The sequence below is a fragment of the Lutra lutra genome, chromosome 14 (genome assembly GCF_902655055.1).
Source record: "Lutra lutra chromosome 14, mLutLut1.2, whole genome shotgun sequence".
NCBI lineage: Eukaryota > Metazoa > Chordata > Mammalia > Carnivora > Mustelidae > Lutra > Lutra lutra.
In genome coordinates this window covers 13,016,051-13,068,304 of record NC_062291.1, presented here as the reverse complement: position 1 = coordinate 13,068,304, position 52,254 = coordinate 13,016,051, and the positions used below count along the sequence as shown (strand labels likewise).

The 52,254-nt window shown below is 44.5% G+C and overlaps 2 protein-coding genes across 4 annotated transcripts; one reads left to right on the top strand and one right to left on the bottom strand.

The window, feature by feature from the left end:
• The first annotated feature begins 2,792 nt into the window (after window positions 1-2,792).
• On the top strand, window positions 2,793-27,208 carry LIPM (lipase family member M). 3 transcript variants are annotated; one of them, XM_047703120.1, is made up of 10 exons: window positions 2,793-2,945; window positions 9,135-9,240; window positions 12,143-12,260; window positions 15,406-15,604; window positions 16,428-16,537; window positions 18,822-18,958; window positions 19,540-19,686; window positions 20,952-21,023; window positions 22,450-22,521; window positions 26,526-27,208. In XM_047703120.1, exons 2-10 carry the CDS (start codon window positions 9,142-9,144, stop codon window positions 26,793-26,795), a joined length of 1,224 nt encoding a protein of 407 aa, XP_047559076.1. In that variant the 5' UTR covers window positions 2,793-2,945; window positions 9,135-9,141; the 3' UTR covers window positions 26,796-27,208. The 3 variants fall into 3 exon arrangements, with proteins under 3 accessions (XP_047559076.1, XP_047559075.1, XP_047559077.1); XM_047703119.1 differs by lacking the exon at window positions 2,793-2,945 and having other exon boundaries at window positions 8,935-9,240; XM_047703121.1 differs by lacking the exons at window positions 2,793-2,945; window positions 20,952-21,023 and having other exon boundaries at window positions 8,935-9,240.
• Window positions 27,209-28,151: 943 nt separating this feature from the next.
• ANKRD22 (ankyrin repeat domain 22) lies at window positions 28,152-51,388 on the bottom strand. Its single transcript, XM_047703122.1, has 7 exons — window positions 51,284-51,388; window positions 49,280-49,381; window positions 37,579-37,770; window positions 33,708-33,815; window positions 31,694-31,771; window positions 29,884-29,982; window positions 28,152-29,605 (listed from the first exon to the last, which is right to left on the bottom strand). The coding sequence occupies exons 2-7, from the start codon at window positions 49,298-49,300 to the stop codon at window positions 29,528-29,530; spliced, it is 576 nt and encodes a 191-aa protein (XP_047559078.1). The 5' UTR covers window positions 49,301-49,381; window positions 51,284-51,388; the 3' UTR covers window positions 28,152-29,527.
• Window positions 51,389-52,254: the final 866 nt, after the last annotated feature.

Sequence of the window (52,254 nt, the reverse complement as noted above, 5' to 3'; positions counted from 1 at the left end):
TAGCACCTCCCCTAGTAGTGACAACCGAAAAATGTCTCCAAATAAGATCACAAAGTTCCCTGGAAACAACATTGTTCCCAGTTGAGAAGCGTTTCTCTAGGAAAATCATGTAAGCTTTCTGGGGCTTCTGGAACTTATAACAGAAGATGAAAAAGTAAAGGTGTCATTCATCTCAGTGGAATCAGAAAAGACTAAAGGATAAGCTATAGTTGTAAAATTAAATGACTGCTTATATTTAAAAAATCCAGATTCAAGACCCACCCGTATTGAAAAATAAATTTTCTTTTTTTTTTAAGATTTTATTTATTTATTTATTTGAGAGAGAGAGAGAGAGAGAGAGAGAGCACAAGAGTAGGGTGAAGGCAAAGGGAAAAACAGGCTTCCCAAGAACCAGGGAGCCCAAGATCATGACCTGAACTGAAGGCAGACATTTAACCTACTGTGCAGCCCAGATGCCCCTTAAAAAAATAAATTTCAAATGGTCTGGAGTTCTAAATGGGAAAATATTGGTAAATATACAAAATATATTTATGTAACCTTGGAGTAAAGAAAATTTATCTTAGGGAAAAAAAAAAAAATCAGGAAACCTGGAAGCCCAAAATAAAACCCTCAAGAGCCTTAACTCTGTAACATGTTAACATTTCTGTAAAATGAAAAAGGAGCTGTAACATGTTAACATTTCTATAAAATGAAAAAGGAGCTAAAGAAAGGCACCATAATCAAAATTTTATAAAAGAGGAAAAAGAAAAAATACTTGTAATACATGTAACAAACTAAAGGTCAATATTCATAAAAAAATGAAAAACCCAACAAATCATTTTCAAAAGGCAGAGAAAATAGACTAATATTTTGAAAGAGCAATTCATAAAGAAAAATCAAAGAGCCAGAGAACAGGAAAATTGTCCAAGTCGTTCCTAACTCAGTAGAACACAAACAAAAATTACAGTATCATATTGATCCCACCAGATTGGCAAAATTAACAAGATTTATGGAATGTGGAACTGATGAAGGAGGATGGGGAGGAATAATCATTCTCACACTCTATTAGCAGAACTTACCCTGGGTCAGTCCTTTGGGGGAAATTTAGCAGTAGCTCTGAAAATGTAGAAACTGCATAACCTTTGAGCTAGTATTCCCCACCTTAAATCTACCCCATAAAAACACTCTCATATGTGTACACTATATGTAGATATGAGGGTATGGTATTGTTTGTAGTAAATAAATATTACAAGCAGAAGGAAGTTAGTCCTCTATAAAGAATGGTTGGTACATCATTATATCTTGATACCTACAATGTGGCCTTTTGCAGTAGTAAAATCGAAAGAAACAGATTTAAAATATTGAAATGAAAAGGGCTTTTTATATGACAAAGTTCCTTTGCTTTTTCTTTTCTTTGTTTTTTTTTGGGGGGGGAGGGTAGCAGAGGGAGAGGGAAGAGAGGGAGTATCCGAAGAGGAAGAGAGGGAGAATCCACATGGGACTTGATCCCGTGACCCTGAGATCATGACCTGAGCTGAAACCAAGAGTGGTTGACTTAACCTACTGAGACACCCAGGTGCCCCTGACAGAAAATTTCAAAGCTATATAGAAATATGGAGACATACACAATTTATACAAATAAATTTATTTATTCACATATATAAAGTTACATGCATTTGTCTGTGAATGTATAATTACATGTATATGTAAACATATAAAAAGCATCTTGAAGGTTACACATCAAGCTATTAGTGAGAATTAACTCCAGGAAGACAAGTACGATGTACATCTCATTCTATGTGCCGTATAGTGTTTTGAAGTTTCACCGCAAATATGCCGGGTGTATATTATATCATTTTGGAACAAAAGTCAGGAAGTTGAACTCTGTGAGTCAGAAGTCTGTGATTTCAGCTCTAACCAACATTGGGCTGGATTCATCTTGGGTTAGAAGTAAATGTGAAAACTTAAGCCACCCAGCTGGGGTCTCTTTCACAGGACCCTACAAGAAGGAAAGAAACAGGGAAAGAAAGTTTGATGCCTTAAGCACCCACATGGGCTTATTCCATTTGTATACATTTTCCCATTTATCGTGGTGATGTCGTAGTTTACTGAGCCAGGGAGAGCTAAGGGGCTTCACAAAGATCACAGAGCCAGGAAGGGACGGAGTCAGGAATCAGGCGTGGACCCGTCTGCAGGGGGTATGACCTCGGCTCTCCACACGGAATGATTCCTAGTTTCCTTGGTTGATGGAGAAACTGGCTTATGGTCTAACATCAACTCGGCCAGCAGGAGGCCACGGTGAGGAGCAGCTAGCCAGCCCAACGACTACCATGACCCACAAGAAGCAAACTCGCTGAGATGTGCTTGTTTCCTGCTCTGCAACAGGCATTGCCTTCATACCCGCTTAACCCACACAGCCGCCTGGGAAGAAGGGCCATTACTATTCACATGGTACAAGGTGGGGGACGCCTGGGTGGCTCAGAGAGTTGAGGGTCTGACCCTTGATTTCGGCTCACGTGGTGATCCCAGGGTCATGAGATGGAGCCCTGCGTCTGGGCGTTGGATCTGCTTGAGATTCTCTCTCTCCCTCTGCCCCTCCCTTGTGCTCTCACTCTTTAACAACAACAACAACAACAAAAAAGTGACACTGAGGCCCAGCAAGGGTAAGAAAGTTGCAGAGAGTTACACAAACAGTAAGCGTATGACACGCCAGCCTCCAACCCCACCCACAAAGATCAACCATTAGATAACTATCCACAAATAAAAGAGCTCCGGGAGCTGTCAGAGTCCACCTAAGGAATCTCCGCGACACAGTGTAGCAAATACCCTGACAATAGCCACAACCGGGAATAAAGGAAGACAGCCTCATTTTGCCGGCATCCCTCCAGCCCCGGAGCCAGTTGTCCGGTGTCAAGAGGGAGATCCCCAGCTGAGAGAGTGCCCCTTGCTGAGAAAGGAAGAAGGAGGTAAGTGGGGAGCTTCCCCAGCCTTTCAGGACACCACATCAAAGACCTGCTTTGGTTTCACCCCACCCATTTGGCAAAGCTGAAACACTTAGGGACAGCTAGGAACAACGAAGTTAACAGGGGCCACCAATGACAGCCACAAGGCAGGAGCCACCATGGTGCCCAGCGACCTGTTCTGTGGACAAGCCCAGCAACTTTTCCCACTCAAGAAATCAGTGGCCGGGGGCGCCAGGGGGGCTCAGTCAGTGAAGTGTCTGCCTTCAGCTCAGGTCATGATCTCAGGGTCCTGGGGGTGGAGTCCCACATCGGGCTCCCAGCTCAGCGGGGAGCCTGCTTCCCCCTCTCCTTCTGCCCTTCCTCCCTGCTCATGATCTCTCTCTCTCCCTCTCTCAAAGAAATAAAATTTAAAAAGAGAGAAAGAAGTAGGAAGGGAGGAAAGGGAAGGAAAGGAAGGGAAGGAAGAAAGATGCTAGTGGCCAGCACAGCCCCCTCAGACCCCTGCTGATTTCACTAGGTTTGCTCCATGTACATCCCAGATACAAGCCTCCCCAAACCCTGCTGCCCTCCACTCCCCCGCCCCAGTCCCTGCTCCCCTTCCTTCTCCACTCCCCCTCCCCTCCACTCCCCTCCACAGACACCTCTCTCAAGCCCTCCCCCGCCTCTGCCACAGCAGCCGCCTAGTCCCTCACTCTGTACTTGCACACTACCAGCCTGACTCAGGTCATGGACCGCCACAGCCTTGCAAATGCCCAGTGGGAGATGGCGGTCACAAGAGGGCACACTGACAGCCAAGGCCCCCGGCAGCTACCAGTGTGTCCACGGCTGTGTCCAGTCCTTGCCACTTGCCCTACAACCGCCACTATAAGTGTGTCTATACTTGGCTCCTGCAACTAACAGCCCAGTGGGTACGTAACACCAGCTTCAGCCCCCATGGCTGCCTACCCTGATTCCCAGCTGCTGGGCCTACTGAGGACCCCAGCAGCCCTGGCCACCACCGCAGACCCCCACACACTCACTAAGGACCACAGAGTTGTTGATGCAATGGACCTCGGCAGCCTGAGTCAAAAAGACCTCCTTCCCCTCTGGACCTGGTACTGACACCCACCCCCACACTTGGCACCCTGTGCCATTAGACCTTGTATCACCGCATGCTCCCGCCCACAGACAAAAGGTTTCCCTCACCAAAATCAGCTCATCAAGTCTGAATGAGGTGACCGCATCTTCAAATACAGACACCCGTTCGACGCTATGGTGGTGATCACGAAGAATGAGGGAAACACGACTCTAGCAAAAGCATAAGGCACACCTCCAGGAACTGGCCCCAAAGAAATAGAGATCCAGAAATTGCCTGACAAAGAGTTCAAAATGCTTCTTCTATAGCTACTCAGAGGGCTGAAAGTACACAGGTAACGATTTAATGGTATCAGGAAAACAATATGAGAACACAATGGAAAGTTCAACCAAGAGACAGAAAATATAAAAAAAAAATAGAAATTTGGGGGCTAAAGAATACAATGGCTAAACTGAGAACTCAACAGAGAATTTGAACGAAGACTTAAATGAAAAAACGAAACCATGAGCTTGCAAACAGGTCAAATGAAATTATCCAATCAGAGAAGCAAAAGCTAAAAAAAACAAAGAGAAGAATGAAAAGGAATGAAGAAAGCATATGGGATTTATAGAGACAGTGTCTGTACAGCTGGAGTCTGGGAAGGAGAAGAAGGGAAGGCACAGAATGCTTATTTAAAGAAAAACTGGTGGAGAATTTCCCAAATCTAGGGAGAGAGATGGATATGCAGGTTCACAGAGCTCAGAGGTCACTCCAAAATTTCAATCCAAAACGATCTTCCCCAAGATACATTATAATAAAGCTGCCTAAAATTAGAGACAAAAGAGAATTTTAAAAGCAGCAAGAGGAAAACAATTATCTGATACAAAGGAGCTCCCACAGAGCCGTCAGTGGAGGTCTTAGCAGAGACATCGCAGCCCAGGAAGAGTGGGATGAGATACTCAAAGAGCTTAAGATGCTTCCAACGGAGAATACTTTCTCAGCAAAGTCGTCCTTCAGATAGACAAAAGCTGAAGGAATCTTTTTTAAGGATAGGACTATTTGGTTTTAGAAATTAACCTACCCTGAGGCACCTGGGTGGCTCAGTGGGTTGAGTGTCCCACTCTGTTTCGGCTCAGGTCATGACCTTAGGGTCCTGAGATCAAGACCTGCCTAGGGCTGGTGAGCAGCGGGGAGTCTGCTGGGCATTTTCCCTTTCCCTCCGCTTCTCCACCTACCCTCTCTCTATCAAATAAATATACAAACAGAGCTTTGAAAAAAGGGGATGAACCCACACTTTAGACTCTGCCTTCTTTCCGCCCAGCTATCATGATATTGCGCAATTGTTATTTTAAAACCCTGTAGTTTTCTTTATGCCTAACACACACCTAAGCACATTCCATTGTCTTATTCTGCGATCATGTTTTCTTAAAGATTTTATTTATTTATTTGAAAGCAAGAGAGAGAGTGCACATGAGTTGGGGGAGAGGGAAAGGGAGAAGCAGACTCTCTGCTGAGCAGGGAGCCTGACACGGGGTTCTATCCCCAGGACACTGAGATCATGACCTGAGCCCAAGGCAGATGCCCAACCGACTGAGCCATCCAGGTGCCCCGCAGTCCTGTTTCAGGTGGTCTCAAAATGAGAATCCTGTGTTTTCAGGCACGTCTGACACATCGGGAGGGCAGATAAACCGAAAGGCCATTTACCTAAAGGGCTGGGGTGTCCTTCGAGATAAGTCTTGGTGATAAAGGAAGGGGTCAGGCCAAAGTCTGTGTCAGCACAGAAGTTCCCGTCATTTAATGGCAAAGAGAGTCTGCCCAGAGCACTGACTGGTACTTTTGTTAGATTCTGGTGCCCAGGCCCGACTGGCCTCCAGGCTTCAGCTTAGACAACCTGAAGGAACCATTTTAATAAAACTCAATTCAGTGTCAGGCGAGCACAGCGCTAAGTCAAGACCCTTTTCACACACAACTCAAGCAGAAGAGAGAACTTCTCTCCCAGTTGAAGGGGCTTTTTCAATTTGCCTTTTTTTTCTTACTCTGTGTTACTATTTGTTTTCTGTTTGGGGGATTTTGTCCTATTTTGTTTGTTTTATTTTTATGGGTTTTTTAAAAAGATTTATTTACTTATTTGAGAGACAGAGATAGGGAGAGAGAGAGTTTTTGTTGTTGTTTTAATTTTGACAGAGGGAGAGAGAGCCCAAGCAGGGGGAGCAGCAGGCAGAGGGAGAGGGAGAAGCAGGCTCCTCACTGAGCAGGGAGCCCAATGTAGGACTCGATCCCAGGACCCCGAGATCATGACCTGAGCCCAAGGCAGGGGCTTAACCTGTGGAGCCACCCAGGCACCTCTGTTTTGTTTGTTTCTTATAGTTTTAACACGCAGTACAACTTGGGATAAGGCTACATGCTGATTCTTCATTCACTTTGTTCTTAGAAAGCTTTTCTTTAACTTCTGTCCTATTAGACCAGTTGCTTTTATGTCATTTTGATACTGAATTGATTTCTACATCATGTACATTTAGGGGAGACCCATTTTCCTAGTTTTGAGATACCGAGGTCTTCAGATCCTCCGTCTTTAGGTATGGACACGATAAAAAACCATTTTAAAAGATGACAGAGTTCCCTGATAGAAGCCTTTACAGATAAATCTCTTGAGAGAAACACTTCCCAGCTGGAGGTCAAGTTTGTTGGCACATCTGGACCCCCATTCTGTTTATAATGCTTCTGATGCTTCCAATAGCTTGAAAGTTGCTAAGGTAGTTAAAATTCTGGAGTGGGGAAGAAATGAACTTATTTCATGTTTGTTCAAAATTTATCTCCTTGAGCTGGACTTAGAATGTCACTTTCCTGCTTCCAAAAGGACAGTTGGGAGCTCATAAAGTCACCCAAGAACTTGATAGCCAAATTGAACTGTATTTTCTCTGCACTATGCTCGCACCCAAGGAGGGCATGGCTCTGAAAGGCTGAAAACCCAAAATGACATTCTTTCTGAACCAGTTTAATTGGCATCAATTCTTTTATTAACAAATTCATATAATTTTCACAAGTTTATTACTCCAATATATTGAATATATTGGAGCAAATGTTTCCCAAATTTATAATGAAATCATTGAGAATAATCTCGAATCTCAAACCCAGGAGAGAAGTTTTAAAGAGACAGTTTCCAGAGATTGATGCCATTTTTTCCGACGCTGGTAAGGCTCTGTCCTCGAATGGGGACGGGGACACTGAAATGTCACATTTTTTTCCATGTAGTAATAACACTAACCAATGAATTAAAGCTCCTGAATTTTTGGTATTCGTGTTGCCACAATCTACCGAGGTAATGTTGGGCGAGTCAACACGCTTTTCTTTAAAAAAAAAAAAAAGAAAAGCCGAATGTGATTTTCTGGGTTGGTTTTTTTTTTTTCTTTCTAGCTTTCTAACATTTAAAACTCCAAGATATCAGTGATGGGGGCCAAAGTTCCCTTCGAAAGTCTCACTTTGCAGAAGGTCAGAGCGAGCTCAGCGGGGACTGAGGATGTGGAGCTCTCTGCCCTGTTGGACAGACGTCCCTGCTCTTCTGAACTAGGTCAAACGGCCCCTCCCTAGCAAGCATCAGATCCGCGCGGTGGGAACGCTGAGATGGGTCCAGATAAGAGCCTCAGGCTTGCATCATCACCCCTCTGCCACCAGCCCAGCACGGGCGAGGCTGAGACCGTGGGCCGTCCTTTCTCACGGACTCGCACGTCCTGTTCTAGCCTCGGCTCCTTCACCAACCACATTCCAGGCGTCCCTAAGTTAGTGTGGCTGCTGTTGGCTCAGTTCATTTTTTTTAGCTTTTGATGAAGCGATCCACGATTCATCAGCTTTCTATAACACGCAGGGCTCATCACCAGGTGTGCCCTCCTTAATACCATCACTCGGTTCCCCATCCCCCACCCACCCTGTTAACCCCTCCCCATACCGTAACCCTCTGGTTCCCGGGGTCCAGAGTCTCTCATGGCTCGTCCATCTCCCTAAACAAAGAAATAATGTCCCTTCAAATAATGGTTGGTTTTGTTTTGTTTTCTTAAATTCTAACACACTCTTTACTCACAATGACAGTTAAGTCTATCCTCCTGGCCTGCTTCAACAGCAGTAGGGTAAGGAAGTGCTCGCACCACCCCACGGTTGATCAGATTGGGACATTCCGGTCGTGAAAATAACTAGGCTGCAACTCAGCTGAGTTATTGCAGGTGATTTAATTGCCAGGAGTTTGTCTCAGGAACCTCTCAGCTTTAGCTCATGATTATAACCCAGAATAAAACCCTTTTGCGTGTGTCTATTTAGTCGAGCCACAGAGAAATGGCCTAAATGTGGAAGATTCCTTTTCTTCCAGTCAAAGATCTCTTCGTTTTCCATATATCGGATGTGCACCAGTAATTATATGGATTTCCTATTTTACTTTGCCTCTCCAGGCATAAACACTCAATGGCAGAGTTTTTATTGCTAAGATGAGAAAATGCCCCATCATTCCTTGACATGTTAAATAAAACTACTTATCAACTCATTGATCTGCAGTTAAAGGGCTAGTGGTGGGGGTGGCGTCTGGGTGGCTCAGTCAGCGAAGCTTCCGCCTTCTGCTCAGGTCATGGTTCCAGGGTCCTGGGATCGAACCCTGCATTGGGCTCCCCACCCGGCAGGAGCCTCTTTCTCCCTCTCCCACTCCCCCTGCTTATGTTCCCTCTCTCGCTGTCTCTCTCTGTCAAATAAATAAATAAAATCTTAAAAAAAAAAAAAAAAGAACAAGGGTTTTATGGGCTGTATCATATGCACATCACTCCAGGCGGTATGAAAGAAGGTTCTACCCAGCCAGAAGTTGAGGGCTGGTGACTGTGTGTTCAGGGAGGCGTGGGAGGGGCTGATAGCATTGAGACATCCTGGGTCATGTTTCCATTCGGCTTCCAGCTCTTTCTTCCCTGTCCGCCAAGCTTGTTGGATTTGCTTCTGAATTTGGGGGAAGAATCCTGGATGGAACATGTAGGAGAGTTTTTAAAGCTGTAGCTCGTGCTGACGTTAGGATTGAGTTGTGATATTGCCAGGAAAAGAAAAAAAATCAATAAATGCAGATTTGGGATCATGCCAAAGATCTTGTCAAGCCTGTGGATTGTCTCCCACAGAACGGAGATGTGGCTTCTGATTCTGGTGGCGTATTTGTTCCAAAGAAATGTGAATTCAGGATGTATGCCAACGAAAGCCGTGGATCCAGAAGCATTCATGAATATTGTAAGTTGGGGTTTTTTCTGTGTTTGAGGGGGAAAGAAAGTGGCTCACATACTCACTTTTGCATGTGTGTATTATCTGCATTATATATTATATTTCTATGTGGTGGTGAGTTTTGCTAGCAGAGCATAGACATAAATAAGCATGTTGTAGTGGGAGGAATGCTAACCTGGGTATGTGTCAACAGCCTTCATCCTCCTTGAAGAAATCTGGTAGACTCGGGTGAATGACTTAATCCCTTTGCCCCAAGCACAATGTAAATTTTTTTTTAAAGATTTTATTTATTTATTTGTCAGAGAGAGAGAGGGAGAGAGAGCAAGCACAGGCAGACAGAATGGCAGGCAGAGGCAGAGGGAGAAGCAGGCTCCCTGATGAGCAAGGAGCCCGATGTGGGACTCGATCCCAGGACGCTGGGATCATGACCTGAGCCGAAGGCAGCTGCTTAACCAACTGAGCCACCCAGGCGTCCTAATGTAAATTTTTCTTGGATTCTTCGGTTCATTCTAGGAGCAGAGAAACCCTCGTGGTATCTTAAGCCACACCCAGACCCTGGGCAATTCCACTCCACCTGTGATTTTTACTCCTTTCCTTTTTGCTCCCATATTAGAAAGGGCTCAGTCCTCCCCACTTACTGTTAGGACACCAGCTTCTAGAAGCATCCATTCTTCATACCCTCCTTCGGACTCAGTCAACTGGCAAGAAGGAGGCCTTGGTGAAATCTAGAGAGGGCCTCATGTACGTAAGACTCATGAATGATGCAACGTCCTTTTAGGTGATCCAGAGTGTTGGGCTTACTTTCAAGTTCTGGGTTGAGTTTAGGAATGCCCGCTGTAGAGTTAGACTCACCCCATGGCAGACACGGTGATCCAAAGCTGTGGAGGTACAGCCCGATCGGTGGGTGGGATCATCCCCATTTTTCAAAACCAAGGACCTGAGAACAAGGGGTTGTAAGCAACTTCAGTTAGGCCACGCCACTGGCCGGTAGAAGAGCCACAGTTTAGATCCGGGCCTGCCTAGACACAAAGCTCGTAATTGTAACCAATGTGCAATCAGTCCTCCCGGGTGAGAAGAGGCTCCCACCAGCTTGCCGGCCCTGGGAGGATCCTACACACATTCCTCTGAGTTACTGCATGGAGGCAATGTCTTCGACTGGAGGCAGAACCGGTCTCCCCAAGCCTCACCCACTGGGTGTGCCGAGCACTGGGCGCTGTTGGGGCTTCAGGAACCCTAACACCAAAACCCACTGAGTCAGACTCTGCCATTGAGTGTTTATGCCTGGAGAGGCAAAGTAAAATAGGAAATCCATATAATTACTGGTATACATTCGATGTATAGAAAACGAGCCGTTCAGAGCCTAAATGGGTTTGATTCTGTAGATTGATTTATATGGATATAATCTAGCCTGTATTTGGGGTAACAACTGGCTTCTTGCTTGAGTCTTTCTAGCTAGTGTTAATTGAGCACCTAGCAGTCCCTTGTTAATGTGCTAGTCAGTGATGTTCCAGAGACATCTACAAACGCCAAAAGACCCAAGTTCGGAACTTCCAGTCCAGCAGGAAAATAGAACCGCCATTACTAATTACGATAGCAGTGAAATCAAAGATGAAAACAAAGAAGAGGGGGAACTAATCCAGGGAATTCAGGAAAGTTTTTCTGGAAAAAGATCTCTTAAGCAGAAGTCTGCCACTGAATGGGAGTTACTTGGGAAGGTGGGGGTGATTTTTAATTCTAGTAGTCACTATTGCTCATGGAATTCCTACTATGTGCCAGGTAACCTAGTGAGCATTCTAGGTGCATTATCTCTTCACATTCCTTGCCAGAACCCCGGGGAGTAAAGACTGTGGGTATAGCTGATTTGCAGATGAACAAATTAAAGAACAGGGACAGGTTAAGTAATTTTTCCAAGATCACACAGCTGGTTTGTGTATTAGTGTTAGAACCAGGAATAAAAGTCAAGCAGGGGACCTCAAGGGCCTTTCTGTTAACTACTATGCCCCTTTTCCCCAGGCACTACACTGGGCGTTTCACACCTGGCTTTCTCCTCACGGTCCTGTTAAAACTGAGAGGAGTGATTCCCCGCTCTGGGTGATGACGTGGGCAGGAATAGGGAGGCTACTGAGAAGATTTCTGAAGCTTCCTGTTTTACAGAGTTTCTATGTGTGATATCTGTGTAGAGTAGGGGTCCTTAAACAGGGGTCAACATATAGGCAACCAGGAATCAGGAGCCCCTAAAAGGAGATACAAAAATGTGTCCAAAACAAAAAAAAAGTCCCCGTGTCCATGTGCATATCCATTTTTATCGGTCTCCTCAAATTCCGTTAGGGCTCCCTGACCTAAAAATGTTAAGAGCTCCTGTTCTTAAGCCTGTGCTTCTTAGAACTGAAAAGAGCCGCAGGGAACGCGTGGCCTGAAGGTTCTCTGAAGCTGTCCTGGGAAGAACGCCTTGTTGACTTCATTGCAATTATCTGGTCCCATATCTGAAGTGAGCCTAGGAAACTGTACCTAAGTGCCCCCAGAAAATTCCAAAATGCACCCAGGCTTTGAAATCAGGGTTCTGGTGTAGTGGTTCTTAAACATTAGAGTGAATCAGAATGTCCAAAGGCATTTGTTAAAACACAAATTGCTGCCCCCCCCCTCAGAGTTTCTAATTCAATCCTTTTGGTCCAGGGCCCACACTTTGAGAACCAGGGCCCACACTTTGAGAACCATTGTTCTCTACATTAAAGGCAAAGAAAATGAGTACTAGAGAGGGCTGGTTAGTTCTTCTAAGATAACATCAGTAAATGGGGAAAAGAAGGGACTCCTTTCTCTATCTCCCAGAGTCAAGGAATCTCTGTTTTACTTTTGGATCATTGAGAGTATAGCCATACAGAACTGAACTCAAAAGACACTGCTTTTTCCTTAGAGCGAAATCATCCGACATCAAGGTTATCCTTATGAGGAGTACGAAGTTGTAACAGAAGATGGGTACATCCTTTCTGTTAACAGAATTCCTCAAGGCCCAGCGCAACTTAAAAAGACAGGTATGGTTCAACCCCATGCCATCCCAACATGGCAGCCTTCTCTATAGTAATGATTTCCTTGTGGTTTGAGTGTGTCAAGGGGAGTCTGGATTCTTGTTATAGACTGGAACCCACTGTTTGGGCCAAAAGATAGCTTCACCCCCCCATCCTCCCCATCACCACCACCACAGTTATCCCAAATATCCCCAATGATCTCAAAGAAACATAGTGTTTGCTTTAAAAAAAAAAAAAAAAAAAAAGACCTTCAAGAAAGGTCAATTTCTTGACCCATCCCCCAAACCCCTCTTATGCAGATATTCTAGAATATCCACTGATGCTTTCTTGAACAGACCATACCAACTGTTGCTCATGGAGAATGCAAACTCCAATATGGCACCTGGCACCCACTGCTGCATACCCTGTATTCCCCATCCAAAAAGCATTTCAAGTATTTGGGATGTTGCCAGCTTTTCACTGAGGTGGTTTTTTTTGTTTGTTTGTTTGTTTGTTTTTAAAGAAATCAGACAATAGATACACATTTTTAATTTTTTGATACATTTCTTCATGGAATCCCATTTTTTTCTGTATGAGATTTTCAGCTACTGCTGGCTTTTTTTTTTTTTAAGATTTTATTTATTTATTTGACAGAGAGAGATCACAGGTAGGCAGAGAGGCAGGCAGAGAGAGAGAGAGAGGAGGAAGCAGGCTCCCTGCTTAGCAGAGAGCCCGATGCGGGGCTCGATCCCAGGACCCCGGGATCGTGACCGGAGCTGAAGGCAGAGGCTTCTGAGCCACCCAGGTGCCCCTACTGCTGGCTTTTTAAAAATAGTCACATTCATTACCAACGAAAGTGTGCTCGAGTCCTTTGAATTCTTTAGCTCGACATTTATAGCAGCAACTATAATATTTACCATGAGTCCAGATAATACAGTTTCATACCGTGTTCTTTGCAGACACCAGCTAGGATGCCGTGTGCTTTAATTGCATTAGTCTCTCTTAACTTTCACAATAATCTGAAGAAACTGGCGCTCACAGAGTTTAAGTAACTTGCCCAGAAGGCCTATGCTAGCACTTGCTAGAATATTGCAAAACCCGTGTTCTAATCAAGACCTGTCTGCCACTCTAGCCCACATCCTTAATTAAGACCCAAGACTGCCAGCGAAGCCTATCCTCTTCGGTGTAAACAAGTTTCAGGGTTCTGTTTTGAAAACCAGCTTTTTTTTTTTTTTTTTTCCTAATATACCTCCTGCACAGCTGTGCTTTCTATAAGCCCAGCCTGCTCCAACCTTGGTGCGTTTGAAGCAGCCCCTTGCCACCTACTAGGGTCTGGCCCCTTATCCTGCTTACATTCCCTACAGCGCTTACCCCCTAGTATAATAGATAATTTGCTGGTTTATTATCTGTCTCCCGCAACCAGAATGTAAACTCCCTGGAAGCTGGGACTTTATCAATTTTATTGAAAGCTATACAGCCAGTGCCTAAAAGAATGCCACGCACATTCTAGGTGTCAATAAATCTGTGTGGAATGAATGAACAAATGAACGAATGAATTTTATACAAATAAACAGAGAGCCTGGAGATGCAAAGAGAACTTTTTGCTGAGCCCCACAAATAGTAGGAGGTAAGCAAGGCACAGCTTTTCCAAGCAATCGAGCGACTGCGGTGGTGTCAGAACTCACGGGTCATCTGCACCCCTATTCAAGGATGGAGACCCTGTTCTCACAGCCTGTTTACTTACACTGTTCTCTCAAAACGCCAGAGTCCAGGAGTTCAACACACCCATTCTTCTGCCCTTTAGGTCCAGTTGGTGCAGAATACTCCCCTCTAGTGGCCAGTATTGTTCCTGCACCTCCTGTTTGACCTCTTTGAGGAGAAAATCACCCAGTAGACTGGGTCCTATCCTGATCCCTTTCACTAAAAAGAAGGATGGATGTTCTCTTTTATCATCACAATACATCTATCAAGAAATTAGGAAATTAACACTTATGGATATTAGTAGCTACTGCATAGCCCATATTCATACGTTTTCAGTTATACCAAAGTCCTTTGTATTTGATCTTCCTTCTGGTCAGTTGTCTTATCCAAGGTCATATGCCACATTTAGTCTTCATGACTTTTTGTCTCCTTTATGAACTGAAACAAATTTCTCAGGTTTTGTCTCTTTTGACCTTGATATTTTTAAAGAGTCAGGGGCACAAGCGATCCTGGGTGCCCGAGACCCTGACCACGAGATCATAACCTGAGCCAAAATTAAGAGTTGATACTTAACCGACTGAGCCACCCAAGTGCCCCTAGACTCACACATCCTTAATTTATTCACTGGGATATGATTTATTGCTATCATTTATTTATTTTGAATCTCAAATTTTCCCATATTTGAGCAGTGAGAGCTCCTTCAGGTGGCTTGTGAATTTTTTTGTCATGAAGGGCCTGTAATCATTAAATCGTTATACGTATGATACCTATGGCAAATCCATATATATATAATTTTATAATATGATTATATAAACATATGTATATATGTATACATATGTAATATGTAATTATGTAATATATCATTATATTTATAATTACATAATTATCTTAATCATTAGACTATGCTATTTCCTGGGCACTTCCAATATCCTCAGCCCAGACACACCGAGTGAGAGTAAGAACTATAGAAAGGCTACAATGGAACCCGAACTCTACCAATCGTTTCTCTACACCAGGCATCGTCGTATCTGCTCCCTGTGCACTATTTTACCTAGTCTTAACAAAAATCCTGTTCTTCTGAGGGGCACCTGGGTGGCTCAGTGGGTTAAGCCTCTGCCTTCGGCTCAGGTCATGATCCCAGGGTCCTGGGATCGAGCCCCGCATCGGGCTCTTTCTCTCTCTCTGCTCAGCAGGGAGCCTGCTTCCCTTCCTCTCTCTCTCTGCCTGCCTCTCTGCCTGCTTGGATCTCTCTCTGTCAAATAAATAAATAAAAATCTTTTAAAAAATCCTGTTTTTCTGATAAGGAAATCGAGACACAGACAGGTTAAGTGACCAACTAATATAATCAATCTAGCAAACAGCTAAATCAAACTTTGAACACGGGTCTGTTGAACTTGAAGGTGCTTGCACACAAGAGGGTAACAAGGAAGGTGGAGAACATGTCTAATGACTGAAATTCTCTTGCGCATAGGACCGAGTCCGGTGGTGTTCCTGCAGCACGGCCTGCTTGGGGACGCCAGCAACTGGATCTCCAACCTGCGCAACAACAGCCTGGGCTTCATTCTGGCAGATGCCGGTTTTGACGTGTGGCTGGGGAACAGCAGGGGGAACACCTGGTCTCGGAAACACAAGACCCTCTCCGTAGACCAAGATGAGTTCTGGGCTTTCAGGTATACCAAGTGGAGGTGGACACGGATGTCTTGGGGAGAACCGGGTAAAGAATAGGACTTCTAGCATTTGGATAATTTACTTTGGATGCACCATCTTGGTAGAGAGCCCCCAGTTGTTTTAATTTGGGGGAAGTAGTGGGGAGGATGGGTTTCCCCAATAGAAGAATGGGCCTGCCTAATAGGGTGAGATGGCAGTTGGTGTCAGGTAGTTGAGAGAAGGTACATAGGTCCATGTCTTTGTAAATGCATATCCTGGAACAAACTCCGCCACCCCCAAATAATGACAAGGACTTGTACCCCCAGAAAGAAATGAGATCAGGCAACATTAGAGATATCAGGGAAACTATTAAGCCCTAGGGATTATTAATTTGGCTAATACATATCTCACAGTTTTTAATGTTTTTGTGTAAATTACTTATAGGCATTTAACCTGCTCTTTATCTCAGCCTATATCAGAGAAGGGCCCTGTGGCATTTTTAATCTTTTCCATACAAATGAATCCGTAAGGCCGGGTGCTGTTCCAACAACTATACAGCAGGACATTTCTACCAGGAGGCAGATCACATGCTCAGTATATATTCATTGAGGGTGATTATCGCTCTGTGATACTACCTGGAGAAAACAGCAGGATGCAAATAGTGCAAATGGTCTGTGAGCCCAGAGGCCCCCATGAATCACAGGGGTGAAACAAGTCCATCCTGAGAGGCACGGTCACAAGCTAGTGGGGCTGATGACATCAAGGGCTTGTTTGTAAACCCCAGGGGCTGCTTTCATTGTTTCTGATTATAATTTTTCATGTAACTTTGTCTTTTCCCCCTTATAGTTATGATGAGATGGCTAGGTTTGACCTTCCTGCAGTCATAAACTTTATTTTGCAGAAAACTGGCCAGGAAAAGATCTATTATGTCGGCTACTCACAGGGCACCACCATGGGTAGGTTCGATGGAGAGCAGGTTTGTATAGTCAGGGACATGGGCATATGGTACTTGGCAGTGCCTGGGGTCTGGCACCCGACCTTCTCTCAGCTCTGGCCCTGTCTTCTTCGGCGACTCTTCAGGGGGCTGTGGAAGCCAGAGACTGAAGGAGCAGAGGGAGCAAGGACTCTGGTGGCAGGCAGAGGTGGGATTAGATCCCATCTGGCTCTACCACCTCTTAGGTGAATGTCCTCAAGGAATTTGTCCAATGCCTGTGGTCCCAGTTTCCTCATCTACAAAATGAAGAGAGTAACTTCCTCGTAGGGGAGTTAGAGGTGTTCGAACTATTCAGGGACAATGTGGATCCTCTCTGTGAGGCAGGGGTTTTGACTAAGACATAAATCTAAGTGCAGTTTCTGGCCCAGACAGTGCATTCAATCCCATTAAACAATAAGAATGATCATTACACAACAGACAGGGCAGCTGGAGGATTTCATTCAAGTCTTTTTCCTCCCCTTCTATGGCCAATGTCTGGAATTTCATGCTGTTGTCCTTCTGCTTTTGGTGAATTTGTGAGAAACCTTAACTCACAGCCCCTGCTGGGTACAGGTCATCGCCGGGGAGATGGGAGTGGAGGCTGTGTCCTCTGGCTCTCTCTCAGATCAAAGCCTGCAGGAAAAGTGTGTTTGGCTCAGACCGGGACAAGGAGGAATGCAGTGTGTGCCATGAGGAGAAGGCTCTCCTGGGAGGGCGGAGAGCACTCTTTGCCTTCACCCTGAGCCAAACCCAAAGGGGAAGGCCAAGGTATGGGATTCTGAGGAGACAGGGGAGCACACCCTCCCTGGAACTCAGGGTAGGAGTTCAGTGGGCTTATTTTTATTTTGTGCTCTCTGGTGAGCGAAAAGGGTCTGCCTTTCACATTTTCCTCTCTGGATTTTCCAATACTGTGAACTGACTCTGGGGATGACACGTCTCACCACACCGCTCACAGAAAGCAACTTGGGATGTTAATACCTGCTTCCACTCTAATGGCCAGAGGCCTCTGAGATTCTCTTTGCTCTACATTCAATTGTCCAGCTTGACATTAAGACAAAGGTGCTGATGATGAACCAAATGCTCTTTCGAGACGAGAAAGGGGACAAAAAAGCATAATAGGATTCTTCTGGTCATCAACCATGGAGCTGCTTAGATGGAGGACTTATACTAGGTTTGCATAAAGAAAAAGTATCACTGGGAGAAGTCAGCTAGAGTTCTCAAACTTGACATTCAAGGGGAGTTCTAATAGGGTCACAATCCAGCTGGAATACAGTTTAATGGAGTTCCAACCCAGTCCTACTAATGGTACGGCTGGGAGGGCAAGAGGAATGAGTCACTCTTGGGCCTGCCTTTGCATGTGGCTGCCAAGCCTGATCACGTGGAGGGAACAGTGGGGGAGGACACTTTCTTCAGGAATACTCACTCACCTCAGGGAACTGGAGGAAGTCACATGATACTGGTCCTCCTCTGCCCAGCTCCCCTCCCCCTCAAGCTACAAATACAGCCTAGACAGGGAGTTCACAGATGTAGGGTATTTCAAATACAGTGACCAAGCTGTGGCTTTATGTGATAGCCTTTTTTTTTTCTCGCCAAGGCTCCACAGAGATGGTCCCCACATGCTGGTAACTCAGAGACTTTCACAGGCATAGAAACTGAGGCACAGACTGAGTTATCCAGGGTCCCAGACCTGGTCTATGACAAAAATAGGAGCTGGGACCCAGTTCAGTAGATAGCTTGTCTATTAGATCATGGTACAGTTAGGGTTCCAGGAAAGGTAGGCATCAAGGAGGCCAGCGGAAATCCTGCTATCCCAACACCCATTATACTACAGAACCTGCTGTTACTGATAAATAAGGCAATTTCTCTAATTCTCAATTTTATTCACTGTGAAGTAGAGATCTGTTAAATGTACTTCATGAGAGTCTAAGAATTCAATGAGGTAAGAACCACAAAAGTGCCCTGAAAAGTGTCCAGCACATAGTTACTTCTCTGAATATATGTTTTCTCAAAGTCTGTACCTTTAGACTCAATAGTTTAATTCAATAATGCAGGGAGAACCTACTAGCTGGAAGGTAGATGCCAGGTGTCATAGGGAACACTGAGGCGTGTGGCTGCTGGTGTTTTCCCCATCAAGGAGCTCATACTTTCCTAGGACAGTTAAGATACAATCACTCATAGTTACTGAAATAACTTGATAAGAGTACAATTAGCATCTTATGGATTCTAGGATACACAGTATCCACACTGACCTGTCTCTTCTCTTGTAGGCTTTATTGCCTTTTCCACCATGCCAGAGCTGGCTCAGAAAATCAAAATGTATTTTGCATTAGCGCCCATAGCCACTGTTAAACACGCAAAAGGCCCTAGTACCAAATTTCTGTCGCTTCCGGATATGATGATCAAGGTACGTGACTCCTCAGATAATTCCTTGTCTGCATAGAAGAGTCCTCCAACCCAGCTCGCTAGGACAGACAGACAACCCCGACTCACAATAGCTCGACTTCACGGCCTTCTGACTTAATGATGGTGCAAAAGTAATACACTTTCAGCAGAAATCATACTTAGAATTTTTTAAGATTTTTTTAAAAGGTTTTGTTTATTTATTTGACAGAGAGTAGGCAAAGGCAAGCAGAGAGTGGGGGAAGCAGAGTCCCCGCCAAGCAGAGAGCCCAACGCGGGGCTCGATCCCAGGACCCTGAGATCACGACCCGAGCCAAAGGCAGAGGCTTTAACCCACTGAGCCATCCAGGCGCCCCTGAATGTTGATCTTTTCCTGGGCTAGTGATGTTGGAGACAAACCTCTCTCGTGAGGTTGGCAGCAGCCACAGCTCCCAGGTTTTGACTTACCAGTATTTGCAACTTAGAATGGGCTTATTGGGGACATGACTCCATTATCAGTTTTGGAAGGTCTGTATGCTTTTAAACTAGATACGCTTCTTTTTCACTGTAACATAACGACAACGATTCCATGTCGTATTTTAACAGGGACTGTTTGGCAAGAAGGAATTTCTATACCAGACCAGATTCTTCAGACAGTTTGCTATTTACCTGTGTGGTCAGATGATTATGGATCAGATTTGTAGCAACGTCATGTTACTTATGGGAGGATTTAATACGAGAAACATGAACATGGTAAGTGGGAACCTCATCAATTCTTAGTTTTCCAAAGCAAAACGAGGAGTGAGTCTCATCTCCAGAGAATGAGCTAATGCCAGGTGAGACTTACTGCGTCTTCTTCAAATCATACTAACGTGCAGAAAATACTTCAATGCAAGCTGAGTCCAGGCTGGCATGAGGGCTTTGCTAGATATAGACATCATAGATGATGGATGGAAGAGGTCTGAAAGCCCCTTTATTACATGAGGTGACCGTATGCAAAAGAGAGAGCTGCCAGGCATCGTGGAACTCATCTTTCTTCTTGGGTCCTTCCAGTTTGTTGATTCATGGGACACCCCAGAGCTTCATTTGAGCTTTGGCATAGCTATCGTCAGTGGGGTCACCGTGGGGCCTCCTCAGAAAGCACACTTGGGGACAAAAAAATAGTGTGCACATCAACCCTTGGGATGATGCCTGGGAAGGGAAGGAAGCAGGATTCTGTAGATTGAAAACATCAGGCCATGACGCAGCTGGATGTGAAGGTGGGGTGACCCTTCTAAGCTGTCCCAAGTTAGAGTGAGAGGGTCGGTCTCTATACTCTCACCTCAACCTGTCATTTGCTACAGATGTTGCCAGGGGAGACCCTGGACAGGGCAGCTCTCTGCACGTGGGGTGGCCCCCCAAGGAAGCCTAGCAGTGGGCTGCTATCTGCCAGCAGCATCTCTAGAAGCTGGAGGAACACATCTTTCACTCCAGAAGATTTTTTTCTTTTTTTATATAATAATATGATCAATCACTACTGTTTGATAAGCATTTTTTATATAATAATATGATCAATCGCTACTATTTGATAAGCATTTTTATGTGCCAGGCTGAGTGCTTCCCTGTAACAATCCTATGAGACAGGTGTCATCAGTAACCCCGTCTTATAGACGAGTGTCCCGAGATCTCATGCATTCAACTACTCCCAAATCGACCTAAACAGGGAATGGCAGAGGTGGGATTTGAATCCAATTTAGTTCCCTTGTCCTTACTTATTCTGGCAAGGTTTTTTTTTTGTTTTTTTCTTTTAAAGAAATCAGCTGTCTAAAGAGAAGCTCTTCTGAATAACAAATACAGGTGCCCGGGGACACAGTGGCATTTTTATTTACGCGCATGTGTATATTACTGTTCCGTGAATAATTGCTGATAACTTGATGATATTCCCATTTCTTAGTCTAACACCCTGCAGACGTGGTCTGGCCAAGGTGCACGTCTTGTGGGTTTCCCATGCCCTACGACCCACTTGTGTTTTGTTACAGAGCCGAGCAAACGTGTACGTCGCTCATACTCTGGCGGGAACGTCCGTGCAAAATATCCTGCATTGGAGCCAGGTAGGAAGGCTAACTCCGTCGTCTTTGTCGAGGGTCTCTGCATACTTTGTCTAGAGCACTCAAAGTTTGTCTTTTGACAGCCAAGGTGTTATTTCATATTTATTCCAGGATAGAATATGATCTTGTTAATGCTGTTGCCACTGTGATCCAGAACCCTGAATCTCTTTTCAGGAGATGGTGGCGGGGAGGGGAGGGTTGGCCCAAGGAATCCTCAGTGGACCTTGAGAGTGTGACTTCAGATGGTCCAAGTGAGACCTACCTCTGCCTCTAGTCACCTCACAGACAAGGCCAGAGATCACGTTTCCGTTCTCTTTCTGGGCTCCGCCGGCACAATGGTCACATAGTAGTAAAAATGCGAAGAAGAGGGGCACCTGGGTGGCTCAGTGGGTTAAGCCGCTGCCTTCAGCTCAGGTCATGATCTCAGGGTCCTGGGATCGAGTCCCGCATCGGGCTCTCTGCTCGGCGGGGAGCCTGCTTCCCTCTCTCTCTCTCTCTCTCTCTGCCTGCCTCTCTGTCTACTTGTGATCTCTCTCTGTCAAATAAATAAATAAAATCTTAAAAAAAAAATGTGAAGAAGGCAGGACCTAATTGAGAGGAGAACTTCCTGCTGCAGACTTCACCTGCAGTCACTAGAGGGAGTGTCCCGATCACCAGTCACTGTCTCTGTCTCTGGGGGCCATGAGCCCCTCTCGGATCACCCAGGATCAGGGGCCATGCGGAGGGTAATTCTTGCATCATTATAAGGAAGCACTGTGCCTAATCTCACTCCTTAAAGACAATACTGAAGGGTGACCGAATTGCTGTGGAAATAAGGATGGAGATAAAGACAGAGAGCCAGAGCATAGCTAACCTTGGGTCCTCATCTACTCCAGCCAAAACCTCATTGAACAAAACCCGGAGGGCTCCAAATTCAAGAATGCTGAGGGTGAAATTTAAAAATCACAAATATCAGTCCGGTTTGCTCTGAGGATTTAGACCCTAGTTAAATTGTTCCTCTAAGTTCGTGGTTCTGTGTGTGTGTGAGTGTGTGTGCGTGTAAATGGGGAGGGAGACCTTATAATCAAAAGGAACGAAGAAGTCTGCCCTGGGTGAAATTCTGGTCACCTTCTCCTAGGATCACCATACGGCAGGGCTCTACGGGGCACTGTCCTGTTGTAGTCTGCAGAGGTGCACGGGACAGCCACCTGACGCAGACCACAGTGGGAATGTGCTTTCTGGATTTGAAGGATAAGGTGGCAAGAGCGTCTCCAGTGCATCTTTCTTCCCAAAAGGGCCTTACTCTCTTGCCCGGATGCTTTCTCAAAGATTGCCCGAAGGGAAGGGCAGCCTCAGATTTTGCCCTCCCCTGGCTTAGCACCTGCTCGCCCCTCCCCCCACCCTTATCCAGGGATGCGTTTGAAGGCCATGTCCATTTGTCTCCTTTTAGGCAATGAATTCTGGGGAACTTCGGGCATTTGACTGGGGGAGCGAGACCAAAAATCTGGAGAAAGGCAATCAGGTATGAAAATCGAACACATCCTCTTGAAATAAAAGGGAGGGAAGTTATAATGACAGTTTTCTGTAGAGGCGGGAATAAAAATACGAGTTTGGGCTTGGCTCCATTTGAAAAGAGAGAAGTTCACAGCTTCTACAAGAGGCTTCCTGCTTTCATAAGAGGGTAGGAGAACTTTCCTGATGAGTCTGCCACCATGAACAGGGCCACTGGGCTTCTGAGGAGTAAGATGGTGTAGATATAGTGAAAGGAAGAGTGTAGACTGTGGTGGTCGCTAGAAGGACCCTTTTAGGATCAAGAGATGAAAATAAAAAATAAAACCAGGAATGAAGGTGGCAGGGGTGAGTTTCCTTCATGGCCCATAAAAGAGCAAGTAAGGGTTGCTTGTGAGTCCTGCCTCCGTCTCTCATCTGTGGGGTCATGGATAAGCTGCTTTCATTCTGCTGACCCCGATGTCTTTATCTTTAAAAATGATTGGACTGGGGTGCCTGGGTGGCTCAGTCGGTTAAGCATCCAACTCTTGATCTCAGCTCAGGTCTTGATCTCAGGGTCATGAGTTCAAGCCTGGCATGGGGTTCCATGCTGGGTATGCAGCCTAATTAAAAGATTATTATTATTATTATTATTAATTGGACTAGATAATCTTTTTAAAAAGATATTTATTTATTTATCTGACACAGAGAGAGTACAAGCAGAAGGAGCAGCAGAAAGAGAAGCAGGTTCCCCATTGAGCAGGGAGCCCAATGCAGGCCTCCATCCCAGGACCCTGGGATCTTGACCTGAGCTGAAGGCAGACGCTTAACTGACTGAGCCACCCAGGTCCCCCCAGGACTAGATTATCCTTAAGAGTTCTGCTGGTCACACTTTTAACACATCTGTCATTTGCAAGTGAGAAGTATGAAAAGTTATTACACTATCTAAGAAAATGCACAGCCGGGCGCCTGGGTGGCTCAGTGGGTTAAGCCTCTGTCTTCCGCTCAGGTCATGACCTCGGGGTCCTGGGATGGAGTCCCCAATCAGACTCTCTGCTCGGCGGGAAGTCTGCTTCCTCCTCTCTCTCTCTCTGCCTGCCTCTCTGCCTAGTTGTGATCTCTGTCTGTCAAATAAATAAATAAAATCTTAAAAAAAAAAAGAAAAGAAAATGCACAGCCAATGCCCTAGCACAAAATGAACAGGTGTGGAGAGTCGGAAGGGGGAGTTATGCTCCTCTGAGCAGAAAATCCCCACTGAAGATCATTAGTTATCTTGTGTGTGAACACAAAGAAATTCTGACCACAGGAACATAAAGCCAGAGGGAGCCTGGCAGACAGAAGCCAACCTCTGAGAATCTTGGATCATACATAATATCCACTCCCATCCATCAGTCTAGATACAAAAGCCTAGGAAATGGGATAGACTGGGGAGTGCCCCGACTAGCAAACTCTAAGTCACAGGCATCTGCTACTTTTTTTTTTCTTTTTCTTTTTTTTTTTTTTTTAAAGATTTTATTTATTTGTTCGAGAGAGAGAGAGAGCGAGAGCGTGAGCACAGGCAGACAGAGTGGTAGGCAGAGGCAGAGGGAGAAGCAGGCTCCCCGCCGAGCAAGGAGCCCGATGTGGGACTCGATCCCAGGGCGCTGGGATCATGACCTGAGCCGAAGGCAGCCGCCCAACCAACTGAGCCACCCAGGCGTCCCAACTTTTTTTTTTCTTTAAGATTTTATTTATTTATTTGACAGACAGAGATCACACGTGGGCAGAGCAGTAGGCAGAGAGAGGGGGAAGCAGGTTCCCCGCTGAGCAGAGAATCCAATATGGGGCTCTATCCCAGGACTCTGAGATCATGACCCACTGAGCCACCCAGGCACCCCCATCTGCTACTTTTTATTAGGTCCTTCCTCACCATTTCCTAAAACATGTCTTTGGAGAAAGCATTCCGGCTCCAAGATGGTTTTCAATTACCAACATTAATGTTTTAAACTCTAGAAAGAGCAGCTCACAACGTAGGCCCCAGGAAAGAAAAAGAAAACACACATGCAAAAAAGGCATTCTAGAATCACAGCACCTTAGAGTTCGACCTGAATTCAGGTGCCTGTAAAATAAAAAATATATATGACTTTGTGCCATGGAATGCTCCAAACTTTCATATCCAAGTTAGAGCATGAAAGGTGACTTTGAGGGGCACCTGGGTGGCTCAGTGGGTTAAGCCGCTGCCTTCGGCTCAGGTCATGATCTCAGGGTCCTGGGATCGAGTTCTGCATCAGGCTCTCTGCTCAGCAGGGAGCCTGATTCCCTCTCTCTCTCTCTCTCTGCCTGCCTCTCTGCCTACTTGTGATCTGTCCCTGTCAAATAAATAAATAAAATCTTTAAAAAAAAAAAAAAAGAAAAAAAGAAAGGTGACTTTGATCCTCTCGGGGAGGGGGCAGGGAGCTCAAGGAGATTCCCCCCCACCCACCCACCCCGACCCCAGACAGGCAAGTCTCCAGACCCCAGCTGGGTGTCCTGCTATCTAGCTCAATCCTGACACTACCTGGAGAGAGCGTCAGAGTAAGGACTTGGTGTGCAAAGACTGCCCTCCAGTTCACATGCCGGTCTCAAGCCCAGGTTCTTCTTGTGCTTCTGACCCACCGGCTAGCCTGAAAAATTCTAACAGCCCTCTCCTTGGGTTCTATTAATTTGCCAGGTTGGCTTGCAGAACTCAGAGAGACATTTTGCTTCGTAGATCACCCCTTTATTACAAAAGACCGTAACTGAGGAGCAGCCAGAAGGAATAAATACAGGGAACAAGGTATGGAGGAAGGGCAAGGAGTTTCCAGCTTTCTCCTAGCCCATTGCTTTCCCCAAATCTCCATGTGTTCTCCAGTCTGGAAGCTCCCCAACCTTGTTGAGGGTTTTTATAGAGGCTTTATCACATAGGCATGATTGATTCAATTATTGGCCATTGGCGATTGAACTCAATGTCCAACGTCCTCCTCTCCCTAGAGGTCGGGGGCAACCCTGAAAGTTCCAACCCTCCGATCACAGGCTTGGCTCCACTGGCTCCACTTGGCTCCAATGGCCCCCATCCTTACATCAAGTCCAAAAGTCACCTCATTAACTTAAGACACTTAGACTCTCATCACTGGGTAAAATCCAAGAGTAAAGAGTTCTGTGCCAGAAATGGGGATAAAGTCCAAATATATACTCCTTAATGCAAATCACAATCTCAGGTTAGAACTCAAAATTCTTAGAAAGCCACAGAGTCAACCAGGACTCCTGGGCTGAAGCCTTGGCTCCATGGTGGATTTTCTGGGAAGAATTGGGGCTCAACTTTACTGTGGAAAGTTCTGGATGCTTGATTAGGGCTCAGCTCTAATCTAAGGAAGCTGATCAGAGCTCAGCCAGCCGGTCTGATCAAGAAGCACCGTTTGAATAAGAGAGATCATCAGTTCGGAATCCTACGTACCTTTCTTCGGGTGACAGGGCCTGGAGCAATAAACCTAATCGTTACTTTCCCCCAAAACCCCAGACTCAAACAACCCTAGTTCTAGCGCCATTGACTTCCCCAGGTTTTGAGCTGGACTGCCTCAAGGCCTCTTTGCTCTCCCAGAAAGTCTCTGTGAAGACCTAGCGACCTTCTCGGGGCTCCAATCTCTTGCCTTTCTCTCAAGAATATCTCTCCTTCTGACCCCTCTGAAATTTGTGAAATCAGCCTTTAAAAGGACAGGAACATTATCTTCCAAAGGCAACGTATGTGTTAAATAGAGGGAGAAAAAGAATTGAAAATTCATGCTTAAGGTGGAAGGCCACTTACATACATTAACCTTGTAAGTGGTTACAAGTGTTATCCCCATTTTACAGATGAAGAAACTGAGGCTAACCAACTGTACCTCCAAGTAGGGGCTGAACAGACACTCTGAATGCAGTCCCCTTTGGCTGCGGCGCCCATGCACCTTTCTGCACAACACACGGCATATTTTGACTCGGTTGGCTTGAAATATAAGTCGTGGTCCACATGTTACCGATAGCTAAAAAACCATTCCTTTTTTCTAGGCAACTCCCATAAGGTACAAAGTCAGAGACATGACAGTCCCCACCGCAATGTGGTCCGGGGGTCAGGACTGGCTTTCAAATCCAGAGGACATGAAGACGCTGCTCTCCGAGGTGACCAATCTCATCTACCATAAGCACATTCCTGAATGGGCACATGTGGATTTCATCTGGGGCTTGGACGCCCCTCACCGTGTGTACAACGAGATCATACATCTGATGAAGCAGCAGGACGCCAGCTTCTCTCAGGGAACATGCGGGGTCAGACTGTGAAGCATCTTGATACTGACGAGTCTCGGGCGGCGTCAGGGGTAGGGTGGAGGGTGGTCCCTGAATGGAGGATTTTCAGGATTTTGAGAACTGGAAACCTCCCATATTGGGGGGGGGGGGAGTAGTGGAGAAGGGAGGGCAAAGCTAGAGTACACATCCCTTCAGATTTCCTGTATTTGACACTAAAACGGACATTTAAATTTTTTCCAACTAATTAAAATTTGCATTGGGTGAACATAGGTTTCACGTGTTATTTTACATTCTGCAATCCTGAAGAGTTGGTCTTAACTGACAACTAGAAGTTAACTAGGACTAATTAGCTAGGACATTAGCTATATGTCATTCAGGCAGACCTCTTTACAATGTTAATTTTTTTCTAGAAGCCATATTTTTGGAACAGTCAAGAAAAGGGATGGATTGAGGGGCGCTTGGGTGGCTCAGTGGGTTAAAGCCTCTGCCTTCGGCTCGGGTCATGGTCCCAGGGTCCTGGGATCGAGCCCCACATGGGGCTCTCTGCTCGGCAGGGAGCCTGCTTCCTCCTCTCTCTCTGCCTGCCTCTCTGCCTACCTGTGATCTCTATCTGTCAAATAAATAAATAAAATCTTAAAAAAAAAAAAAAAGAAAAGGGATGGATTGAGACAGAGGCAGAAGTCTTGAATCTCTGAACTGTTGTAACTATAACAAAATAAGGTAGACACTTTCACCTTATTGCCATAAAGACATCACACTACCTCAGGAAGCTGAGCTGCTTTATTATTATTATTATTGTAATTATTAAACTGTAATGTGTTATTTGTTTCATGGGTACAGGTCTGATTCATCAGTCTTACACAATTCACAGCACTCACCATAGCACATACCCTCCCACAAAGCTGAGCTGCTGTAAGAAAGAAAGAGAGAAAGAGAGTGGGAGGGGAAAAGAACGGTATGGACGAAATATATTTTAAGCATCATTAGAAAGGGCCAGGTTTAAGAGTTGAGTCTCAGAGGAAGTAATCTGGTAAGATATTCAGTGACTTTTCCAGTAAGTACATTACACCCGGCATGAAGGACAACCATGTTTCAGTACCTAGTGCCAAGTCCAAGCTCATATGAGCGTTTACTGCCTGAGGCTACCAATGCATGGCCCCGTTTCCTGCCTTCAAAAATTAAAAACTGGGAAGAAAGCTTTAGAAGGTCATGAGCATAATGACACAAACGGTCACATATTCTGTCTTTTGATCTCGACAAGAGCCCAAACTCACCCACAAATCTGAATTTATGTCTTTAGAAAAATGGTCAGCATTCACACAGTTTCAAAGATGACAGTTAACAGATTACATGAGCGAGAGCGTAATTTTACAAACCAAATCGGAGGTATACTGGTGTATAAGGTTCATGTTTATGCGATTCCCCAGAGCCACCTGCTGACCTCATTCAATGCAAATGTGAATGTGTCTTAAATAATTTAAGAGACACTTAAGGGCTTCAGAATCTAGATCTACACCCTACCATGTCCCTCACAAAACATGTACCTTAAGGCTCTGTACCTAGTTCAAGAAATACTCCTGGACTGGATTTTCATTAAACCCTTATTCTATTCAAGGATGGTAAATCTTTTTGGTAGACTGTTTGTTACCACAAAAAGTGTGGTTTAGTCCATGTCAGAAGATATTAATGACTCTGTCTCGCCTTGCAAAATTCAACCATTTTTTAAATGTGTTTATTTCTACTGGGTCTCATTGATGAAGGAGTTATGAAATATATTTCGATATTCTCTCTCTCCCCCAGAAGCGTAACCCAGATATCACCCCACCCTACTGCTCTAGTTCTTGTAAAGAAGTCCTTCGTCTAATAATTAACAATGCTATGTTAAATTTTACCAATGAACATAAACAGAATCAACGAGCTTAGCAGCTGCCTCACATTCACAGGAGAATCAGAAAGGTGTTTTTGAACGAAGGTCTCGGTGGTTACAGGATTTTGTTCAAAATGAGGATGACTTTTAATTGTAAACCGATAGCAAAATGTCTGGAGCTATGCTGGTTAAATTGGCTCTCCTGAGGGGCACCTGGGGGGGCTCAGTGGGTTAAGCCTCTGCCTTCGGCTCAGGTCACGATCCCAGGGTCCTGGGATCCAGGTCCGCGTCAGGAGTGGGCTTCTCCTTCTCCCTCTGCCCCTTCCCCTGGCATTTGCTGATTACTGTGGCATGAATACTCCCACCCCTGATGAGTGGGAGATGATTTTGTTGAAGTTGTTTCACCAAGTAAATATTTACATATGAAGCTCATCTCCCATTCCCCCAACACATCGGTCCATACAAATATGTATACTTTGATTCTTCCTCTTACTATTCAAAAAGGACGGAGAGAAACAGCTGTCTTCTGGGCATGAAATTGCCAGGTAAGAGCTACACAGCTGGGGAGAGAAAAACAAACCAGGTAACTCTGATCCTTTTCTTTGGAAGAGACTGAGCTTGAAACGTCACCTTTTTCTTTGGACCCAAATGGAAACTCCAAGAGTTTTAGTGTTTCTCCTAGAAGGATGGTGACCATGGTGAACTCCACTGGGCAAAAGAAAATTCTAAATACAAAGCTCTTCCAAAATGTTAACCGTGGCAACCACCGTTACGGTTACCCACGGTAACCAAAAAAATCACAGCGTCCGGGTTCAACGGTCCACAGACCACTTGTCCAAAATGGAGATAGAATTCAGTCCTTTAACTTTTTCTACTTCTCCATGTGAGGCCACAAGGATTAGGATGCTTTCCTTAGCATTAATTCAATCTGGGAAAACTTTAATCTCTGCACAATATCCAGGGAACTCTCACCACGCTGAGGAGAAAAAGAAATTAGAGTCATTTATCTCTGATACAGTCCAACGTCAAAGCCAAAGGTCTAATAAACAGTCCAGATCGACTGATTCACACTCTTAGCAAGGGCCTTAAATGCCATTTGGCTCTAACGGTAATAGGATAACTTAATTGCTTAATGAGGACAGTACGTTTTGCTCTTAAAAACATCAGAGGCAATTAATTCACTGCAACAAAAAACCAAACTCAGAAGATGATGCCGCTAGAAGGGACCTCGGATGCTTGTCCACAGATGCTTACCTTGTTCTTGATCGTGGGGTCAGCATGAGCTTCCAGAAGCAGAGGGATAAGGGTCTGGTTTTTCATCTGACAGGCATAATGCAGGGCTGTGTAGCCATACTGAAAGAGAGGACCAAACAGTGCATCTGCGCTCTTGGTATAATTTAAAGCACTAACTACAAGTGAAAAGAAATGTCTAGCTGGGGTGTTTGTGCCCCCCAGTTTTGGCTTTCAAAAAGCAGCCAAGCCACTGTGGTTTGGGCACGTGGACAAAATAATATCAGACCTTATTAACTCTTCCGAGATCATAGTGAATAATGTTGCGATCGCTTACTTTTATTGAGTGGTGAGACGGTTTAAGTGGAAAATCTGGCTCCCAACGTGCCATGGGAAATAAAGAATCTAATTACCTAAAAATACAATGCACCACATCACTTAGAGGTGGAAAAACGACCTGAATATTCAGACAGTTTTAGAAAAATGGTGGGGAAAGTGTGTGTGCACACGAGTGCACACTCAAATGTAATCACGCAACTAAGAGACACACAGAGGACCAGAAAAGTAGGGGCCCCAGGGTGGCTAGGTCGGTTAAGTATCTGCCTTCGGCTCAGGTCATGATCCCAGCGACCTGGGATCGAGTCCTGCATAGGGCTCCCTGCTCATCGGGGAGTCTGTTCTAGCCTCTGCCTGCTGCTCCCCTTGGTTGTGCTCTCTCTCTCTTTCTCTCTCTGACAAATAAATAAAATCTTTAAAAAAAAATCTTCAAACAATTTTGACCACAAAGTTTTCAGCCTTTTGAATTTAAATGAGAAGACCAAGAAAAATCTTCAACAAACCTTTCCCTAATCTTTCATAACATCTTACTTAGTACATTTCAAAGTTATCTAAGGAAACGAAGGAGTGTAGTGGTCATCTACTCCAATTAATCCAAAAATCCTATTTTAAATAAAAGGAAACACATGCTTTGCATAAACTTATTCCCTTGTGTTCTCCCACACAAATTAGGGACCACAAAGAAAATACTGGTTCGTTTCGACTCTAATTTCAAATCGCCTACTTTTCTGATACCGAGTTGAGAAGCCAAAATTTCATCCAATCAATGGAAGCAAATGAAAGTTCATACCAATAAACATTTGATCCATTTACGATCATTTAAGGGAGGAAGAGGGGCACAGGGGTGAAAGGTAAAAACAAAACCTGATATTTAGAAACAGAAGTTCAGGGCTGCTGCCCACTGGTCACTGCCCTCGCCACCATCTGTGCTCTCTGACCTTGATCCTTACCAATCTAGTTAACAGATAGGGACTCTTACAAGTGGGTTGGGAGCTCGGCTGCAGCAGCCAGTACTCTGGGCCAGGCACTCTGCTAAGCGCTTTACATAGTCAGCCTTGCAAGGTGGGTGCTGTCAACGTCCTCGCTTTGTGGGTGAGCAAACCTACAAGCTTATGACCAGCCACAACGCACACAGGCAAAAAGGGACAACCCTAGTTTGACACGTAGGCATTCGGACTCCGGCGTCTTCATGACGGAGGATGGGAGTTTCTTAGCAGAGCCTTCCTCTCCCATAACTTCTCACCAAGGGTGGAGCGGTTCTTTTAAAACATGTCCTCTAGTCAATAAAGATGTTATTCCCATGACTTTCATGGCAACAGCCTAACAACTTCAAGGTTGCCTGACTAGCAGTGAAAACGAAAAAAAAAGCAAGCGAAACGTAAAGAAAGCCAGGGAAAACGGAGAGGCGTCTAGGAAAATAAAGCCAGTAAGTTTGTAGGTGACAAATACACACACCATTTTGAATATTCTTTCTAAACGATTGCACCCACGAACTTACACAGTCTGCGGCGTTCACGTTTACCCCGGCATTGAGCAACATTCGGACAAGAGTCTCATTCTGCTTGGTCTTTGACACCTGTTACAAGGAGCAAATATGGAAGATGTTCATTGACAACACTTTTCTCCATCTTATGCCTAGACTATTCTACTCAACAGATTTATTTTAATCCCAACCCCTTTATGGGTCTCTGCATCGTTCTTAAAAAGTCCCCCACATCCCCGCCCCCTCTGATATCAGGCAGGTAAAGCCTGTGTTCTCAGAGTGTGGTCCCGGGACAGCTGCATCAGCCTCTGGGAAATTGGAAATGTGAATTCAGTAGCCCCATGCCAGACCTCCCTTCTTTGCCTGGTAAATCCATGTTTAATATCCCAGCCCAAGCCCCTCTTTCCTCCAGGAGGCTTTCTGTGACCTACCGCCCTTGATGGAATCTCTCCTCTGGGAGATCACCTCCCCGTATCACCTACTTCGTAGTAAGTTTACATGCGTTTCTGTGGTTATTTCATTAATGACCCATTCTTCAGTCCTCTCTGACTCTCACGAGGACAAGAACAAGACCTGTTTGCTTCCCGACTGCATCCCTCCCAACCAGCCATGTGTGCACAGAGTAGGTCCGCAGTAAGCATGTGCTGAATGATCAAACAAAGGAATGAAATGAACAAGACTCCTCAGAAATCCACGTTTCCTGCCCCATCCCCTGAGATTCTGACCACAGGACAGGTTGAGCAACCCTCCAACATACCATTGCTTTAGGGAGGGCAGTTCTCAGGGAACAGGTGGGCAAGTCCTGAAGGTCAGCCCCTTCTCCTAGCAGGAAGCCCCACCCACTCTCCTTCTTTATTTGTAATTCCCTCCCGCGACAACATCTACACAGCCTAGACAGGCTCCGCCTTTCTCTGAAGTAACTCAGTCCTTTCTGGTCCCTTCCTCTAAAATGTCTTCTCTCGCCACTCCACCTTGTGCTTAATTTTAAACCTCTGACTGTCTTCGAAAGCAGGGTTGTGTGGCAACAAGCTCTGAACGAGCCTTGTTCATCACTCTTGTGATCGTTCTGGAAATGAACAGCAGATCCCTCGCCTGCCCGGAAACGGCACATATACCAATGCTCTGCACTAAATATGCAATTAATTTTTAAAGAACTTTTCCAGGATATAAGCAGATGATGTGTTTCTCAGTGACTTGTGTTTTCTTTTTTCCATAAATCCAAGCATCAAAATAAGCATTATCATACTTAATTAGAGTTTCACAAATTGTGACATTTAAATACCCAAGGAGGTAATTACACTTCCAATGGGCAGACTTCGTCCTGGAGCCTCTCGTAGCAAAAATAACCAACGTCCATGGTCTATTAGCTACGGGGAGAAGGGAGCTCGGTCATTTCATTGGATTAAGTGACACATCTGCTGAATCATCTCTCAAGGATGGAAAGGGAATGAATCAGGGCAAAGCTGTCGCTCCATTTGAAAAAAACAAAATAACCATCTCACACTTCATCTTCTACTCATAAAATGACTTGCGTTCCTACACCAAGTGTATCTTTCATTATTCAGCTCTGTCAAGGGGAAAGGTTGGTTTTAAATTCTCTGTAAAGATGATTGGTGTTTGTCAACCTCTGGCTGCAAATATCTTGGGATCTGTTTTTTAACTCAAGACAGGGCAGGTCCAGAAAAATTGGAAACTCAAAGATGTGTGCAAAGACACAAGCGGGGATTTTTTTTTTTTTAAAACATTCGGGATTTTCTGCTTTCTTCAGATGATTCTTAATCAAAATTAATTTAGTTTTCTAAGTAAACATCTCACAGATGATTTTACCACAGATCAACCTAGTTGGCTGCCTTTCTTCTCACTTTCCTTCAATCCCAGCATTACATGGATATTGGAAATGTCATTTTTTGAATACCAACCAGGAGTGTATTTTGTTACTGTTTCTCTACAGAGTACTGGCCCAGCAAAACTTGCTGAGTCATGCTGTTGATCTCTCCGTTTACTCTTTGAGCACACCCGTGTTACCTACCATGAGGAAATACCCGATAAGCAGAACGGGCATTAAGAGGATGATAAGCAGGTAATCAAAGAAGGTAAATTTTTTCTTCACAGCATAATGCAAGCAGTTTCTCTCTTTCTGAAAATTAAGAAAATTAGAGAAATAAAGAAATCTTTATTAACATTTGTCTCAAATTTCATATTTTCAGATAGCTGTATCAAAAAGTTTCATTCGTGGGGCACTTGGCTGGCTCAGTTGGTAGAGCATGCAAACTTTTGATCTCAGGGTCATGAGTTCAAGCCCCATGTTAGGCAGGAGAGTTTACTTTAAAAAGGGGGGGGCACCTGGGTGGCTCCGTGGGTTGAGCCTCTGCCTTCGGCTCAGGTCATGATCTCAGGGTCTTGAGATCAAGCCCCACATCAGGCTCTCTGCTCAACGGGGAGCCTGCTTCCCCCTCTCTCTGCCTGCTTCTCTGCCTACTTGTGATCTCTCTCTCTCTCTGTTGAATAAGTGAATAAAATCTTTTAAAAAAAAAAGACTACATTATTAAAAAAAAAAAAAAGGTTAGTTTACACTTTTTATTTTTATGGTGGGTACCCATGGCAACTCTTTCTGTGGAGAGTGTCTGATTAATAAGGCCATGTCCCCATTGATGAGAATGTCAAAAACAGTATAGTCTACAGATTCTCAGGGCGGGCGCCTAGGTGGCTCAGTCAGTCAAGCAACGGACTCTTGGTTTTGGCTCATGTCATGATCTCAGGGTTGGGGGATGGAGTCCCCACGTGGGCTCTGTGGGAAGTCAGCTTGAGATTCTCTCTCGCTCTCTCCCCTCTGCTTCTTCCCCAACTCACACATGCTCTCTCTCTCAAAACAATCTATGAATACATTTTTTTTAAAGATGGATTCTCACATGCATGTTAGTTTTATGGGGGAAAAATACGTTGAGATATAAACATAGGACTGAATTCAGTGTGAAAAGCTATCATCCCTGACTCATCTATGGTATATGATTACTCATTTTGTGGTTTGTTTATGGGAAAATCTTAACCATGTGGCATATATTTCCCTGTTCCTACATGCATACATGCAGTGCTGGAAGAATGGAATTAAGTCAACTTAATTCTTCAAATATGTGAATATTTATCAGGCAACAGACTTAAGCTTCTAGAGGTTGTGGGGGATGTAAAGCTTCCAGGCCTCATAATCAAACAAAGGTAGACAGAAACAAGCCCAATAAATGTAATGCAAAACAGTCCATGGTGACTGGAACACCAACCAAATCAATGCGAAGAGAGAGAAAGCCAAAGAGAAAAGAGATGTTAGTTTCCACTTGGGGGGAAGTGCTGTTCTTACATAAGAAAAATTTTTGTTTTTTTAATATATATGTTCTTTGTAAAAATTTTGTAAACTAGACAAGGATATAATTACAGAATTTAAAATCACCCATTATCAAATAGTCCAGAAATAAGTGTTGACATTTTGGCTATATTGTCTTCCAGTCTTTTAAAATGCATTATATGGGGACACCTCCTGGGCTCAGTCAGTTAACTGGCTGCCTTCAGCTCAGGTCATGATCCCAGAATCCAGGGATCGAGCCCCAAATCAGGCTCCTTACTCAGCGGGGAGCCTGCTTCTTCCTCTCTCTCTGCTACTCCCCCTGCTTGTACTTTCTCTCTCTCTCTGTTAAATAAATAAACAAAATATTAAAATAAAATAAGATAAAATGCATTATGTCGAATTTTAAAATGTAGGGTCATACTGCATGTACAAAGTCATGTCCGCTTTTCAATTCACATTTAGAATGTGTCATTTTCCCATGCCCTTTAAAACTTTTAAACATAGGACTATAACAGCTGTATGACTTCCTATTGACTGGAGCTATTCTAATTTATTTACTCAAACCCTATCTGTTGGACATCTCGAGATTTTAACTTTTCATTTTTATAAATTACACTACTTGTGGACATCCTCATTCATAAAGCTTTGTCAACATTTCCAAATTGGTCCTTAGCAAAAGTTTCCAAAAGTATAATTGTTGACATGAAAAGTATGAATGCTTTTCATATTGTATTGCTAAACTGTGCTCTGGTAAAATCATAATGATTTAAACTTCCTTCCTGATCAACATTTGGTTTCCTTTTTTTTTTTTTTTTAAAGATTTTATTTATTTATTTATTTGACAGACAGAGATCACAAGCAGGCAGAGAGGCAGGCAGAGAGAGAGAGGAAGGGAAGCAGGCTCCCTGCTGAGCAGAGAGCCTGACGCGGGGCTCGATCCCAGGACCCTGGGATCATGACCTGAGCCGAAGGCAGTGGCTTTAACCCACTGAGCCACCCACCCAGGTGCCCCTGGTTTCCTTTTTTAATCCTGGTCAATTTGTCAGGAAATATATATATATATATTATTATTAACAAATTATATATATATATATAATTTGTTTCCATAGAATTGATGTTCTTTATTAGGCCTGTGCATATGAAATCACCAGCAGAACTGTGTGTTCTATTTTAAGGCCTTTGTTTATTTAGTACTTCTGAAAATAAGTCCTAAACATAGATTTAAGAAATGAGAAGGCACTTTAAATTATTAACGTACCAAGATTAGCATTGGGGGAAAATTGGGAAGATTAAGCATTTAAAAATGACTAAAAATATTTTAAAAATAGAAAATGGGAGCCAAACCCTTCTTGTAATAAGATCTCTCATTTTCTAAAGTATCCCTCAAGTCCTTTCCAAGATGTTCATGATACCAGAGGATCCAGTAGGCCTGGCTCAGGTTCTGTCCCTTCCGGGCCCCACCCCTGTGTCGACCAGCATCTCCTGCCCACAGCTTCCGAATAAGCACGTCTCCCAACAGAGGTCGTGAATCCGCAGATGTCTGTCTTTGCCACTCGCCACAAAGCACACATGGCTGGGTCCTCAGCTGCGAGCTGGGGAGAGCATGTCATAGTCTCCACTAAGCTGCATATCTGTGAGATCCAGTGCAGGCCTGACTTGCTTTTAAACCCAACCAAGAAAAAACAAAAAACAAAAAACAAACAAACAAAAAAAAACAGTACATACAATAAGGTCTAGGAGCGATCCATTCTGATAATATATTTTTGCTCTAGATGAGTGGGGAACCTGACTTGGAAGGGGTCAAGGGGGCCCTACAGGCTGCTTTTCCTCACTGAATGTATGTGAGTGGGAACAGGGCACTCATAATTATTACAAATAATGTGCTTTAAATGTTGCCTGTTGCTATGATGCACACACGGAATGTTTGAAGGTGTTCTGAAAGGATGCTCGGGGCAATACACACGTGTTCTGCTCTTCCTTGATTCTGAAGTTTCCGTCAGCTAACCCTACATCTTAAGTACAATCTTTATGCCTTTCTGGGTAGCTTCAAGGAGCCTCTGGTTCACGAGCTTGTTTGTCCTGGACAAATGTCTCACTGGCATCCTTCAGTCCAAGAGCAAACTGTAGGATCTTCTGGAGAACATTGACCCAGTAGGTAAAAACCTAAAGACATAACACCACCGGGTCAATAATTTTTTCCAGGAAGTCTTTCCCATTACTTCTGTGATGGTTGAGGAAGAAGAGCAGGAGGAGGAAGCCAGAAGGCATGGAACAGCGTGGGGAGGAGGAGGAAAAGAAAGGAAGAAGCTCTCACTAGTCAAATGAGTGAACCATTACCTTTTCAGAAATACAAGGACATACTGAACCTGCTGAATGAACTGTGATTTATTTGGCTTTTTAGCCTAATAGAATAGTATGTATCTGTCCCTCTAAAGTAAGGCAAAAAAAATTTTTTTGGTATCAGGAGCTACAAGCAACGAGAGAATGGCATTCACTACTTCCATTGCTGTGGGGAGAAAGGATTACCGTGGTCATTGACTCTATTCATGTGTAATGGCCTCACCCGGTTTTTGAGGTTCACATCCGCATTTTGTTTTAAAAGGAAGGAAACAATTCTCAGGTGTCCTCGCCTACAGGCACAGATCAGGGGAGTGTCTCCATTGAAGTCATCTCGCACATTGACGCAAGCGCTGTCTTCTCTCACCCATCGCCACACTTGACCCAAGTCGTTCTGGTAGGCCGCCTGGCAGATGGGCTGAGAAGGGAAACACAGAAGCAGATTTTGCAATAGGGGTGTAATGAGAGCCCCCCCCCCCCAATAGGAGAGAAATCCTCACGCAGTCACTTAAACCTTGCGTGTTTCCAAATTGTAATATATTGCTTTGTAGGTGAGCTCTTTGGTCTCCCTTTGCCTAGGCTTAAAACTCAGCCTAAGTCCATGAGGAGCTCTTGGGACTTCCCAGATTGCTTGGCAGTCAGATGTGTTTGCTGAAGGAGGGAAAACATGGAAGCAATACTGGAGATTCAGGTCAGGGACGAAACTGTCTGGTGGGCGGCTGGGTAGAGGAGGCCTGTCAGAAAGGCAGGACTTCACTGAAGACAAAACAGGCATGTTGGGGAAGAGGGGTTTGAGGGCAGCCCTGGGAGATGAGATGAAGACATCTGACCCCCTGTGCTCAAGGAACCCAGCACAGGAGCAAAGACCTATTTTAGACAAATAATACATAAACAACAAATTAATTAACTGCATTTGATGCTTTTTATCTCCAGAATGTTAGAAGGAGCTTTGCAAAGCACGATGGGGGCTCACCAGCAAGACAGAAGCCTATCTCCCCTTGCCCACTTTGTCCCTCCTTCTGGACTTCCCCTTCCCCTTCTCCTTCTTCAAGATTTTATTTATTCATTTCACAGACAGAGATCACAAGTAGGCTGAGAGGCAGGCGGAAGGAGGGGGGGAGCAGGTTCCCTGCCCAGCAGAGAGCCTTTAACCCACTGAGCCACCAGGTGCCCCTGGACCTCTCTTCTGTTTTCAATATCTCACGTTCGGTTCCTTCCACCTGGGCCTCTGCCCTCCCTGTTCCCTCGGTGCAAACCCATTTTCCCCTTCTCTGCCCTCCTGGCTGCCTGCTGACCCGTCCTTTGTACCCTCACTTTATTTTTACTTTATCCATCTTTCCTGACAGGGTCGGCGCTGGTTCGTCGCAACCGGGTAACGGTCAGTCTTTTCTTAGTGGTTTATGATCGTGTGGTGCAGGCACCGGGAGGGGAGGCGGTCGGAAGTCCGAGTTCAGGCTGTCAGCGCCCTGCGGACAGAGGCTACCTCTTTGCAGTCATCACTGGAACCTATCCGAGTCCTATCCCCAGTACTCACACAGCACTGACATACGGTAGGCAAATACTGAATATCCTCAGACCGATTTTAATTAGAGAGTTAAAAAAGAAAGAAAGAAAGAAAGAAAGAAAGGAAGGAAGGAAGGAAGGAAGGAAGGAAGGAAGGAAGGAAGGAAAAGAAAAGACAAGACAAAGAGCCCTTAGAATAATACCGGGCACAGAGATGGGGCTCAGTTTATGGAAATTATTGTTCCTGCTCACTCGGTCCTTCTTTAGTTTGGAAACAAAGTCAGACCTCCCCTGGGTGCCAGCCGCCGTTGTCGGGGATCAGGGAGGAGAATAAAATAGGTCAGTCTGCACCCCATGAAATGTATTTACCATCTGGGAATACGGTGTGCGCATGCGCGCCCGCACACAGACTCAACAGTAGGAAAACAGAATTCAAGAAGCACGGATTCGGGTTACTCAGCGCCAGCTGGGGCAGAACTCAGGGTCATTGGCTAATCAGTTCATGTTCTAACATGGCCAAATGCCACAACCTGTGAGGGTTTTGTGGTTTGTTTTTTTTTTAAGTTTTTTGTTTTTTGTTGTTTTTTTTTTTTTTTTGAGAGAGCAAGCGAGCATGAGAAGCAGGAGGGTCAGAGGGAGAAGCAGACTCTCCACCAAGCAGGGAGCCCGATGTGGGACTCGATGCTGTGACTCCAAGATCATGACCTGAGTGGAAGGCAGCTACTTAACCAACTGAGCCACCCAGGCGCCCAACCAGTGAGCTTTTAAAAGTAAGATGCTTTTAAAGGCAAGGCCCCACTCGTGAAAGAAACATCCCAAAGGAAAGTCAGCTGGGGAGCAGATAAGAGGAGAGCTTCTGTACCCCAAAAGCAAATGAGCACCATACAGGGGTCTGAAATGCAGTAGAAATGCACAATCATACAACTCACTTTTCTACTACCCTGAAGTCATCCCCTTGACTAGAACTGTCACCAGCTGGGCTCAGCAGTGTCCCCGGATTTTCTGTCTGGCCAACACAGAAGTGACCAGAGCCGTTGAAAGGACACAAACTGGCTTGTCCTTGCGGTTCTGCTCCTAACTCCTTGGTGACCGTGGACAAATCTCTTCCCCTCATGTGTCTCTGTGTCCTCAGTCATGAAGCAAAGGAATAAAGTAAAAGTTGTTTCATGTTGTCACACCCTATGACTGTCACACCCCAAACTGCAAGTCTTTCCCCAACCAATGCCGCCTCCGCATCAACAGTAAGGTCAACACATAGCCTTTTTTTTTTTTTTTTAAGATTTTTTTATTTTAGAGAAAGAGAATGCGAGCAGGGAGAGAGGCAAAGGGGTGGGGGGAGAGGCAGAGAATCTCAAGCAGACTCCCCACTGAGCACAGAGCCCAAAGCAGGGCTCAATCCCACAACCCTGAGATCATAACCTGGGCTGAAATCAAGAGTGGGACACTTGACCGACTGAGCCACCCAGACGCCCCAGAAAGCTAGTCCTTTTTAAGCACAAACACGGCTCAGAAACTTCCCAGGGAGATGCCCTGTCACTTAAATTTAAATAACAAACAAAATGAAGCTAAATACAGCAGCATTAAGTGTTAAGACACCCAGTGCCAGGGGCACCTGGGTGGCTCAGAGGGTTAAAGCCTCTGCCTTCCACTCAGGTCATGATCCCAGGGTCCTGGGATCCAGCCCCACATCAGGCTCTCTACTCAGCAGGGAACCTGCTTCCCTGCCCCCCCCCCACCTGCTGTTCTGCCTACTTGTGATCTCTCTCTCTCTCTCTGCCAAATAAATAAAATCTTTAATTAAAATTTAAAAAAAAAAGACACCCAGTGCCTCTCAGGGCTTCCTTAACCCCACTTGGGGGGTCTTACTTAACACATCAGCCCGACCTTATCTTTTAATCTTTCTGAAGCTTCCTATATCCCAGGCACAGAGTTTCCGTGGGTCCCCCCACACAAGAGGTGTAGGAGTTGAGTGAACCCCAGAAAAGGCTCTATGCTGTTGAGAACTCCCAGTGTCCACCAGGGGGCAGCTCGGGGTCACGAAAGCACTGACAAGGACAGGAGGGAAGTCCGAGGGAAATCTAGGGCCCAGAAACAGGAAGAGGCTGTCCCCTGGGGCTGAGGGAAGTGTTATTATGGATTCTGTTGACCTCTGAAGCTTCTGGAACTTGGGAGAAGTCTCGGTAAAGGGGAAGCCTGTGGAGAACCTGGAACACTGTCGTGATTATTCTGTCCCTTGGTACTCTTCCCTCCATTCTCATAGCCAAAGATCTGAGGAGGATTTGTGCTTTTTGGAGCAAAATGATTCGGGTAATTCTGATGCACCCAAGAAAAGTCTTCTCAGAAAACAAAAGAAAACATGTTCTTCCCCTTCAGATTAAGCAACCCTAGAGAATGATATCAAAGGCTTCATTTTGTTGGTACAATTAATCACAGGCTGTTCTTTCTGGTGACTCATTTTGTCACACATTGGGATTTGGAAATTTCTTGGTAAGTTCTTTCTTCCGGGTCAATTAAAAGGCACAGGAATTTTTTTTTTTTTTTAGAAGGTTTTCTTAGCCCCATGGAGCCTTTATGGAACATGAAGGAAGGTCCCAGAAGTGCTTGGATTGTGAGGAATGGTAGCAATGAGGAGACACAGAGGCAAGGCACAGTTATCTGTTTCGTATTCTTTCTCCTACAAGGTCCGCTTGGGAATATGTTGTCTTCGCTGCCGGGAGGCCAGAGGAGCTTCCCTGCTGACTTCAGACCCTAGAAGCTCTGAGGTCAGTGATGACAACCGGGAGAGAGCAAGACAGCCTCTCCCGCACGCACGAGGAGGAGAAAGGGCACGTCCTAGTTGCCAGGATGGAGACAATCAGAAGCCAGATATCTCCCTACTGCCTCAGACCACCAAACAGGTGAGTGCAGAGCCTGGAGGAAGCAGGAACCTCAGCCTCACAGCCTTTTGAACACGGGGACCTTCTGTCAAACAATGACTGCCCGAGGGAGAAGAGGACCAAGCTAGAATGATTGGAGCACGGGTGATGCCAAGAAGCAAAACAACCTCTAGTCAGACCTGTGAGTCTCTAAATTCCGTACAGACAGTGAGCCTTGTTGCCCACACCTGGACGAGCCGCTGTCACCAGCACGCCTTTGTATACCCTCCGTCCATCATTCCGATGGGCTCAACCGTCCATGCTTCCAGTTCCCCACATATCTGTCCCCTGTCTGGGACTCGCCCCAAGCTCCTGAGACTGGTGCTCATTCCTCAGTGCTCAGCTCCAGTGTCACTATCTAAGAGGAGCCTCGGGTCAAAGATCATACGTGCAACCCCACCCTCTCCCCCCGTATATCCTCTCATCGGCCTGATGCTTCCTCGATGCTACTTTAAATTATTTATACTTATTTTTTTCATGCGTATATTCATTTTTTTTTAAAGATTTTATTTACATATTTGACAGACAGAGATCACAAGTAGGCAGAGAGAGAGGGAGGAGGAAGCAGTCTCCCTGCCAAGCAGAGAGCCTGATGCGGGGTTCAATCCCAGGACCCTGAGATCATGACCTGAGCCGAAGGCAGAGGCTTCAACCCACTGAGCCACCCAGGCGCCCCGCGTATATTCATTTTTGAAGCTGGTAACTCCAAGAGGTCAGGGTCCACTTCTATTTACTTATCACTATCTACCAGGAGCAGCGTGAGCCTGGAATGTGTGATCAGCAAATATTGTGGATTCGATAAATGGATGAGTGATCAAAGGAAGAAATATTTACAGATTTTTGGTCCCGGTTCCTGTTCCTACATTCAAGTAATCATTTCCTCTTAAAAATGTGACTTGGTACATTATCGTTTGTAAAAATATTTCTATAAGGAAAGAATTAAGAAACCAATTAGAGTAGTGCTTTTTTTTTTTCTTTTTTGAATACACGGTGCCAGTACTAGGGGTTCAACACACAAAGTAGAGAGAGCTGGTAAGATCGTGAAGGAGGCATCTTGTTTCTATCATCTCTGCCTTTCTGTTTCTCGTATCACGGAATGACTCGACGCTAAACCAGATCTCACCCTGCTCTCATTTTATAGATATAAAGTCCCACAGGGTTCCCAGCTTGGTCAGTATAAATTCTATGTTTTCTTGACTTTTAGTCCAACGGCCTTCCCATCGCCCACAACTCTCTTCCTGTCTCCCCGAGTTCTTCCCCTCGACTCTACTAGCTCTCCCCAAAAGCCCTATTTAACCTCCACTGCTCTGTGGACATTATATGTCAATACAATATTTCTCCTATTTGCCATGTGCCTTTTTCTATAGTAACATCTGCCTCGCTGACAAGCAGGCCCATGCCCAAAAGATTAATGTTAATGGTGGTGTTGGTGGTGGATATGTGTCTGTGAGTCCTTCTGCTCATGGATCTCCTTATCATTAGACTTTTCCAGGTTTAAAGAGATACATCATTCTGATATGATTTTCATTTCTTTTGGGGCCTTTTCCCCAGCTGACAGGGACAAGAGTCTACAGAATGTTCTCTAAAGCATGAATTCCTGACCTCTTTGAGTTGAGTTCCTACACATCTTCCTTCTTCCTAATTTTTGTAGTACTGCGCAGGGCAGTGCTTGTCTGCTGGATAAGGGTAGAAGGCAGCTCTCTGGAACCTGGATTTAGGGTTCCCTATTCTTTTTCCTCCGAGAAACAGGCAACAGTGTATCATAGTGGGGAAGCATGCTGGCAGAGAGCAGGGCGGTTAAGACCAACACATTCATGGAGTATGGTGTCCCTCTTGAGAAAGCAAGCAGACACAGAGCTTTGCGTGTTCATCAGTGGGGTAAGCATAATTCCCTTGAGTAGATAAACACAGGTCTCCTCTCACAGCCCCCAATCTCCAGCCAGGAAGTATGTTTAGCTGCATTACTCTGGTCAAGTTGCTTAAACTCTCTTTGCCTCAATTTTTTCATTTGTGAAATAAAGATAATAATAGTGATTCTCTTATATAGTTGCTCTGAGTGTTAAATCATTAATGCACATGAAGTGCTTAGAACATGACCACGTATGTAACAAGCCCTAATTAAATGTTTGCTGTAGTTGTAAAGAGTGTGAACAAATACGTTTGATAAGGGCTTATGTGAGTCAGCCCTGTTTCAGCGCCCAGCCTCCCAAGCACAGATAGATCCTTCTAATCCAAGTTCTCTCACTGAGCTCTAAGCCTATCCTCTGTTGCAGATGTTAGCACAACCCAGGAATGCTTCCTTATGCTCTCCTTCTTTCTTAAAAATACTTCAGGAACATCCCCAGTGTCCACGGATCGATGAAGGGACAAAGGTGTGGCATATACATGACAGGGAATATTACTCAGCCATAAAAAGGAATGAAACCTTGTTATTTGCAACATGGATGGACCTCCAGGGCATTCGGCTAAACAAAGTAAGTGCGATACAGAAAAGCAAATACCATATGACCTCATTCATATGTGGAATGTAAGCAACGTCAACAGTAGCAAAATAAAAACCACAAAAACAAAAACAAAAAAATCCAGTGCACGATAATAGATCGGCAGTTGCCTGGGGTGGGGCGGGTGGGGAAGGTGAAATGTGCTAAATTGGTGAAAAGAGTAAAAAGGTACAAATTTCCAGTTATAAAATGAATAAATCATCAGGATGTCCCATACAGCGTGGTGACTATAGTTAATTCTGTATTGTGTATTTGGAAGTAGGTAAGGGAGTGGATCTTGAAAATTCTCATCACAAGAAAAAAAATGTGCAACTTTCTGTGGCGATGGATATTAATGGAACCTACCATGATGATCACAGACAAATACAGAGTCATTGTGTATTTGAAACAATTGAAGCATTTGAAACTAATATAATATTATGTCAATTATTCCTCTGTGTGTGTGTGTGTGTGTGTGTGTGTGTGTGTCCCAAAATATACCTCTGGCATGATTATTTTGCGCTGAAGTCGACTGAGAGGAAGCAGCTATAAGGAAAGCTCTGCCTTCCTCCTATTCAGCTAAAAGCCTGACATAAATTTATGAAGGGGCTTCCCCTCCGCTCTCTGCCAGGAAGGACAAAAGTCCCCCTTGTCAGCCCAGAGAAGTCACCAAAGGACTCGGCATAATAATGGACTAAGCAGCCCCGGTCTTCCATTAGCTCCACCGTATATTTGTCCTCCACGGTCTACTACCCTACAAACTCAAAGTCTGAGTCTCTCCTGGGTCTGATCGCTTCTCTAGAAACGTTTGGTCCCTTGGTTGAGATGCTGTCAGAGTAACTGGGAGTTTCTCACCATGGGGTGCTCCCACAGATATGCATGAGGCCCACACCAATAAACTTCTGTTTCTTTTTCTTTTGTAATGATTTCAGTTGTCAGTCAGATTTGCAGGGCTCCAGCCAATCAACCCAAAATGAGTAGAGGGACAAGGAATTTTTCCTCCCCTCTAGGGAAAAAAATGACAAGCTTACCTCCCCAATGTAGAATAGCTTCCCGCACTCAAACTGGGGAGTTGAACTCTACTAAAAGTCTTTTATTTTTTTTTAACAGATGCCCGATGACGAGCACAGTTATCAGGATGAGCACTGAACAATGTGGACAATTGTTGAACCGCTATGCTGCACACCTGAAGCTAATATAACACTGTATGTTAACTCTACTGGAATTAAAATTGTCTTTTTTTTTAAGATTTTATTTATTTATTTGACAGAGAGATCACAATTAGGCAGAGAAAGGGGGGAAGCAGGCTCCCTGCTGAGCAGAGAGCCCGATGTGGGGCTCGATCCCAGGTCGCTGAGATTATGACCTGAGCCGAAGGCAGTGGCTTAACCCACTGAGCCACCCAGGTGCCCCTAAAATTGTTTTTAAAAGGTACTTTGAGGCAGTCTAGGACCAAGGAAAGGGCAGGCCTGGGGTGCTCTTGCCCTGTTCTTAATTTAGTGGTTCCCATTCTTTACACTCAGGCAATGCAGAGCTGTTGGCCGAGGGCAGAAGAGAGACTGGAACATACATCACAGATGGGTCGGTTACGTTTATGTATTTGAGGGATTACTCCAGAGTGTCGCAACTTCTTTGAAATCAGAGATGGGAGAGTTTCACAGAAGGGCCACCCCAGACCTTCTGCCTCAAGACACCAGACAGTAAGGCTAACCTTTTTTTTTTTTTTCCTTTCAGAGGTAACCCCCACACACGACTACAGTTGCCCCTTACAGAAAGCAAGCTAAGTTTTCTTCTGAGCTAAAATGACCCAAGGTACCTTGGTGGCTCAGTGGGTTAAGGCTCTGCCTTCAGCTCAGGTTATGACCTCAGGGTCCTGGGATTGAGCCCCACATCAGGCTCTCTGCTCAGCACGGAACCTGCTTTCCCCTTTTTCTCCGCCTACTTGTGATCTCCCTCTGTGTCAAATAAATAAATAAAATCTTTAAAAAAAAATAAATAAAAGGACCCACTTCTCCTCAGTGCTTACATTCATTGCTCAGGCCAGATTGTTCCAGTCCTGGGCATGGAGTAACATGCCGTGTCAGTCTAGGTGACATCTGGGGATACTGAGTATCTTTAAAACCTTGGGCAGAATCAGCACAGCTCTAGAACCCACTGCCCTGGGCCCCATCCCTCTATCTAAAGCCAGCAAACACACCACAGTCCCCGTAGCAGAGCCCAGCGAGAGCACGCTCATACTGGCTGAGGGTCTCCAATATCAACCATGGGGGAGGAATGAGACGGAACGAGACAGAACAGATACATCCACTCCGCAAACAGCATCCTGGGCCCAGCTGATACTAGAGATTTAACACTTACTCCCAATACAAACCTGCCACTAGAGCTAGTCCTACTAATGACTTTACAATCCTCAGTGGTGGCCACTTTTATCTTAAGAAAAAAAAAAAGAAGTTGATGTCAAGGGGGAATTCTACAAGTTGAGAAACTGTTTGCCAAAATGATAGGCAACTGCCTTCTTTCTGGAAACAGTGGACTTCCCAGAGATCATGTGTTTCACATCACTGATGTTGGAGTTAGTGAACAAGTGTGCACAATCAGATGGAAGTTTCTAGAATCCACGTCCATTTGTGATATGGATTGGCATGGCCAAAACATCTAATTCAACACTACCTTAGGTTACCTTTGGTTCAATATTAATTATGAGCTTTAAATAATTATCTGTGAGCTTCTAGGTATGTTAGGGATTTTTAGGGGTGTGTGCATACATGTGGGTTTGTGTGTGTGTGGTTGTTGGATCTGTCTTTAAATACAGTAAATTCCAAGTCGCTTTGTCCTCCATATATTTGGAAAGTGAAACACTGATTCCACTTCTGGGGATAATCTCATAGATACTGAAGGGGTTCAGGGTAAGTCTCCCCACTTTAGCATGTGAACTCTTCTGAGCTAGAGGCAATCAAGATCCAGCAGGCTCAAAAGAAAATTTTGCCCTTCCCTGAACTACTAAGAAATTAATTTAGGGGTCGCTCCCAGAATGAGTTTTTTCCAGAAATAAATTTTATCTGAGGGACCATTAGTAGAGCAGAGCACACATCTCATGGTTAAATATCTGTTCTCCTTTCCACCTGTGAATGGTCTTCTCTCCATTGAATCCTGGGTCCTACTGCATGCCTTAGTTCAGGATGGCATATGTACCTCATTTTACCTTTCTGTCCTTGAACTCTCGGGTTGGTAGGGTTCCCATATATACAAAATTAAATTTGATTTTCTTCTGTTAATCTGTCTAAGGTCAATTTAGTTCTTAGACAAGTCAGAAGAAATGTTGAAGAGTAGAGGAAAATTTTCTTTTCTCCAGCAATACTTAAAAACAATTCAACAGGGGAGCCTGGGTGGCTCAGTTGTTAGATGTCTGTCTTCAGCTCAAGTCATGATCCCAGGGTCCTGGGATCGAGCCCCCTCGCCCCCCACCCACCCAGTGTCACTCAGTGGGAAGCCTGCTTCTCCCTCTCCCACGCCCCCTGCTTGTGCTCCCTTTCTTGCTATGTCTCTCTCTGTCAAATAAATAAAATCTTAAAAAAAAAAAAAATTCAACATATCTTACCTTGCCTTGACTCACTCAACTACTTGCCAAATCAACACCCCATTAACAAACAAATGTATTGTGCAGAGACATTTTTTTTTTAACATAATTATTCTCAGGACCTAGATCGAACCTGGCTACTCCAAGTGTGGTCCGGGGACCAACAACATAAGCTTTGAGGAGTGGAGATGCACAATCTTCGGCCCCACCCAGATCTACAGAACAAAAATCTGCAGTTGAAAAGATCTAGTTGATCTTTACTCACATTAAAATTTGAAAAGCCCAAGCCTCACAGCAATGCTTCTCTCCCATGCGTGGTAAACCGATCACCTATGGGAGAGTCACCTGGGATGCTCCCCCAAAAGCTGTTTCCCGACCCTACTACAGACTGAGTGCGTGAAATGGACTGTCTGGGCTGGGAGCTCTCGACATTGCATTAAGCAAGTTCCTATGCCTTAGTTTCCTCAAACTCCAGCAATCTAAAGTTTGAGAAACACTGGGGTAGTAATTGGTTTCATATATATGATCTCTTCACCAAACTAGAATCACTGAGCAAGACACGCCTGGAATTTTAAACTAATCAACAACTATACTGTCTATAGAAAGACATGCACAGACATGCACCTGCACCAGACAGGTATTAGAAACAACTGCAAATGCAGAGAAACTGTCTTTAATACGAGGAGGAGAACCACCCAAGGAGGTTGCGTTGAGAATTTGTAATGAAATGCAGAATAACCGGTTAATTGTGTTAGAGAGGAAAGGGAGTAAATTGTGCATAATAACATCATTACCCCTTACACTCTTGTGTATACATTACTTGTACTCCTTTGACACATTATTACAAATTTATTTGATTCTAATAGGTTACTTTCAATACAGCGGAAAACATTTTTTGGATTGATCAGATGGGAAAAGAAAAAACTCAAAGTATCACAAATATATTCTGCATTTATCCTCTTTTATACAGGGATAATCTCTCTTTATAATTGCCGCTACTGAATTCCTTTCAAATGCCAAGTTGAAAGGTGTCGCTCTGTCCGTGTGGTTCCATAAAGGAGCCGGTCTATTTTTGTATCTTTAGAAAATCCAGTTGGATACAATTTTCATTTTTCCACTGGAAGTTTGACATCAGAAAACACGACTCCATTAACTCCATTTTCAGAAGTTCCTGCAAGATCCAAATTACCCCCACAAACATCTAGACATCATGACATAGATAGCGTATTGCTCTCACCTTGGACGTGGGTAGAGTTTTAGAATTGGAAAATAATTGGCTTTAAAATTTTAAATATATCAAAAAGATGAATACACAGCTCTTTGTTTCAGCTTAACACTCACAGAAAGCTAATCAAGAAAAGGACACATTTTTACAGGAGCAGGAAATTACATTTGAAAGGCAAGAGCAGTTTTCAACACCTTTGGAATCTCACTTCCAGAAAGGTCACATACCTCAGAGTATAGGATCCCCATGCCGGCCCTTCGCAGATTGGCGTTGCCCTTACCACTTCTGGAATCTTCTGAAAGTATTTCTGATTAACATAAAATCCTTCCCTGCCAAGAGAAAAGTCCCTAGAAGCTGAGGCTGGTGGCACGTCCTTTCTTCCCACACTTGTGGAATGCTCTTCCAATAACACAGGCAGCAACACACCTACTAGAGAGCCCAGCCCAACGCAACACTGGCATTGGTTTACAGCGCAATGACCTAAGTGTGCATCATCTAAAGTTACAAGCCCGAGGAACCGGTTTCTGAGTCACATTTGCTATGCCAGTAGTGATATGTGGAGAGAAGGGAGCAAAGTCAAGGGGAAAGGGAAGTTCCCAGCCTCACAGGAAGGACTCAGGGTTCAAAATAGGGCACAGTAGTTAAGACATTTCCTAATTGAAATCTGGTTTTCAGTGGCTATTGAGAAAGGCTAGGGATGAGCAGACTTGCTTGTTAGAACCACGTATATCTACCCCGGACTTGACTTTCATGAAAAATAATCCTCAAGGGGTACTTGAGCGGTTCAGTCATTTAGGCAGCCAATTCTTGATTTTGGCTCAGGGCATGGTCTCAGGGTCCTGAGATCGAGCCCACTGTCAGGCTCCATACTCAGCATGGATTTGCTCAAGATCGTCTCCTTCTTTTTTTTTTTTTTTTAAGATTTTATTTATTTATTTGACAGAGATCACAAGTAGGCAGAGAGGCAGGCAGAGAGAGAGGAGGAAGCAGGCTCCCCGATGAGCAGAGAGCCTGATGCAGGGCTCGATCCCAGGACCCTGGGATCATGACCTGAGCCGAAGGCAGAGGCTTTAACCCACTGAGCCACCCAGGCGCCCCAAGATCACCTCCATCTCCCTCTGCCTCCCCATCCTGCTCAAAAAAAAAAGGGGGGGGGAATAGAAAAATAATCTTCAAAACTGTCATTATGGATTTTTGCTATCCTTTTTTTAAAGATTTTATTTATTGATTTGACAGAGAGAGACACAGCGAGAGAGGGAACACAAGCAGGTGGAGTGGGAGAGGGAGAAGCAGACTCCCTGCTGAGCAAAGAGCCCAAAGTGAGACTCGATTCCAGGACCCCAGGATCACGACACAACTGAAGGCAGACACTTAACAACTGAGCCACCCAGGTGTCCTGGATTACTTGCTATCATTAAGCATGGATAAAGTCATTTGTTTCTCCTTGATGGCCCTGATTAATATAAATAAATTAAATAATAGATGAAGTTTTTAAGCCATATTATTTTATAGACATAAATGTGTTCACGTGCACGGGCATTTTGAATAAAGCTTGAGCAATTCGAGTTGAAAAAACTCAGATCTTTGAAGATTTCAGTCCCATTTATATCCTAGGTAATTAAATTATCCTTCAATGTTTAAATTATACTTATAATATCACTATATTTAATTTTCTTTCATAAGTACTTTAATTTTGAACCTAACAAGTAATATTTCCCCAGCGAAATGGTCTCATATATCTAATAAACTTATTAACATAATAAATATTAGTTGTCTTAAAAGTTCTAATATAAATTCAGCCAAATTCTTTTATAATATTCAATTTTAACATTGTAAGTCTGAGATCAATTGCCCCATTACATGTTTTAAACGGAATCACCAGGCCACTTGGTCAAACACGGTAATACAGCAAATCTCTTCAACATTCTAAACATTTTATATAATAAATATAATGCCAACCATTCACACATTATCTCCGAACACAATCACAGTGAAGTGTGGAAATTTTCCAGCATTAGAAAATCCACACACACCCATGAAAGAACCAATTTCAATCATCCCAAGCAAACTGGTGTGATATTTCCAGTCTCCGAAGTTTCTTCAGTGGCCAAGAATAAGAGGCCAGAATCCAAGACCTGAGCCTACGTATATTCAGGGAACTTCTTCCTACTCTCCTGATGGACATCATGAGCTATTTTTATAAGTTATATAACAAGAATTACATACTTTACCTTGGACTTGGCTTTCTGACCAACTTCCCAGGAGTTAAGAATTAACAAATTCTTCTATTGAAGATGGGAGTCTGCAGTAACCACCAACGTAGCAGCTGACTTTCCTTTTGGCTTGGTTTGATTTTGCGTTTCTTAAAACACTTAAGACATTTGAGTATCTTTCCCTTTGACATAAACATTAACGTTTTTTCCACTGGGTGCTTCACGTTCTTAGGCAAGTCTTCTATAACCCCTTTCAGCTTCTTTATAACCTCTTTCAACAAATTACTGGCTCCATAACTCTTTGCCCTCCCTGCCTCTCTAAGGCTGCTGCTGGCTTCCTTCTCCAAGCTCCTTCCTCCCTGATCCAGAGGATTCTTCAACTTCCTGTCAGGACCAAAACTCACCTAATTGGATTCCGTGTCTCTCTCTTGACTTCATCTAGAAAGGTAGCAAAACACACCACCCTAACATATGCCTCTTGGACATAAGGATTGTTTTGATACAGTTGTTTCTGAAAACCTTAAGACACACAAGAGAATCTCTGAAAACAGAGAAGTTACTTTTTTGTAAAGGACATTTACATATATAAAAGAAATTTCCCAGTTACTAAGGTGCCTTCCTGGGGAAGAGGAGGTTGATTCTAAATCTCCGTTGGAGATTAGTTCTCCGATTAATGGAGAAAGGAATGACTTAAATCTGTGGGACAACTGATGCTGTTTATTGTGCTTTTCCTGGTAGCGTCCCCGTAACTGCCCCTCCCCCATCTTCCATTCTCTTTACCTGGAGATGATGGTTAAGGTGTTGGTTTGGGCCATTTCAAGGGATTTTACTCAGTTTTCGTGGGTCTCCTTTGTGTACACATGACGTACACACGTTATTCCCTGCGGTTTGTTTTTCTCTTGTTAATCCGTCTTTTGTGACGAGGGTTCTCAGCCACAGAAACTAGAAGGGTAGGGGAAAGATTCCTTTTCCTTCCCTACAATCTGGTT

Bases quoted from the DNA above. Each gene is read 5' to 3' on its own strand.
- LIPM (XM_047703119.1), top strand. From the start codon at position 9,094: ATGCCAAAGATCTTGTCAAGCCTGTGGATTGTCTCCCACAGAACGGAG. The intron at 16,538-18,821 runs GTAGGTTCGATG...CTTCTCTTGTAG, and splicing joins CTCACAGGGCACCACCATGG to GCTTTATTGCCTTTTCCACC. The intron at 18,959-19,539 runs GTACGTGACTCC...GTATTTTAACAG, and splicing joins TTCCGGATATGATGATCAAG to GGACTGTTTGGCAAGAAGGA.
- ANKRD22 (XM_047703122.1), bottom strand. From the start codon at position 49,300: ATGGGGATCCTATACTCTGAG. The intron at 33,816-37,578 runs GTGAGGCCATTA...CTTAATTTTCAG, and splicing joins ATGTGAACCTCAAAAACCGG to AAAGAGAGAAACTGCTTGCA. The intron at 31,772-33,707 runs GTAGGTAACACG...TCCTTGTAACAG, and splicing joins TTATCGGGTATTTCCTCATG to GTGTCAAAGACCAAGCAGAA.